General features: G+C 41.3%; 1 protein-coding gene and 1 long non-coding RNA gene across 9 annotated transcripts; one reads left to right on the top strand and one right to left on the bottom strand.

The window, feature by feature from the left end:
• Nucleotides 1-572: 572 nt before the first annotated feature.
• LOC110980528 (protein C-ets-1-like) lies at nucleotides 573-37914 on the bottom strand. 8 transcript variants are annotated; one of them, XM_022237298.2, is made up of 9 exons: nucleotides 37465-37914; nucleotides 36281-36449; nucleotides 30946-31099; nucleotides 18190-18306; nucleotides 17295-17495; nucleotides 17040-17174; nucleotides 11409-11696; nucleotides 6140-6364; nucleotides 573-4406 (listed from the first exon to the last, which is right to left on the bottom strand). In XM_022237298.2, exons 2-9 carry the CDS (start codon nucleotides 36437-36439, stop codon nucleotides 4069-4071), a joined length of 1617 nt encoding a protein of 538 aa, XP_022092990.2. In that variant the 5' UTR covers nucleotides 36440-36449; nucleotides 37465-37914; the 3' UTR covers nucleotides 573-4068. The 8 variants fall into 8 exon arrangements, with proteins under 8 accessions (XP_022092990.2, XP_022092989.2, XP_022092992.2 ...); XM_022237297.2 differs by having other exon boundaries at nucleotides 36281-36454; nucleotides 37465-37913; XM_022237300.2 differs by having other exon boundaries at nucleotides 6164-6364; nucleotides 36281-36454; nucleotides 37465-37911.
• On the top strand, nucleotides 14679-20869 carry LOC147797697 (uncharacterized). The gene is made up of 3 exons (XR_015426674.1): nucleotides 14679-14852; nucleotides 20009-20197; nucleotides 20339-20869. It is a non-coding gene; the product is annotated as an uncharacterized LOC147797697 (long non-coding RNA).
• Nucleotides 37915-55932: the final 18018 nt, after the last annotated feature.

Raw genomic sequence — 55932 nt, 5'->3', positions numbered from 1 at the left:
GATCTTGCGACACTTGAGTTTGTCCTGCCCCGTGCATGCCAAGTGCGCAAGCTGTAATGGCTTTCTGACTCAGACATGCAGCTATTTTTGGCAGTTATAACGTGTGACAAATGATTACGCCGTTTCCGAATGGAAGATTCAAAGACGTCCAAAGTGTCAGGGGCTACCGTTTTTGCTCTCATGACTTGTGCGGTGTAGCGCTGTGTATCAGGGTCATGTTTTTTTCGCCTATTTTAATGATGTCTTGAGAAAGAATTTCTTGAGGCATGAAGAAACACCAGAGACATTGTTCTTAATTTCCTAAAACACATCTTTTGTGAGACATTTGTGGTTTTTGTGCAAGCAGGCGGGACAGTCATCTTGACCTGTAAATCTGAGAATTTTTAAAAAGTTGTATTCGGCCATGGTTTTCCACTGTTTTTCCAAATGTTTAACTCTATTTTACTGATGATACCAGGAGATTCGCATTACTCCTTCCAAAAACGTCCAGAATAAGAAAGTTAGTGGGAAAAAATGCAGCCTCCCCAAACACAATAAAACGCAAATGACTTTGACATTTCGAATGCGGAGTGTCAAGTAATCTTTTCCTTCTTTTATTGAAGCTTGGACATAATGAACAAGGATCATTCAACGAAGCGTTAGTTATTACAAAGGCACAAGTTTTAGAACAATGACATGAATGGTCAAGGTAAATAATGCGTAGATACGTCACAAATTTGTGGAGAAAGGAACAGCTTAACAAACAGATCCGCTTTTATAATTTTGGTCTGGGATCGGGAAACCTGACACAGAGTTATTTCCTTGACCTGGGCTTTGCCATGGATGGCTTCCCACTTCAGTTTCGCATTTAATGTCACGGTTTCTGATTGGTTTGATTTCAGTTCCGAATGTGATTGTTTTTCTTCTTTTTGAGAGACATCGCACCAAAGTAGGGACTCTTTTCGGTCAGAAGCGAAGCCCAGACAATAATAATTGTCCAAGCCTAGTTCCTGACTCGCCGGCCTACCATACATAACACGCCGAGAGTTGTGGTAAAACGCTATGCACGTCTACACGCAGACGACGTGATACATGTACAACGTGTACACTAAGCCTACGTTCTTCATAAACTAAGCGAAGGAAGAAATATCGCGGGGCAATACAAGGAGTGACAATGACTTTTTCTTTCTTTTTTACATAAACATTTACACATCTACAGTAGTCATGATGAAAAAAAAATTCTTTTCGAACACCAGTGCCAGCACTGGAGTATGTTTCTGTCAAACCTATCCTAAAAAGACAACAACAGAAAATCAAAACATAAACACTTCTCTAATGTATAACAACTTTTTCTTAAGCAGAGAGCGAGATCAAAAGTTTGAAATGTCACTCTTTAAAGTCAAACACAAAACACGTACCATCCGCAAACAACAACGGCCAACATCAATAGGCGGCCAAATCATGCAATGTGCACATCATTATACGGCGCATGCTCAGTACGGTAGTCACGTGTTCACAGTGCCTCAAATCAAGATCAGCTCCCAACTCCTACTTACAAATTCGCGGCACATCGCATACGGAACATGTTTACATTTTGCTGTAACAACAAACGGTACATAGAGTGTGTCCTCAAACTACGAAGAAAATAATACACATTTACATAATAAGAATAAAACAACACATCTCGGAAAGAGAGTAATCGCCCACAGTTTTAAGCAAAAATACGTTAAAAATTCAACAGTCTGGCTGTGAGATTTGTTTTGTACAAAAATGTGTGAAAAACGTTCAGAAAATAGAGCATTGGTGATATATAATGTATTGAAAACCAGTGTTAAAAATATCTGATTTCAAAAGAAGACATTACATCGGTCCCATCCAAATCTTTCTCGACGCAAACTTACAGGTTGTTACAAATGACCCCTGAACTTGCCACACAGACCAGAGGTGTGAAAGTTACAGACATGAACATGAAATTTAAAAATAATGCCGCACGTCGGAGGGCGCACCTATGGTGTGGAAGTTGAAAAGTGTGCGATTTTACAATCTGGTTTTGGCCCGCAAAACTCAGATTTGAGAACGTTTACATTGATTTTCAAAAGTTGAAATACAGCCTAAACAAGACACAGCTATAAGACGATACCATTTTAGCCTACATGTGTCAAATGATTGACCAAATTAGTATTGATGACGTTGATTTAAGCTCTGTCGGTCGAAATGTTTAAAAATGTGCAAGGGATAGACTCAGATAGATGAACAGTGTACAGAACAACTCTTTTAAAAAAAAATCGGCAAAACTGAATTGCCTCCTGTGGAACTGAGTAAGTCTCCAACCCAGTTCAAAAGAGGTTAAACACATGAACTCTAACCTAATTACAGATTTAAACCCATCGGATGAGAACTCAGGGATGGCCAAGTTTTGTTTATGTTTCATTCTCTGGCTCTTACAAACCTGCGACTGTACTGTAATCACACTTTTTTGAGGACAAAAAATCTTTTCAAGTACATCACCATTTGCGACATTGGTCGTTTACTTTTTAAAGTTTTTAACTGAAGACTAAGTACTACAACTAGACAGTAATTTATTTACAGAATAAAACTGTACACGCATGGTTTCCATGGAAACCAGCCACAGGTAAACCCCCCCAAGTTGTGCCTGAATACCAGTAAGACAGGAAATGAGCTGCTTTGCTAGATAAATGTAAGGCTACTAAAATCTCAGAAAGACCATAAAAATATGACAACCTGTAGCGATTGTCTGCATAAAATAAAACTGATTTTTAAAAATAAATTAACAACACTGACTCTTTTTCCCCACAAAAGCTTACACTCTTTGTATACATCTCTGTTGGCATATACAATACCAGTACAAATTTTTTTCTGCTAGAAAGTGGAATTTTGTTTTTCATTTTGGAAAAGGAATGCCTGTGTGATTATTATAAAGAGCACCATTTATTTTTCTTAGAAAGAAAAATTACTTGGGAACAAATGACCAGACTCAGATAAATGCACAGATCAGCCAAGAACAATTTACTTAAAGTCTTTTGTATAAAAAAAAGAACTTCGGTAATGCAATTATACCAGTGCACTTTGCGAAGTAAACTCAACAGACTGGCTGCCAAATATTTGAACACTTGTGTGTTGGACATCACATGAAAACACTATACTGCCTTTACAAGAAATACTGAACAGTCAAAACACAAAGTTGGCATGGCAACAGACATTCCTAAACAAGGAATAAAAACGGTTTAAGTAGAGTATATATGTATATATATATATATTTACCAGAACCCCATTGTTTTTGTACACTACAGGTCAACTTATCAACAGAGGCACAATCGACATGCCTCAAGACTTTTCTTTTTGGCTTCCAGAAATTACCCTGCACAGAAAGGGGGACACTGGGAAAACAGCCAGAGGCCTCGGGCCATTCAAGTTTGTTGAAATGACGTTGCCGGCTTGGCGAGCATGGCACACAACTGACCCATACAACAGTGTCGCCAAGGACATTCTATAGACATGCACAAAGCTGAAGCCAGACAAATTCTGGCCAAATAAAACCATCAGAAAAGAGCACCATGAATCAGAGCATTGGAACAACTCAAGGTTTCCTTGGAATGGATATATAACACATACAAGTCCTTATAAGGGTGGAGCCATTACTTTGCTGACCAACCCCCGACTCTCCTATCAAAAAGCAGAATAACTGATCAGTTGAGTCGTTTTTCTCAGCCACTTATCTGCAGCATATGCTGCATTTTAGAGAAACACCAGAACGAACAATTGAGTGTATTACATAAAGGAAGCATAATCATTTGAGATTTTCTAGGACCTTTGAGGGTGTAAAAACTGGGTGGCACTTCCCACTGAAGTCGAGATCCCATCACAAGCGGGTTACAGCAAGGATTCTCCGCAAAGAGTCAAGAGTTTGTCGGTCACCTCCAATGAGAGGCAAGCCTACGTTAGGACATTTGAGTAACGACTGAGGGTGGCTGAGAGTCGCTTTTCAGTTGGCATCACGCCGACGGATTGAAAATTACGGCGTGGCTTGGGAGGGTGTGGAGAGAGGTCAGTCTGCTACCACGGCTTCAATCAGTCGTCATCCCGGGCGGGGCTGACGCCCACCATCTCGTGCAGCTCCTCGGGGGTGTAGCCCAGAAGGCTCTGCAGGTCGCAGACGAAGCGGTACACGTAGCGCTTGCCGGCGGTCTTATGGATGATGTTCTTGTCGTAGTAGTAGCGCAGGCCCCGGCTCAGCTTTTCGTAGTTCATCTTGGGCTTGTTCTTGCGCTTGCCCCAGCGCCGGGCCACCTCGTCTGGGTCCGACAGCTTGAACTCCCAGCCGTCCCCGGTCCAGCTGATGATGTGCTGGCAGGTCCGATCGGTCAGCAGCTCCAGGAGAAACTGCCAAAGCTGGATCGGACCACTCCCTAAGAAAAACAAATAAACCAAAAGAAAAACACATACCCATTTTAATGCGAGAGTCATTATCATCAGCAGTCCCATAAAAATTCCAGCAACTGTGAAACACTTATCCAGAACAATTTCTCTTATTTTGTATGTCAACTCTTAGTTTGTCCCTCGTCTTTATATCTGAAGAAGTGACTGTACTTTCAAAAACTTACATTTCACTTTAAATTTGATCTTTTAAGGTGTTATCCGTTTAGTACGTGAATATTACTTCTTTGAATTCCACTTAGTATACTTAATACAGCATTTCTAAAATTAGAACAATTTCTTTCAATAACACAAGTCAAAGCCAAGGGGTGAGATGCAGTTTAAAATTGGCATTCAATTCAAATAATCCTGTAAACAAGTTTTCATAGGGTTTCAGTAGTTACTATAATACAAAATGCAAGCCAGGCAACGACCATTTGACCATGCACTGAAACCTTCTTACACCCAAAAAAACCAAACAAACAGACAATTTCCCACGCCAATTTCTCTGCTCCACCCTTCACTTTATAATGAGGCGCCCTCCCAGTTTCCCTAATTACACAAAACACTGGGCCTAAACAAACCCACCCAACAGCTCCCGTTGTTACGGTAAAACCGCAGGACCGCTAATACAAAACAATACACTGCTTTCAATCTGCTCTTTGGCACTGTGTCAAGGATACAATGCCAAGCCCAGGCGGGCGCACTGTACCAGCCACTTTGCCCCCAGGCCGATCCCGACAAATTTCAAAACAAAACGCCTCCTACTTTCTTTTTTTTTTATCCCCTCTCTGACAAACAAGAGATGGTGATTATACGTTCATGAATGAATAATAACAAAGTCTGCTTTGGACTCAGATTAACAATGCCGGCGCACTTTTCATGCAGATCAAAGGAGGAAAACTAATAAACCCTCCCCACACAAGTTTTGAATTATCTTCCAAAGGAGAGACACAGGGCCTTTACGACTTTCCGACTGTGGGCTGATTGGCGCACATGGCAGGATGCCTTCTTTTAATTAAGTGCACAGGTGCCACGTGTACAATGAACATGCATAAAAACACATCAACAAGTGCACCCCACTAATTATGTAGAAACCTTGGTGACTGTAATCAAACTAAACATGCTGCACACATGTACCAGTACAGGCACAAGGTCCAAGTGCATTCAGCATACATGCACCATTTCTAAACATCTGCTGACAACCTCAATTTTTCTTTGGGCTACAAGAAAAAAGAGGCTTTTTCTACTAAATTGATTACAAAGTTCACTGGTGTCGGCATCAATCACTGGTTGAGGTTCACTTTCTTGCAATACCAGACAGTGTTTCCAATTTATTGACATTGTTTCCTGTTCAAATTACAAGAATCTTTACAACCACAGAGCTTGTTCTCCCCCCCATCAAAATGCTTCAAATGCCAATATTTCCGATACTTTGCAGTATTCCATAAATCAGCATTTCAAAAAGTTTCCTGAATACATATAATTTCAAAACGTTGGAAGAGCATTTCCAAATATCTAATTCTTTCCAAAAAGTCATGATCAAATTCTAGGACTTTCCCAATCACATGCTTACCGGATTCATAACACATCAAGATGCAACTTTCGCAGACTTTTAAAACTACTTCTAAGATTCCAAGACCACCAATATTACATGTACGGTATTCCCTTTCTAAATAAATCTTCCATCATTTCTACAGAATGAAGAAATTCTCAAGAGAATTACCGCTGAATATCGAAGGAGCTGTACCTGAATAACCGGCAAGCACGGCAGCGGGAATGACGGGGTTCGACGAGCCTTCCAAGGGTGAGGTGGACCGCGTGACATTTGTGTGGACCAGCCCATTGAGGTCAGAACTCGTGCAGCTGTCCGACAGCGACTTGCAGATGGGAACCTGCTGGTAGCCATTGCTGGGGTTCTCAAAGGTGTCAAAGCCACCAAACTGATCTACTGGGCAAACAAGAAGACATTAAAGGACTCTCTCAACAGAACTGACAAGCAAAATCACTTCACTGAGTCTCAAACTACACAATTCTTGACACTTCACGATTGACAGGCAGAACACATGCACATGTGCTTTAACTCCAGTGGAATCTTTGAGTCTTTCTGTTGAAAAAAACCCAGTCAGGATCGAAACAATCTCTTTATAACTTTTACAATCTGTATACTTTTAACAACTTCAGTAACTTTCACCAATTTTTTTGCGTCACAAGCACATGTATATGTATATACATGTATACCTCTTGCCAAAAATCCGTACCAGTACCTGTGTTGTGTTTATTAAGGTAATTCCAGAAATAAGGGGAACAAAAGAGTGATATTTGTGTGTCTGTTCCATCTGACCTTTGTGATTTGACATGAAAATATCACCGGAATTGATTTCAAACCATTACTACTGGTATTTGTGTGGCAGGTACATGTAATTTGCATTACTTCATCACTCCTGGAAATTAGAAAATGTGTTCTGACCTTACAATATCATCTGTCAGATGTGACAGGAACATGAAAAAAAATGGACACCTAATTTCTGGAATAACCTGTTATTTTTTTTTTTTACAAATTAACCTTACAGTCTTGAAGACAGTAAATGTTCTCAAAAGATGAAGAATGTTTACACAAAACAGCCCTGAAATTCACTTTTTACTTGTCAATAATGGTTTTTATTTCAACATACGAAGACCTTGCTCTCATTGCAATCCTTCAAGTACGAGTAAACATCCTCAGATGAGGAGACAAAACGTGATGTTCCTTTTCCTCCTTATGAGAAACGGAAGAAGCCCAAGTGAACATTCATGCACACAAAAGATTAGTAATCACTCTTGAGAACATGTACATTGTCTTTTGTAAGATTAGGGGAGGCGAAAGCCTACAGTCCAACGCTTTAATAAGTTGAAGAGCTCACAATGGCCCTTTAAACCCCCCCCCATTAAACATCTGCACAGGAAGGGAGCCCTAGCCTGGGATGTCCTGCTCCACTAAGTCGTTCCACAGCAGAAAGGAAGAATGCGGTTAGCGTCAGGGGCTGATGTCATTTCCTCTTTCAGGAAAAAAGGAGCAGTGTTCTGACATCTGACTTTGCAAACTGTTGAAAAAACTGCTGCGCTGTGTGCCATGTTGACTTAACTTTTATGCATCAAGCCATACGTACACGTACCAGTACATGTGTATGTGTAAACGAACATCTTGACATTAAAAGGGTGTGTATAGCCTTTCTGAATAAGGTGGGATATCAACTAGAAGATTCTAAAGTCCCCTCTCCAATGCCAATGTCTTTGAAATTCCCCCCAAAAGGAGGCACAAACCTACATGTATCTCCTTGTTACTTTGACGATAAACTAAAATACTGGAAAGTTTTCCTTCATGTTGAACCCTGAACACTGGCAAGAAGAGGGCACAATACTATATATGTACATGTACAACACCTTTTCATACAAAACCAGAAAACTTTTCTAAAGAAAACCATGGCACCTTCCTGTGAAACAGTCACGTCTTGACTTTGTGAATTCCAGTCTGACACAAGTCAGCAGCACAACAGTCACATCGATTGACCACTCTACAGCTACTGTGAACTAGTTCTTCAAATTTTTACAATACCCAAACTTGTTTCAGTCTCGAGCAACACTCACATTTCACGAGGGCTGTGTAGACCTGTACATCTCAGATACACTATTCAAAGAAGTTAAGGATCACTTTTTGTTTTGTGTATACACACTTTTTATGAGATATTTTACTGCTGAAAATGTGCATTTGATGTTATGAAACATTTTTTCAATTTTTTATTTCAATGAGAACACCATCTAGACAAACAAAAAATGATAGGACTAGACCCCACCCGTTCATGGAAAAAAAATTGGAAGTTAAGAAAAACGTGGTCCTTAACTTTTTTGAGTAGTGTAAGTTAAGAAAACGTTCATGATAATTCGGTTGAACAAAAGGAAACCTGAAAATCCCAGTAGTAATTTCCATGTAACTTGATGCAAGGGTTAATTCTCTAAAACCACGCCCACAGGTAGAGTATGTACATGCACAACTTTTCATACATACACCGTACCAAGGTACACTGTCCAAAGTCTTGTCACAATGATGAAAGTTGCAACAATCCTGTTCTTTTTTTTACAAATGGAAAGCTGTGCTTTTCTTTCTTGAATGCTTTCTTATCTGTTCTTTGACAGCACATGATTTCTAGATGCGCATGACATGCATGTGCTGGTTTTCATCTGTATATAGTAAAATACATGCATTTTCATACTTTCTTTTTCAACTTCTGGCTTTTTCCTTTGCTGCTAATTATTACTTTAAGGTGAATTCCGACAATGATGAAATTGCAAACAAATATTAGATCTTGCCAACAAGTAATTCTTTCTGGATTTACCCTTGTAAATTATACCTTACTCTTGTTTCGCAAAAATGAATGAGAGAATTACTTTTGATTGATTGTGAAAATGGAAAGTAGCAAACTCGGACTCAAATGCTGGTCGCCTGAACTGTGTTCACTGATGCATGCCAGTATCACTATTCAAAACTAAAAATGCACGTAATGAAGAAATAAACATCACCATCTCTGGTTCTCACAAGGTTCTAATGTTGTACGACTCTGCTTGTGCTAGTTTTGATATCTACATGTACGCGTGTACCTGTAATATGCTTGACATACATGTACATGTAGCATATCATGGTAAATAGACTTGCACAAATCGGGAAGGTTTTAAGTTTCAAATACTGTATGTCACATTGTTCAAAATGGATAAGTGAAGCACCCTAGCACAAGACAATATGTCCCCCCCCCTTGAGGGAAAGTGGGAAGGATCTGAGGGAAAACAATGGAATTTCAACCAGAGAAGAACAGTTTACGCCAACAGCTTCTGAGACTAGTACTACCCACAGCAAGCACATACATACTGATTGTATCATTAACTCGCAAGGGTGGTAAATCAGGAATTTACATTTGATTTTAACAACATCTACAAACACTTTCCCATACTGTTGAAATGTTTAGCCGACACTTTACAGAGGACTCCGACGCCCAGCTCCATGTTTTCATATAGGCATATCAGTGCATGAACCGGTAACTGTATAGTTCAGCAATGCACATGGTCCAACCAATGGAAAAATGTAGATTGATGTTGGGGCATTTAAAACAAGCAGTGTTATTGTTTATTGTTTCGGATCCATTCGTTTTTCTCAAAAAGTACATACATGTACAATGGATGCCAAAAGGGAAAAAGACCCAGTATGTTACAGGCATCGTTTACGATAAAATGGAACACCAGACTGTGCGTTAATCAAAACGTCAAACCTCTAAACGTTTGGGAAAATTTGTAAACAGATTTGGAACATTTTTCGTTGAAACCCTTTTACTTTTAAAAATGTAAACATCCCACCCTTAACTAACTCCCATCAAAACAACTTTACTTGTTTTCCCTGTAGGTGTATTCACTAAAGACTGTACTGCATAGAAAGCATACAGTACATTTATGCACATGCTATTGGGAAAAAAAGACATCTCTTTTTATTTTTTAATTTGTGAAGTTTCGTAACGGAAGCAAACGGAATGCATACATGTCCTGTTGGAATTAAATATCATTTTAATGTGTTCATAAATTCAACCGAACAGTTTTTATTGGGGAAACGTACATGTAGGGTGACTAAGAAAGCTTGTTTTGGGATAACCTAAGTCAGATGACTCAACTTCTGTTTCGCCTCACTCTCTCTTTTCACAGCGCAAGAAAAACTTCCCCACTGTGTTTGATGTTGGGCAGGGTCCCTTCCAACGTTAATTGAAAACTTCCAGGAAGGGGTTGGGGGAGGGGGGGCACAGCACAGAGTGCTACATGTATACATGTCCATATGTACGTATTAGCCTGTAATCCAAAGTGTGGTGTGACTGGAATGTTGATTTTTCATGTCCGTAGATAGCCTTGCGATATCTTCTTCTCCATGTGTACATGTTCATGTATGTACATACAATAAGTACAGTGTGATAAGGGAGCATCAGACATGGTACGCGTACCGGATACGCATGCGGCTCGGAAAAAAACGGAGAGTTACAAAGCTTCATGTGATTATTTTATCCTCCACAGTGTAAGCAATGCCAATGTCACATCAACATGCTCACACCTACACATTTACGTTTTTGAAATACAAGTAACTGTACCAATCGTTTTTCCACGCTGAATTTGTACTGGTGTCCCACATCTGCACAATGAAGAGCACAGCATGTCAACCATAGACCACACAGAGTTGAACAGAATTCAAGGAAGCCAAGTGAGACAACCTGTGAGCTGCTCACATAAACCAAAGCTAATCAACACAAGCCTTTCACAATACCGCTAGTGCATCTCCAAGAGTTTGCAACGCACTGACCAATCATAGTGCGCAAAATCTGTCGACCCGATGCGCATCTGGAAAGGGTCGGCAGATTTCACGCATTGTGGAAGGCCAACGTGTTGCAAAGTCTTGCAGGCGCACTGTTGTGAATCGCCCGTATTGAGAAAATACTAGTAGGTATGGAACTGCATCTCTCCACCCACACACCCACACAGTCTGCATTAACTATGGTACATTTATGCTAACCACCTCTTATACTGGTTTCTCTAGATACATGTAGGTAAGTCTAATACAGTTTGTTCAGAAACAAAAACCTTCTGAGGACATGGAGTGTCCTCGCAAGTAACCCTTTCGGTACAACTATGTGCAGACGCCTCCAAATAGTGGACCTTCTACTGTCCTCCCATTGTTTTTAGGGAAGAACCCTCACTAATTTTATGAGAGATCTTAAAGCATGGAGTTTGGACCCAACCACTGACAATGCTGTCCTGTTGTACCCTACTGTCCAACAGTGGAAAGATCCAGAACTGTATGCCCATAAAAGTTTGCTCTTCGGTGGTGGGGACTACACAACATGCTGTGTGGGGACACATTAATGTCCTCGCAACTAAGTCTAGAATTTACACACACTGGCACACAGAGAACACTGGACAAGAAAGACACCTACTTTTACTGTAGTTGTTGTTCTGGAAGTACGAGGTGTTGGGGTCGAACATCATGGGGTTGCTGTAGAACTCGGGCGTGGCAGCCTCCAGGTAGTGGGCGGAGCTGGGGGAGGGCTCAAGACTGTAGTAGTCCGAGCTGCTGCCGGGGTCCTCCTGCTTGATGCTCAAGATCTCCTCGGCGTTGAACTCGTTGAGCGTCTGCAGCGACTCGGAAATCTGGTACATGCCGTCGCTGAAGGTGGTGGGTGTGGTCGCCACCGGAACCGCCTGCGGTTGCTCCACCGAAAAACCTGTGTCAGATGACAAACAAAAAAGTTCATTAAACAGCACTTGTCTTGGCCTATATTAGACTCACTATGAAACTAGGGACACTTTAGAAACAGTCCAGAAAATTCTTCAATTCTTTGACTCAGGTAGGACTTCCCACGCTGTTCTTTCTCTAGAATGTGATACATGTAAATGATATTATAACAGCAATGGCTACATTACCTACACATAAACATACATGTACATTTAACAGGTACCCCGGTACATGTACATGGACAATGTTGGACAGGAGTGTCGAAACTGTCCGATTCCAGGACAAATGTCAATCCATATCGGGTGGAAACTCTCCACACCATCCAGTACTTGGGCTGTGATTGCATTACTTGGCTACAGGTGAAAATAACACACGGGAGCCGATGGCAAGGGGCGTGAAGTCATTTACGCCTTATTTTTGCTGTAGCCAAATTATTTACCGGTACAATGTTACATTCAGGGCTCACCCAGTATGACATCTATTCCCCTTAATAAGTAACACTAGCTCTCACAGAAGTCATTCAAAATTTACAAGTGAGTACTGAATCCTTTTGGAAATTTTAGCTGACCAAATTCCTAGCAAAGAAAATTAAACACAAAGATGATATACATATACATGTATGTACCGGTACATACACTGTGCATACGTAAGTGGCATATACATGTAACAAGAAAACTCATGTTTATTTTATAGGAACTGGTCTCTCTAAGTTCCAACCCAATACTGTACATGGACTGGTAACTGATAAACTTTGAGCTACATGTACTGTAGGGTTTGGACAATTTGGGAAAGATCCACTTGGAGAAGAAAAACAGTTTGAAAACACTCCTTTTCTTTGATTTTAATCTCAATATTTTACAAGAATTTGCAATTGGGTAATTCCTGAAATTAGGTGTCCATTTTTTTCGTGTGCCTGTCACATCTGATATACGATTTGGAAAGTTCAAACCCACTTCCTAATTTCCAAGAGTGATGAATTAATGCAAACTACCTGCCAGACAAACAGCAATAATTTGAAATCAATCTGATTATATTTCCATGTCAAACAACAAAGTCAGATGTAACAGGGATACAAAAATATCACACGTTTGGACCCCTAATTTCTTGAATTAGCCAATTGCTTGGTGCCGATCTTTTATTCTCTAAAATCTGTTAAATTCTTTCAGAATGTGTTTGACATTTTTAAAACAAGTCTACTCACTTGATTTGCCATTTAGTTTCCATAAGAACCTCATACTCACCCAGGTCAAAATCCATGTTTCGAGGTAAATGGGGTTTTCTATGAATGTTGGTCCACATTTGGGCTCCCAATCCTTGGTAAAACTGTTTAATATGACTCTAATAGTTGCAAGGGAAGACAGAAATTTTTCTGAAGCCAATTTCCAAGATTGGATTTCGACTGGTTGATCCCTTCACTTTGATTCTTGAAGGAACAATCAACCTGTTGGAAATATTTTGACAATGATGGTCTTCATGAATATTCAAATTCTTAGAAGAGGCGGGGAACTCTGACAATATTTGCTGTCTTTGTTGAGATCAACTTCTACCTTGGCTCCTTTTTCCCAAAGAATTTACACAGAAATCAACCTCGGCAATGGGCAAAAGTTGAATCAGTTTCACAAGGGGGAAAGTTGGCATTCAATATTTTCAAAGGTTATTTTTTTCACGGAGAGTGACTGGAATGGAGTCAGGGAGATAAAGAAGAAAGTCAGCAGTTCTGATCGGTAATTTCCTGTTGAGGTTCAGGGTAACATCAAAACAATGGGGGCCAAATCAAAGCCAGCTGGGGCCCCGGCCGGCAGAAGACGCTCCACAGAGCAGAGCCTGAAGAAAAACAGATTCAGGATTTGACAGATCCTTTGTCAAGATGGCTTCTGGGAGTTGTTTCTCACACAGTTGATGGAGTTGCCCTACAAACAATAAACCATGCGCCTGGGGCCAGACCAGACTGCGAATGCGGTGTTATGCAGTACCAATACCTGCAGGACAGTGGCAGACCCAAGGGTATTCGGTCCCTTAATCTACTCCAAGTTAGACTTGAAATCCCGGCAACGTCTGAAGTCTTTCAGGATGTCTCTCGGAGAACGAAAGCTCTTCCTTCTACGTGCACATTTCTCATTTGCTATGTATGGTTCTCCTGAGGATGAATGTTCATAACAATGGATATATTGTTTCTCCAAGTTATGACGCTGCAAGACAGACACAGATCTTTCCGATTCTTTACTTATTTCATCATTCTCTCACATGCCAGGTCACAAATGAATTTATCCGCCAAACCACAATCCGAGTGATTCAGTGCATATTCCTGCAAAGGTTGCAAAGACACTTTACAATCTCACTGCCAGCAACGTCCACAACCTCTGTTCAGCAGTTGCAACAGTTGGAAATGTATCTCAGGTTCTGAACAATGCCCAAATGAAACTGGAAAAAGCACACCTCCGACGGCAGCAAATCCAACCAGAATGAAATGAAAACCAGAATGAAATCAAAACTTAAAAGGTATGTTCTCCCACACCTATCTGGTGTGATCCACTGAGTCCTTGATGAGTGCTTGGCAGAGTATTTTCAACTCAAAATCTGCCATTCACCGACGACTCTGAATAAACAACTTTGACAGAAAAACCTCATCACAGCATATTACTGTTCACGAGTTGCGTGCACCCACTGGTCGAGATGAATTTTAGCGCTGACTGTGAAAACAACAGAGATCATCCCACACAGCTTCCGACTCACTTCTGGTTCTGACTTCTGGTAAACCAGTCCCCCCCCCCACTTTTTTTTTTTGCTTTTGTTTAATCTATTTTTTTTTTTCGTTCTTTCTCGTTTGTTGGTATCCGTGGTGACGTGCAGGAAGTCAGGACCATGTAAGGTGGCAGAGATAGCAAGAGCTGATGGGGGTACAGATTTCCAGCTCTAGCCACAGGAAGAGGCGGCCCTGAGCTGGTCCATCATTGTGGTTTGATATCACTGATCTGCCGGTCCACCCTGGTATCAGGGCTGTTCCCGCTTGATTGGCAGGTGGTGGTGACTGTGGCACTGACAATTAGAGTTGCAAGGACAATCAGCCCCTGATCAGTGGTAAAAAGTCTCCTTTTGTCTCCTCATTTGGCCCAGACTGAGGCCCCAATGCTGAGGCATGATATGTGTGAGTATGCATGTATGCTTATTCCCAGATACAATACATGTACATACATTGTTACGCATGAGATTGAAGCGGTTACAAGAAATTCATGAATATCCATTGAAGGGGTTGAACCAATAACACCACTAAATAACTGTGACTTTTCAAGGAGTTCAGCAGCTAACAAAATTCTCTCAAATAGCAATGAATAAGAGCCGGTAGATGGTGCAATTTTGGTTTTTCTGTTTGTCAGAAGTGCAAAAAGTGGCAAAGCCTAAGTTATTAAACTGCTGAAAAATCCAGCTTTTGTAGTCAAACAGACACACATGCATGTTACAAAAGTCTCTCTTTGACCTGTAGTGTAAAAGTGGCTGACCTGAAATTTTTCATGTCCAATGTTTGGCGTGAAATGGTATTTCACAACAATTAAAACATGTTTACTGAAGAATAACATGTGTTTTGGTTGCGATTGCATCACTTTTCTTTGTAATCCAGTGCACGATTTACACATATAAGTGTACATGTACATGTACTATACATATATGTTCAATTGACTTGAAGAACATAACCAAAACTCTGATCATCTTACAATTAGAGTAAAAGCAAAGCACAAGGCAGGCCAAAAAAACGAGACTGAAACAGTTTTCCGCGACTCTGTTGATAACACATGGAGTCCCTCTTCTTTAGGGCAGTGTCTGTGACAGTAGCCCTAATAATGAAACAAGTACTAAGATTTGCAATTTCAAATCTACATTGTGAACTTGGCAAGTCTGGGTTGACAAAACATGTACATGTAAATGCTTGAAGTCGGACAGCATTATATTAAAATTGCAAGCAGAAATCAGAATTCATGTTGGGGCATAACCCTGTCAGAATTAATTCATTCATTTTTTTTTGGGGGGGGCAATTTTGGACTTGGACAAGGACTCAGGTTCAATTTGCACAGCATCAGTGAATATGATGTTGTGCGTACATGTACATGTAGACACTTTTGTACATTCAATGCACCTTGTAGAGACAGTGTATCATTCATGATTAATCACAAGCGCAAAGATGACTCCTGAAAAACAGGCACAAAGTTATGAAATGCTAGTATGACTGAAATGTCTAGATTACACCAAAGCCAACACCGAAGGAAACTTCAGATTTTTAACACCGTCAGCCTGGATTGTTCTGTCCGCCATGAAAGCCATGCTGCAGCACTAGGACAAGAGGAAGTTCCAGGCTATCTCCCACAGGCTGTGCCCACCTCATGTTGTGATATGTTTGAGGCAACACCTTCTACTTTGTGTTACAGGCTTGTGCTCGTGCGCCATTTGCCCAAGCACGATAAACAATGTCAAGTTCAGATTTCAAAAACAAAAGATCCCCGAGCTTGGTAGAATGACGGATTGGAGGAAAATAGAGAGATGCAGTTTCTACTTCATGACACAATTCTGAGATACGATGTTGAAATTCTGGAGTAGCCAGAGAGTATTGTTAACACTACACGTAGTACATGTAATGTACAGTGTACATTAACCCCCAAGTAAGCGTGTACCAAAATTAAGTAGGAAACAAAGCTGACTTTGTAGAGAGGTTAAAAACCAATTTAACTTTCTTCAAAATGAATCCTATTTTTTTTTTAAAACAATGAGACACTGCAGATCAACAGAAATGTACACATAAACACAAATGGCGTGAAAAAGTGGTGCCAGGGGAAAGAAGCACCGGTACATGTACAGTATACTGATAAGGTAGAGGGGTGTTTCAACTACATGTGGGATGAAGAAAACTTCCTGTCAGTTGCTATCATGCAGTTCATGTTCAGGCAGCCACATGTAGGCCTGTCTTCTTGTTGGGAATTGTGGCCTGAAGGCTGAAAGCATAACAGAAGTACATTTTGTGGTGCCATGGGAAAATCACTGAGTTAACATCCAGCTGATCACTCCATTAGTCGTAGAAAAATAACCCTTCTGTTCATCATATCGAAATGTTACCTTTTTAATAAGCTGCCAGCTGCTTGTGCCAAATGGTCTCAAACCTCTTTCTGACAGATGGACAGCCAAGGGCCAGAATCATGGACCCTCTACTGATACTTTTGCCGAGTCGCAAAAGTGTCCAGATATCCCATGCTCAAGGCAGCGCAGACGAATCAATTTCAAAATATTTCTCCCTGGCTTAATGAACCATGATTCTGGCCAAAAGTAAAAAAAAAAAAATCACTCTTACCCTGACTGAGAAAGTCGTCAAAGCGCGGCATGCAACTTGTGTAGGCGGACTCCAGCTTGACGTCCGACTGTGTCGTCGTTACCGTGGTTGCCGTGGAGACAACTGGCTCAGTCTGCGGTGGCGGACTTGCACATTCTGATAAAAAAACACAGAATACCCAAATCAAAAATTGGTAAACAACAAAAATAGTCAGGTAAAATCATTTTAACATTGATCTTGCATTTTAAAAGTCCAAAAAATGCTTTTCATCCTTACCTTTTCGCAGCATGTCAATGTGTTCCCAGAGAATATCCCCCATGAAGGGGGGTGCCCTACCAAGGAAGTCAGCTTTGTCAAGTGCACATAGCTCGTGGCCAGGGATGCGCAGATTGGACACGGAGACACCCTCCAGACTGAATTCTTTGATTGCCCACAGGACCCAAGCCACCACTTGGCACTCCGTCCATTGTGTTGGATCTGTCATCAAAAACAAATATCTATCAACTTTTTTGGAAACGGGTATTCTTTTTCTATTTCAGGAAAAAGACATAATTTCAATCTTCCACCTGTTACTTTAACTACATGTATCTTTTGTCTCCGTCGTATTTTGGATTAATACTAGCACCAACAAACTTGACCAACATTGGGGAAAGCTGATTTTTTTTAACGTACGGCCTACAACTTTGATTTCTTAACCACTGGTCTTTATAGTATAAAGTTGTAGAAAGCGGACAAACTGCAACATTTAATGCTTTCAGTATAACATAATACAACCTTATAAATAATACCCGGTACTGGCATAATAGAGTCACGAATTAATGTACAAGTAAGTTGCAGTCACTTAGACTTTTGTCCTAACAAGACATTCTGTCAATAAAGAGAAGTTCAACTTTTACGACAACCAGGCATTGTCAGAAATGTGTCACACTCAAGACATCAAATCCACCAAGCTACTGAGCAATATTGGCCTCTGCAGCATTGTTTCAGACTAAATCGGCAAAAGGTTGAAAGCTGCAGTTGTCATCTTTAAGTCCTTCCATGCACAAAAAAAGCTTGAAACACTTTCACGTTCTCTTGAGCCTACCGGTACATCTTTTCTTCGTGAGTGGGAGGAGGCTACATGTACTTTCCGCATGAGGACCGAATATCCTTGTCCGTCTGGCTCACTCACCTCGGGGTATTCCAAGCCTGTCTTGCTCCTTCTGGAAACTGCTGAAGCTCTCGCGTAGACAGGCATTCATTAACGCGTTGGTTCCTGGGGTGGGCGGAGGCACAGCCGGGTGTAAATCTGCAACCGAATAAATGGAGGAAAAAGACCGTCCAAACTAGATTTATTTCCCAGTTCAATTACTGATAGCCAGATGCATGTGTGCTCTGCACTTGTGCAATCACATACATACATGTACATCGAGAATAGCAGTATACATGTTACGAAAATGAGAACACTGAATACACACTTCTACATGTAGTTAGTTAATGTGAAAGTGAAATTATGGTTAGTGGTTGTAAATTTAAAAGAAAAAAGAATTCCAATGTTAGAAAGTCCAGTGTTGGGTCATTAACAATTAAATTCGAAAATGTAACTGAAAGAAGTGACGTACGGTAGAATGCACCTTTGGTGCTCATAAGGACTCAACTTTCAGATTTCCACTATAATTTGTTAAAATTCCGCTTCTAGTTTTCACAGACTTCCTAGCCATGTTCGCTTTAAGTTACATGATGGAACAAGATGAACTGATCTGAGAGGAAAAAAGGGCAAACAACTACAAACAAGCACTGGATCAGAAACACTCCATATCCCTACAGGTGTTTGGAACACTGCCAAGAGTATGGGGGGGGGGAAAGTTTCACAGACTTCAGTCTGATGTGTTTACCATCGAGGCAGCCATCAAATGTCTCACAGCAATTTGGCAAAGCTTCTAGCTCTCCAACCATCTCTTGTTAAAGTTCTCTCACAACTTTTTAGACAAAGAGAGAAAAACAAATCCCTGGCGCCCTGCATTGAGTGAGTCAACAACTCTGCCGATCCCAAGTTGACGGCATAGCTCTAAATTTTGGACTAAAAACCACCCCACGAGTTTGCACAGACCGAGGCTGCGACCCAAAGTTCTAGAGACTACTTATCAGGACGGCAGGAAAAAAATAAGGAAAGAAAACTGTGATGTGTCATCCATTGCAGGCACCTTTTGCCCTCACACGCGATCAAACAGGTGTTTAGCACGCGCCCGTGTGTGTGTGGGCCAAATCTTCCATTGCATAAGAAAGGCAAGAGCCCAACAGCACAATGATTAAAAGACTTGATGCAATTCTCTGAACAACAACACTGATTAAGTTGAAGCATTGCTCACTTAATCTTGAAATTTAACCCCAATGGAGTTGAACATACATTCAGATAGCACAATGATTTAGGTGTCTACAGCAGTGATGTAGTCAAGACTATCACAAGACCAGACACAAGACCGGACACAAGACCAGGCACAAGACTACGCACGAGACAAGTCACAGGTAACTGGGTAAACAATGACAAAGGAATGCTTTTGTTGCAGTTCATTTGAATGGTTTGTGACTTGAATTCAGACTACAGGTCTTGTGTGGTCTTGTGAAGGTATTAAGTGGTCTCCACTACAACACTGGTCACTGGATGCACTTCTGATCTTGTTCACACTTTTTGAGTACTTGGCATCTTGACAAGCAGACCCCACAGAAAAAATTTCTCAGCTGCGCAGCCCAAGGGTCTGTACATTTTAACCCGACCTGGCATTTCTGAATGGTCCAAATTGAGAGACCTTTGTTGCATTGTCCAGTGTAATCAAGCAATGTGCATTGCATAAAAACTACACAGCATCAAACCATGTACCAAACCTGAATAAATTCAACAATGGTGGAAACCCAAGTTGTTGCTCTGAAACTGTATGGTAGGGCCTACTTTTTGACACATACAGACGGTATTGTGCCTATTTGTATAGCATGTACATCATCCATTTGCACAGCCCAGAGACGCATTTCAACAAGTTTCAACAAGGTCCCTAATGTGGTGCGTTTGATGGTGTACGTTCGTGGATAGAGTGATGACTTCTTATTATCTCACGCATGAATCACAACTTCAGACATGACTGGCAGATTTCCCTTAGAAACAAAACACCAGACAGTTGCATTGTGAAGCTGGCCAGAAAAAAAAGGTATGTAAGGTAACTACATGTACTTCTCATCCTATACATGTACATGCACTAGTACATGTAGATACATTTCCTTGTTTCTTTCTTTTTTTTTAACGAACTCATCAAATCAATGGGTTTTTGGGTGTTTTGTCCAACCCTTAGGATTCTCACAGTACCGTATGACTGGACCAAAAGGCCTCCCACACCAGAGCAAGCACAGTTTCCAACCACCATCTTGCAGAGCGCTACCCCCCCCACAACTTTAGAATATGGGCCATCTACTGACTAGGGTTTGTAAGAGAGCATGGGATTAACATTTCTATGATGGACAAAGACAAAAAGAAGAATCCTACACAGGCCTGTAATTCAAATCCTCATAAAAGTAAGAGAGGTTTAACTGAACAGGTACAGCAGTGTAGCACAGTAATGTACCCCTACTGTGTAGAGGTGCATGTAATAAGACATGTGCCAGTAAACATGACACTGTTCAGGTGCGGCTGCCCAGGCCTGTACTTGTATACAGCGAAAAACAAACTGCATACCTGAACATACATGTAGGTATCTATCTCTTACACAAGGATCAATTACAATATCGATGGCATCAGAATCCGTCAGCTGAAACCATAACAGAGCATCAGTACTGGTTCTGATGGGCCAAACAGAGCTCAAGCGGGGTGTAGCGGTAGATTAAGATTCTACTGGCCATAGTTGGCTGAAGGGTTTTTACCATGTGCATGTATGTGCTGTCTTGTATGTTTGGGCAGGCAAAAGCAAGCATAACTTCAGGGTTTGCGATACAGACACTTTACACTTGTACAGCTTTAATTCATTAACAAACCAAGCCTGCAATGACCCTCCAGCCATCCCAAAAATCATAGTAAAACTTCCCTTTATACAAGACCTTTGGTCTCCTGGTAATCCACAATAGTTATTGAGGAGGGCGTAGGTGTTTCATGAGCTCAGCTTGATAAGGTCCCCCACTTACTCACAACAGAGTCCAAGGGAGTGACAAAGTGTCGCTGCACTTTTTAGGGTTGACCCACGTTGGCTTCCACATGTGAATGCATGTACATGTAAATGTGTACTTGTGTAATGTACATATCAGTCCATGTTTATGTATGGATGTCTTCAGTGTTCATAAATGTACATGTACTGGTATATTTGTAAGGGATAAAAGGAGAACTCGATTCAGGCTGTCCCAGCAACTCAGAATCTGTACGAGTATGAGATCGCGATCAGTGATCCAATGTTGGTTCACCGACACCACCACTCGCATAATGGATGGAATGAACCAATGTTGTCACTGATCAAAATCCGCATCTGAACATCACAAACAGGGCCTCAGACCACAATTGGACTTGGTCGCTGGGGCAGCTCTTTTCCAAAACTCATCTCTGTCTCCGGCTTTAGTATCTTCTCCAGCCTCTTCCCCCCAATCCATAAGAAGCATGCTGTGTTTGAGCCAAATGGTAATTCTCCCGCCATAAGCCAAGGAAAAGCAAGATTTGATGCATCTTTGGTTAAGAATAAATGGAACAATGAAGAATTGGATGTGTGGAACAACAGCAAAAGGAGTCCAACTTTGATATCAGAACAAGTTAGAATTTCATCTCAGGACCAAGTCCCTTGTCTTTTAGTTTCAGCTCCAAATGTTTCAGCCCAAGTTTTACTGCTTTTTTTCCCCTCTGCATGAAATAATTTATTTTGAAGAGGCTCAAGAAGGATTTATTTTTTTCTCTCTTTTGCACTTCTTGCCAACTGTACACAGCCCTCCTGGGTCATCATTGTTGGAATTTTAGCATCTTACAGGTTAAGTGTAGAATTTCTCTACTCTAGTAGGTTATTTTATTAAAATAGCAAAGAAAACTGTGTACTGTAGTAAACAATGTGACTGTACTCTACATGTATATGTCCTTGCACAAGATAGGGGAAAGAATAGAAAAAAACAGAAATCAAACGAAGTACAACCCGACATCAAAAAGGCTTTCAAAATTAACGGTGCGTTTCTCTTCCGCTCATTTTGTGCTCCAACAGATACTGCAACAGAGGGGAAAAAAATTCTTTACAATTTGGCATTTGGAAATGGTACCAGTTTGTCAGATATTTGGCTTTAGAATAAATGCCGGTTGGAGTAGAAAAGATACTTTACCTAAGGGAAGAACTGCATCTGGCAAGTTGTCCGGGGGGGAGGGCAGTTTATAGTGGCATCATGTCAAAAATAAACTGGAAGGACTCTCGCTATGATCATTAAAAAATGTCTGATTGTCTTATTTGGAAAACTTCATTTTGCCGTTCTTTCAGCTTGTGAGCATAAACCCAACTTTCGATCACACGTCATTGATGACCGTGGAGCCTTCATTAAGGCAGTTGATGGGGACACTGGTGAGTTGCCATGGAAACATCCGTGTCATTCGTCACTGAAAACGAGCAGCCTAATCTCCCGTAGGGATTTTGTCTTCACCTAGAACTAGTGAAAAATAGTCTAATCATACCAGTAATGGGGAAATAAAATATGTACGCGTAACGCTACTCCTACTTCATTTATGTGCCACAAGAATGCATTATTGGATGAGTAAAGAGCTGATTTTTGGCATTTTGTTAAGATCGAAGGAGCATGACTTGTTATTTGTTATCAATGGTTTATGTAAATGTTCCAGTACATATATATAACACGTATCAGTTAACATGTACAATATTCCAGAGAGGCTGACTTTACATTTCTTGTTTCTCTTTTCTATTTTTGTACGATGTGCTATTGTGTTTAAGAGAGCCAACATCAACCTTTCAGGGAGCCATATTGTTTCTTAAAGATCTCATGATATCTTCATTTAAGTAGGGGGGGGTTTATAAGTTCATGACTTCCTTCTTGTTTTTTCAAACAGGGCATTTTTAAAGCAGTCCCTTGACAGAGCTAATTTGACATTTTGACACCTGTATTCTTCATCTTCTTCCTGACAAAATTTAAGCCACAATGCATTCCAAAGATACTGTCTTTACATAACCAGACAATTCTCCGCAACGTGTTTTACAGCTGCTCATCACACAAGGCCTAATCCACAATTTAGTGATTTTTTTTCTGAGAGTCTTTCCTTTCTAAGCACGGTAAGGATTGGCAGTTTGGGGATTTCAAAGCACTTTGTCTTGTATTACAGCACAGTTCTAAGGAAAAATAAAGCCCCTTGTGCCTCGCGGGCAAACGCAAGGGCTCTGACGACCAGATCCCCTGACAAACATTATTCCGCCACCGTCTTTTAACCCTCTTCATATTTTTTTTTTTCGTTAATATGATAGATCAGTCATATCGTGTTATTCAGGACAAAACGTCAGCACGAAAATGTCCCTCGCTCGGTTATTGACCCAGGTTGATGGGAGCACGCTTGGTGCAGCTACATGTACAGTGTAGTGCAGGCTTGCCCGGGCTTGCCTTGTGAAGTTGTGCAGAGGGAATGAATTAAGTGCCTCAAACCTAGAGTGGCCTGTATTTGGTCTTCCCGCACCTTGCCCAACTGTTCCCCATAGATCCTTGGCCAAATGCTATTTTGGGTTGGAGAACCCCCTTAGGGATTGTTCAGCATGCCTTGGGCTTAATTTTAGCTTGGCAAAGAAAGTTTATCAGACTAAGGATTGAACATGTACATGTATGTAGGCGGTAATTGCACCTGTGTAATATATTTAACAAATAAAAAAGAGGAAATTTATGCAACTTTAGGCATCATGAGATCGATACATGTACAATCAACTTACATTGTATCTGACATCTTGTCTGATAAACAGGCAACTGATGGGTGTTAATAAACATGTACGGTAGTACGTGGTAGGTTCCAACTGGAAATCTTTTAGTTTGCAAATATGCATGGAAAATGTGCCAGCAGGCAGTTGAAAGCTTAAATATTGCCTTGCCACTCTCTTTTTTTTATTCCTATGTTCACTTCTCCTTTTAACACTACTATGTAACCCCCTTTTATCAAACAAAGTTACCGGTACCATGTGCATGTACATAACCAAGATGAAAAACTCCCAGACTTTCTAGCAGTATTAATCTTTCCCACTCAGTACAACTAGAAACCAGATTTCCAAACAAACAACTTCAAAGAAACAAAAATCTCCAAGCACACTGTTACCAGTGCATGTGTATTAATAAATTCACATTTGGACGACCGCTCAATTATCAAGCCTGATTGACCCATAGTAATGTAATTCATTAAACCTAATCCCACAGCATAGTCCTCAGGGCACCATAAGAAAGCCACAGGGACAAGTCCGGCGAGCTGATTTCAGGTCACTGCATTTAAAGCCTTTGAATTTCATTTCATTTTGTCCTTAATTTTCTGTTTGTATCTTTCCAGGAGAATGTACAAATGTACATGTACAGTATACAAATGTATGCGGTGTGTATTCGTTAAAATGTACAAGTACGGTACAGTGTAATATCTTACAACCACATATCAGGATCTTTTTTTTTATTTTTAAACCCTACTCGGAGCACAGCATTACGTGTAGGCCTACTCATATTTACCTGTATGTACATGTAGCTCAGTGTGCTGTACTTTATGTGTAAGATATAGGCCTACATGTACAGTACACGTACATGTATAAAACCAAATTGTTCAGTGCACGGCAGAGGGCACATCATGACATGCAACGTGGCAATTCCACTTTGCAACTGAAGAGCATCGTACACATTACGCCTGCCTTCATTTGTTTACTTTGAAGAAGTTCAATTACAATTAACCTTTTCCATCTTACGAAATGTATGCAGCATGCATATGCATGTAGCATTCTCTTACAGTTTGTTTGTAATAGCGTACGTGCAGTGGCACATGTCTGCAAATTTCACCAGCGACTTTGAGTAAATCCCCTTGTAACCCTTCCCAGAGGAAGAGGTAGAGAACTTATCCCCATTCCAATTTTTTAATCCATTGTTTGATACAAGTGCTTCATATCAAATCTTTCCATAAAACGTCACCTACACGGTACATGTACACGTACGTATTATACAAAAGCATACATGTACATGTACATGTGTATGAGCAGAGTACGTACAGTACATGTACATGTTTATGTACATGCAAGTGCATCAGGGCATTGAAAATTGAATTCTGAACACATATTGTACTTAAAAAGCAATAAAATTCTTCAATGGCATACTCCATACACTGCCAACTGAACCGTTTCCTGAAAACCAATTTGCATATTTCCATTCATACAAGTCCTGCCATTGTTCGAATTCCATATATGGCATAATGGCTGTGTGGGAGATGGAAGGGGGGGCTAAGGGGGAGGGGCTTAGCACCCAACAACACAGTTCACTGGCAGTGCACTGCACTGACATGACATCCTAGCAGTGAGTAAATTTGCACAATAGATGCTGTTGGATTGGATTCTACAGCTTCACTAACATCACGCCACAACCTCACTGGCAGTGGGATACAGCCATCCTATGGTACATGTACAAGGTGTGCACTTTCTCAAGTAAATTACATGTAGATCTACATGTGTGCACCTGAGGCCACGGGCACCCGGAGAAATTCCCATAGGAAAGAAAAAAAGAGAGAAAAAGCTGCTTCTTACTACAATTTGGTCTAATAAAATCATTGGTAAACACTGTGAAATGGTTATAATGTGATACCCTTCTAGTTGAAGGCACGAGCAAGGGGCATACAATTTACCTTTTTCTGATTTAGTAGCGTTTTTACATACTGAATGGATTAGCTATATTTTCCTGGATCCTAGAATGCGGGACAATGTATGTAAATTGCAGTTTGCAACGCGTTGACCAATCACAGAGCACGAAATCTTTTGACCCAATGCACTTTTGGAAACGGTCGACAGGTTCCGCGCACTGTGATTGGCCAATGCGCTGCAACCTCTTGGAGGCACACTATAGATAGTGAATCCCCCATGTTGGAGCATGGAGGAAAGTGTTCTTATTCCACCACGGTTGGGGTATTTTAGACTGTCAACCATAACCTCCGTATGAAGCAAGTTCTGCATTTCTCCATAACATGTCTGAACGGACAGGGCCCGCTGGGATTTATCACGAAAATCTACCCATGTACTGAGTAGCTGGTATGTCTCCTTGGTTGAATGAGTCATGTTTACTGGTCTGTTTACGTTACTCTGTACATGTGGCTACTTTTGTGGTGAGGTACTTGGTTAGATTTTAGAAGAGAATACATGTACATTGGGTACACTGTGTCACAGGGGAATACATACAGCATACATGTGCATATGTACGTGTACACATGTGTACTACTGTGTGTATGCACAGCAGATATCACCTGTTGATACAGGTCCCAAAACGATTTATCAAAATAAACCAACCGGAGTAAAAGGCCAAATACGGCACAGGTACACTGTACACATGTAAAGGAACAGAGAAGCCTGAGTTTTTGACCAGTGTAGCTACACAAGAATTGAACATATAAAACAAAATGAATTAAGAACTTGGTCACTCTTCAAAGGCTCAAGTTAGCCCTGCACATACATCATCACAAAGGAATGCACTTTTCCTAGCTCTATGCTCATGTGAGACAAGACACAAACAGCAATACAAACAAATCCCTACTCTGTGATCCCTAAACTCAGTAACGGGCTTTTGTTTGTTATTGCCTGTGGTTGCATAAATCAAGCTTGGAGGTCACCAGGCAATGGTTAAGTAAAAACTTCCTCCATGCTAAGCTTCATCCCCCTTTCATAAAACCCTGCTACTTTTTGTGTAATCCACTGATCTCAGCGGTCCCTTTCAATAAGAAAAAAAACCACACCAGTTATGTACCCCTAGGCCACACAATGGACTCGTCTAGACATGGTGTTTTCAATGGTGCATCCCATTATTTCACGGGTGAGTAATGTTATGACATGGGCCAGTGAGAGGGACTGGTTTGAATGAAGGGATAAAACATTAGCATACAACTGATCCTGTGGGTCCCATCCCAAACCTCCACTCAGGACTCCGAAGCATTTGATTCCTTGTCCAGAAGGGGAGGCTGAGGTCACAAGTTAACTCATTTTTTTCACAGTTTAACATGTACATGATGTATGTCACCTAGCACATGTGGTAAATATATTTTAATGCTGCAATACAAAACAGAAAAAAGTGCCTTTAAACAACAAATTTATACTTGACTCAAGCTTCCCTCCAAATGATCAACTAATGAAGAAATCTTTATAGCTTACATGTATCACAAAAAGGAATAAAGGTATTGAAGTTTTTGCTGGTGGTGTTTCTTGTTTGTTTGCAATTTCAGTTTGGAGAATTTTTTCGGGAGGGGGGTTATAAGATCAAAATTTGAATAACACCTTACAAATTGCAAAGCACAGTAAGCTCTTCTTCCATTCTAAATACCACCGATACTGATAGGAAGATGACCTAATGCTGGACGGAAAATAATGAGATTTGGATTTAGACAAATTATCCCTAACAAAGCCACCATCCGTGGACATGTACATGTCAACAGGAGGTGAAGGACTACAGAGGCCATTGGTAAATTGCCTTATTTTTCATTCTTCTAACATGTGGGTGTATGGACTTTGCTGTCTGCCAGCAGAACTATTCCTCCGTTGGAAAAAAAGAGCGAAAAGCAGCACCACACACAGCCACTGAAGCATATGCTTACAGGTCATATACATGTACACGTACATGTACGTGTACTCCCTTTGTGATGAGCTAGCGCTTTCCAATGACGCCATTCTATACATTTGGGGTCCACTGTTTTTCCCGTCCCTGTTATGTCTGGCATATGATTTTTTTAATGTTTAGAACTCACTGTTTCATTGCAAGATTGAATAAGTACTGCTAATTACCTGCCAAAAAATAATAGTTTGAAATCAATTTCAGTGATACATCCCTTATTAAATATGTCAAAACTGGCGGCGATTCACACTTGAAAATTTTCAACCCTGCCCCAATGCCACATCAACCCTGAGATTGACTTCAACCCGGGTTGAAGTCAATCCTGCTCCAAATTTGGGCTGAGAATTTTCAAACCAGGGTTGAAAATTTTCCGTACCTTTTTAAAGGTTGAACTTGCCCTGTGTGAAACAATGTCAGGTCCCTTCGCCCGCGGGTGAGTTCAACCGCGGTTGAGAGGTTGTACCGGTAGTGTGAAAAGGCCTTAAATGGTTAAATTGAAAAACTCAGTGGGAAAGGTTTTTTTAAAAAGATTTATGGAATTAAGCGTAAACTACTCCTTCTACTTCAGCTCAAACAACATACACACTTCACAGAAGAGACTGGGGGAGAAAAATGTCAGGGGCAGTTACGTACGCGTATTCTTGGAGGGGTGATTCAGCCTGCCAATCTACCATGCACATGTACATGTACAACACTCTCTGCAGGATCACCTCCTTCTCCAAAATCTCCCCTAAAATGTCCTTGATTTGCCACAGGAGGATGAGTCAGTGAATCCATAGGGTGGCAGTTCCTAGGCAACGGCCAAAACCACCTGTCACACATTCCTTGATTGGATGTAAGTATGAGTCAAAGTTTCAACCAGCCAATGGTATGGACAAATGGGGGGGTAAGTAGAAAAAAAAAACCTTCAAGAGGATGGGGCCCTGAAACTGAAAGGGGGCGTAATGCCAATGCAATGTATTTCATTGACCGCAAAATAACTTCTACTTCTATGAAAAAAGACGAAACACAAAATTCAAAAAGAAAATTTCAAACACAACAAATGAGTGCTACAGTAGTTTATTCAAACTTGAAATAAAGCAGACGGTGATCTGTTTCTAAAGAGAGAAAAAGAAACCAGTTTGAACACAGAGCAAGGAATCTGTGACCGCAAACAGGTTGAGAGGAAGCAGCTGCCTTCCTCTGATAAAATCACCCTCTTTTCCTGCCTAAAGTTGGTTAACTGTAGCAACCACCAGTAAACTTTACCAAGTGGCCAGTACAAAAAAAACAATAGTTTATCCCTCCCAGTGAAGGTTTTTTTTTATCTTTTGTTGACTAGGAAGGTACTGTGAATAACTCAGCTCTAGATTTTCTTTCATGAAAGCAGTATACATGAACATACATGTAATACTACGTCCCGCAACAATGTCTGAGTTACTGTACATTACTTCATTAGTTTTACATATACGTAATAAAGTAGAATTGTAAAATGAAATCCCGAGTTTCCAAGTCATCGCCATTCCTGGGATGTGTACATGTACACCCTCTCTGAGTGGAAAAATTGGACTTCCCAACCCCCCTCCACCACCAAAAGAGCCTGAACAAATCAAGAAGAATCTGACAAACGGTAAACAATAATTCCTGTGAGCGGAGCCGAAAACTTCAAATGGTACTACCAGCTGGTAAACTTTTTTATTTTGTTCACTGGCCCAAAATTACAAGGACTTCAAAACGGAAACAGTTCTTTCCACCCATGCCCCCTGATCAACCAATCATCTCGTGGCTGAGTTTTAGGTTCCACACGCGATCCCTTACGCGGACTTTCAATGATGGGAAGGGGGTAAAAAGGGGACAAGGGGAGTTGTTTGGTCCCTGCTGAGGACAGTAATAATGAAAAACATCCACTTAACAGCCGGTTCGGAAACGATGGGTCGGATTATCCAACGTGCACTCCTGACTAGCTTTTAAGGGACGTACGTTAACTCGGCGCAGATGCAGACAAGACATCCAGCACAAGGAGGGAGTGAGCTATGAGCTTCACTTGGCACTTCTTCAAATCATAAATGTCAACATTTAAATGTTTGTTACTCACGAAGAGCATGATTAGTAACAGGATTAATACTGCATCACACGAGGGTGCTCTTGCACTTCCACAAGGTCAATAGATTTTCAAGACAGCATGTACCGGTACATGTACTGACCATTCACAACGCATACCAGTACATTTTTGCGTTTCAGTCACGACATGTGCGTGGTGTTTAATTTTCTACAACAGCAGGCTTTATTCCTTCACGATTCCAACTGAAATGATATTTAGTACATTCAACCCTCCCCCCCAAAAAAATTCCACAACTGAAGCGCCCTCTACTGTCAAGCTTAAACCCTAACAACAGAGGTCTGTGTATTTCTATGCTGTTTTCTGGGAGCAGGCCCCGCTACTGTATAGCCAGCATATCAATTTTGCCAGTTCTGCCCGTGTTTTGTTCCTAGTGCATTAAGACGCGACAGTGATGACAGGCTTGGGTGAAGTTAAAACCGAACTGGTTTTAGACATTCTGGACTGTCAGAAACAAAAATCAAAGTCCATTTCTAATTGTTATCACATGTACATGTACAATATTCATCTGTGGTATTTAGGCAGAACAGCCCAGGTGCACTGAAGGATCGCCCAATGTTTTAGAAATCGCATTTATTTCCAAAAACTAAATTATATGCATGTACATGTACCTAGTGGAAGAACGACCGTGGGGAGTTGATTTGGAGATAGCTTGCGGGCTGTACACAATTCAGAAGAGCCGTGGCTGGCACTGACTCTCATTCCAAACGGTCATACATGTTTAAGTGTACTGCACTGAACCGCAATCACTGCTTATCCCAAAGAATTAAGATTTTGATGAATCTGACATCCACAGTTTTGTTAGCTACATGTTGGGTACCTTGGAAGTTGTTCAGCATAAACAGTGCCTAACATTGCCTATGCTCTAATACAATGCATTATGCGGTGGGTTTGGAATTCCTGTTGTGAGATATACACGCTGAATGCAGGAGATTAAAATGCATTGCAGGAAAACAATCAAGCCCGATAACTTCCTCCGGAAAATGATATTTAAAATAAGTGAGTGAACAAAGTTAAGAACGGTGAGAAACTTACCAACAGGGCTTCCTGACAACTCGTCCGGTAACTCAAACCCTGTGGGTACTTCCTGTGCATTGGGTTCGGTCTTCACAGCACTCGTCGCTTCAGTCACGTCGACCATTCTGCTGTACCGGTCTGACTCCTTCAGCGACTCACTGGGGTCCGACGCCTGAGCACAACAGGCCAAGGCATGCACCGAATTGGGGAGGGGGGTGCAAGGAAGAATGGAGTTGGGAGGGGGGTGTGGGAAGAGAAAAGAAAAGAGAACAGGTTGACTTGGTTATGTGCTGTGCGCGAGAGAAAGGCAGGAAATTAAGTTACAGGAAGGAAGTGACGCTGATTAGCAAATTGGAATATTCATGGGGAGGCTGGGTCCACACAGAGGCTGGGGGCAGCAGAGATAAGAGACAAGCAACACACTGTACACGCACTCCGTAACTACAGCCTGGATGGTGCGAAGCGACTGGGCAGGACTGAAAAATAAGCAGACACCTGCTGACCGCTGATTTTTTTTGGGGGGGGAGGGGAGGGCTGCTGTGAATTGATGAAGACGTTGAGGACATTGTATCACTGATAATACAAAATATCCCTTCATGTTTTGTATCCCGTTTGTCCATGTGGTCAACGCATTCACTTTCTAGAGGACTCTGACCCAAGACGTTGCAACACTAATGGGATTTCCACAACTACACGTTACATGCGAGTTTAGGTGGTGAAAGGTGTACCTTTAGTCCACACAACTCTCACCTCCACAAGCCACTCACTTTTTCCCTGGATACACCACAGTGTCAAGACTGCAGGAGCAGGCTTCAGATAATCAGAATGGCATTACAGGATTAACCAGGCAGAAGTCAAGAGGGTCCACTCCAGCGCTAATGCGAAACTCTGCAAAAACACTCACAAAAACAAGGCCGAGGAAGCTGGAAGTTGCAGGCAGGTTTTTTTCCAACAATAATCCTCACAGGCCAGGGCCATGAATGACTCCACAAGAGAAAATGATACAAGGTGCCAATTTCTGAGCCAGTCAGTCAGTCCGGTATTAAATCGTATATATGAGGAAGAAAAAAATCACAGTGTTGTTGCTGAATTCACCGCTCAGCCGACCCTCACTGCCACGGCCCAATGAGCAGGACCCAGCCAACTCTTCAGTGTATTAAAACTTGTGAATCAATAACATCTGGGATGACTCATTAAAAGCCACCTGATTGGCCAGCTGGTAATTGGTAACAGTGCTCTAATATGCTAATGAGGTGACCCCATCCTGCAGAAAAGGGGAGTCTATTTTGATAAAGGGGTGCAGATTGCTGAACTTTTTTTCTCAACAGGCAGAGGTACATACATGTATAATACATGTACATGTACAATGTGCCTGCAGAGTACACGTGTATACGAGCCTACTCATTAGTAACAGGTTGACACAAAAGTCTGGCAAAAGTCCTGAATGAGGGAAAAATGGGCATGATAAAGGTGTTGAAAGATGATCAACTTGGCCAAAGTAGGATAAAAAAGTGACCACCTGGGCACCTGTTGGTGACTGGTGTTGAAATTATTTCAGACATCCAAAAACAAAACGGGTTGAAAAGTTGAGAGGTCTAAAAATAAGTCTCTGCCTGCTGTGTCTCTGTAGGTGAACTATTACTGCCAGTTTCCACAAATCGGGACTCAGGATGGAGTGTCTGTTTGGAGAGCACATTCAACCCCTCCCCCCATCTGGCACGCCTTTGTTTAATAATTCTTTATTCTGAGAAAATTTAATTTGCGGTCCTTAAAAATAGCCTACATGTAGGCCTACACTCCGTGGTGTACATTTTGCTCGTAATCCCTTTTGGGTCGTTTGAAAATTTTGGGTATTTTGGAGTGTATTTTAATCTACATGTACATACATGTACATGTACGTGTACCTTTTTTAAAGTTGAAGGCTAAAATTACATACATGTTCATGCGAGTTAAGTAAAAAAAAAATTACATTATAAAATCATTCAACCTAATTTTAAATTCAATTCTGTAAAACTTTTTAAATCCAGCCCCAGGCTGCTACTGACAGTTTGGAATGACTAATAAGTGAACCAACCAATAAAAAAGGGGAGCACTTCTCCAAAACAAAAAACCACCCAGAAGAGATACTTGTATACTTGGATTCCCATTCCCCAAGTCCCTGTTATGTCATCAGGAGCAGGGCAGTGAACCTTCCCTCTGACTGGCCATCAATTATCACAAGATAAGCAATTGTTTACCCCCATGGGGGGTGTGACCAAAAACTGACCAATGAGAAAGGAAATGGAATGTGTTTGTGTACCTTAGTACTTAAAAGTTGTATTTACCCAAGTACACAACTCTTGTTGCTGGCTTCAGTTTTCGGAGAAACCAGAACGCTTGTTGTAATTGTGAATGAACTCCAACCCGACAAGAAATGAAATAGTTTGTGCATTACTCAATCATATCAACAAGTGAGATTGTTTACATATTGTGCATACATATATCATGTGCATGTAAACCAGAACACATATCTACAGAATATTTACTACTCACTCTTTGAACCACACAGGTGGGTACAAGGTACTAAGGGCTGTGCAGAAACACTCAAGGCACACATACCACAAGCATTGAGGCATAATATTTGTTAATTTCAGCCAACTGATTTCCTTACAAATTCTGGGGTAAGCAAAAGGGCACGCACTCTGCAAAGGGTCAACTTCAATAGTAAATCAACAGCATAACTACAGTGCGGTGTAGATCTTCACCGCTGAACAGAACAAACAAAAATATCGAAACTGCCTTTGTTCACATTGCTGTGACCGTCTGACAGAGTCGTGTTAATGAAACCGTGTTCCTACATGTGTATTTTTACACTGAATTTTCTCATGCACCAAAGAAAACGACATTCATTTAGACTACAGCGGTGCGTTTAACGGAAGTGTGGGGAACCAACCAAGCATCCTGCACTTCAAATAAAGCATACTGGTACATGTTTTGTACGTAACAGGAACCCACCAAAAAACCCAACCCCGGACTACAAAAAGAGAAAACAAAAACAAAATGTGCTGTTTTCTTTGTTTCCCAGAGTAATCAGCCAGTTTTTCATGGAACATGCTGATTTTAGTGCTAACTGAAGTGCAAATAAAATGCACGTGAAAATGTGAAACTTCTTTGGCATTACACATTTGTACGGCAGCTTTCACCTTCCAATGGTCCTAACAGAAAATCCCCTTCCTTTAAATTGCATGCAAAATTACACGCACTTGTAATCGGTGAAATTACTTTCTATGGTTCCGGGTCACCTGTTCCAATGCATTGCCCTACCATTCATTTCTTCATCTTCATCTACAATCAGTGTATCCACTGAAAACCAACCAGTATGGTAGCCATTAGAGGAAAGTGCATTTCAGTTTATTCTCTCCATTCCGTGTTGTCGTGCAAACAGATATTGATGCATTTTCCAATTGTACATGTACATTTTCACGCTGAAGCACAACAGATAACGGCTTTCGTTTTGGAGTATCATTTTATAGATTTCTTACATCAAAAGGGCAGTTTAGATTACTGCACCTTAAAAAATATCCAAACTACAAACTATGCACCAAAAAAAGGTTCCACCAGAGATGGAGGAGAACCCACCCACCCATACATACACAAAACTAGCAGTCAGGGTACCGGTATAAGAAATATGAATGGATTTTAATGAAAGCAACCAGACTGGAAAGCGAAACACTGGAGAGTACTGAAGTTACATACATCTTTTCAATGTACGACCAATACAAATTGGCACAATACTTCAAAGTCAGGATAGGATTTCAGGAAATCAAATGAAACCACTATATGCACAAGAGTTTTTGGTATCCCAAGGACGAGGGGGGGGGGAGGAAATCACTGAGATGGAAATCACATCAGAAAATCCTACACTGCACAAAAAGTGCACAGAGCTTCAACAGGTCTATTATGGCTGTATAATGTACAAAATGTGTCTACACAAACAGGGGACTTCCCAAACTGACATTTTTTTTCAATACAATGTATAAAAAGACACTTCCTTCCGGTGTTGCCACATGAATACAATGTAACAAAAACCACTGGGCCTCTTTCCTATACAGTATCTATTAAAAGCAAAATCTGAAAGACATGCCAAGAGAGTAGTGCAGTACTACTTCTGCAACAACACTCCTTCTTGATTGCACTAACTACTGCAGCTCAAACCGTACAGAAATCCGCCTGAGTCCCCTCCAAGCAAGCTCTGAAAGGGAGGGTTAACCCTGAACAGGGGTTTTCTTCAAGTACATGTAATCACTTCCTTTTTCTTTGAAATCAGAAAGGTGTTTCATCAGGTGGGATTAAGAGTCTGTATGCAGGCCCCCCCCTGTGAGGTGATGATCAGGTGAGAATAATCTCATGACAAGTCTACATGTACACTTGTACTGTGTGTACCTATAGCAGGAACATGGCCCTGATTACTAAAACATGTTAAGTGGTTATTTAACACACTCTCAAAGCCCACTTACACTTCCAAGGGTGAAAATCCTCAACTGTTCAATGTTGAGGTTGCACTGCCTATCACACACTCATTTCCTCAAGATACAGTCCATATGCAGCAAGGTATGAGACGGAGAGAACCCCCCCCTGCTTTGTGTTGGTCATTGTCTCCCAGGAATCTGGGGAATTCCTTTCAGACATCTTGGGGGGATGTGTTAAGTAACAGTAGTCTGGAATGTGTACAGGGATTGGACATGTTGGGGGGGTACCCCTCGGTCTCATTTCTTGCTGGGTATAATACAGTCAAACCTCGTTAACAAGACCACTGTTAATACAAGTTTCTGTTTCTAACAAGGGAAATTTGAGATACCAATCCTTTTGTTTTTCATTGTTTTCATTCCTTATAATAATACCAGGTTCATGTTATAACAAGGTACCGGTAATTTGCCAAGTTCGAAGGACCTCTTATAATATTAACAAGGTTCGACTGTACCGGTATGTTGGGGGGGAATCGTAAACCCAAGCATGCACTATGTGCATGTACTGTACATATAGCTTAAGTTTCTGTACACATCTACACAAACTCTTTGGTGCAAATGTGCTATCTACACGTAGCCCACCTGGCTGCCTACACTCTGATCCAGGGCAATGTCTCTTTTATTCTACAGCTGCTGATGCACTTTGGGAAAATAGCTGCATCCAACCACGTACAACAATGCGCATTTTGGCTACTGTCTCATTTTAATAAAAATCTCAAGAAATTCGAGGCTTTGAACGGCACATCCCTAAAATTCAAAATCATCAAATCAGCCGTACATTCTCAATCTCCAGTGCCTCACAATCTCTTGGAAGTTGGATGCCACGCAAGGCCTGATACTGTACTCACCTTGTATAATCTGATCATCTCCAGTGCACGCGGTCTGGGCTTGCCCGGTCTGAAATTGTCATGGCTGTGAGTGTGACTATGGTAATGCGTCTTGTGTGATGTGTTCAACATGGTGAGGTCTGGTACAACCATGGTAGAATCAACCTCACTGTGGTACATTGTGATGAAACTGTTCTGTACAGAGAGAGCAAGGTTTTCATTCTTTGAGGAAAATATGAATTTGGAAAAAACAGACAGACTGTACACAAAAACCAACCATGCCTCTTGTTTGCTAAAATTTATAACAATCAACAACAACCAATGGTGGGGATGACTATAATGTTGAGATGACAATGACATGAATGACAAGGAAGACACTGACAGCAGTACAACATTGTACAACAAAGATCACAATTCATGTTCCACTGTACATGTATGTGTTACAGGTAATTTACATGAGAAAGCAAAGATCATTTTACGAGAAGAACACAATGATACCATCATTGGCGATATTGATGACAGCGACTTCTTGGATGACGTATTTCATTTGTAGATTGAATGTGCATGTAGTTGGCAGATTTTCTATCCATGCATGTACTATGCACAATATGTTTGATAAACCAATGTGATTCAGAGAGAACTATTTCCAGGCTAACAACACTTCTTTAAAATCATTTCAAGAAAATGATGAATATAAATTTAATATCAATTAACGTATGTGACACACATGTAGGCCCTATCAATAAAATGAATGTTGATGGCAAAACAAATGATTACATTAACGATGGAATCATAACAAAAACAGTCAGTGAAAACAGTTGTGACATTGGAACGTTCATCTAATGACAACACAGGTAACAACGGTATATTTTTATTTTATTCCACGATAAACTTTCCATGTTTAAAATTCAACTGGCACAACTGACATGACTGAGTAAGCATCCTACATATCCAGTGGTGACATCAATAAAAAAAATAAACCTCTCTTATAATGAACACAATAAGTCAAGAAACCATGAGAAATGCACAATTAACGAAAACCACTGAAAACGTTAATGATTTCATCCTTCTACGAGCATTTATTAGCAAAACAAGTGATCTCTGGCCCCTACCCCCACCCACCCGGGCCTCCCCACCCTCAACAGCAAAAAAAACGTACATGTATTTATGTAACAAAAACTTTGGTGGCAAAATACCTGTCTTACCTTCAACTATCAACAGGTTTTGCGTCCGTAAACCCTGCTTGACGAGATGGGGGCCCGACACACGGTCGCTTCAAAGTCGGTCACCCCGCGGTCTGTGGCTGGCTTCCCGTCGGCCTACTATTTACTCGCACTTAACACTGGTCGTGGGCTTAGTCCGTAGATATTTGAACTCGACCAGTCTCGTAGCATCCACAGAGAAATCGTCCGATAAAACCTCGAGACGACAGTAACAGGAAATCAATCCACTTGTTGGACGGGTGACCACGGCGTGTTACGCGGGTAAAGGCAATATTTGGAAGTGTTTTGATGTTGCGACATATCCTGACTTACTATGAGAACTAACACGCATTCACTAGTAATGTAGATAAACGTGGCTTTATGCAGCGTACGCAGCTGATACGACAACCGGCTGCATGATGATGTGCATGTGCATTGCACACCAACTGGCGCGCGGCATTTTCATTCACAAATTTCCCCAACGGTGCGCGGGGTCATCATTCTTCTCTTTGATTGGTCAATATTGACCTAAAGGCGGGACTTCTTCGAAATCCATTGCTGACGTTCCATAACGTCACTTATGTAATCATTGGTGGAATAAGTAGGGCAGTGTTGACCAATGAGAGTCCAGTTGATAAGTTGATTGATAGGCTTTGCACATAAACAGTGTGACGTGCAACACAGCATAGTAACGGCTAGCCTTATTTAGAAAATGCTTTGACTGTACACTACACATGTACTGTACAGTGTACATGTACGTGTACGGTGTATACTGCACATAAACTGTAAATTTGGCGGAGAGTGTGACTTAAAATAAAATGTTTATTTTATTGCCTGAAAGTAATTGTGATAAATGTAATATATAAACCTCTTATGTAGAGGGATTTTCGCTTGTTATAACTCCGAACCTTGGTCTATGTTTGATAAACATTGTCCATGTGTTGTGTATATGACAAATAAAACTTCATCAAGCGTCTTCAGTTCGCGTTGCTAACTGGAGGGATCCCTCCACAAATCTGTTGCCATGGAAATCTTTGCGTCAGTAAGCAGGTTATCTATTTCAGGTGACTTGTTACATGATTATAATATTCTGTCCAACCTGTCTTCGCCTGCACTGTCGTGTCAAACTTGCCCGTTCTCGTCGCCGTGGGCCGGTCTTTCTTTTCTTTAAAAAAATTATAGAAATGAGGATTTCGTTTCTCTGTCGTGACAATGAAAGTGAAACTTTACATCACTAGTCCTATCTCCCTTCGGGATATCACCCCATGCGCTGATATAACGATGAACACGTAAAATCCTAGTAAGAATAATCCCTTACAGGTGTGAAATTTAACGATCAATAAATATAATATTTAGGGGTTACTAAGGTTGATGTGATGAGTTACAGTAATTATTACGTTTGTCGACTCTTTTAATGCAAATACACAAACAGACAAATCTTGGTATAATAAACATATAAAAACAACATAGAGCACTTATTTACCCATACACAGAAAAACTTAGATAACCAAACCCTATTTATTTATGGATATAGGGCACACAGCTAACCCCAGAAATCAAAATATGTACTCATTTGTTAAGCTTTTTTGTACATTTTTAGTAAACACAGAAATGCATGGGCTTATAGACATGCTTGTCTAACCAGCAAAATTATTCGTGCATTTCAAAGATTTTTTTCGCAAAGGTCAAATAGCCTACAGTAGGCCTACTTTGGAAATGGTACGAGCTCCTTCATGTGAACAGAACGAGGAAAAGGCTGCTGTTCAGTAATATCGAAGTTAATTTTGCTATGTCATTCTCGGGCAGTGTTAGGACACGTAAGCATCACCAAACGGGGAGGGGGCAATATGTCGGGGGGGGCAAAGTGCAGTAGTAGACTGGCTAACAATTAACAGTGGAAGGGGGTTCTTATCGGAGGCATTTGAATGAAAAATGACGATTTGGGTCTCCTTTTTTCTTTCTGTGTTACTTTCCTGAGTTTTATTAGTTGCCCCTGTGAACACGAATTCCCTTCGTATTTATTTCAGCTGTTTATTTATATGCATTTGGCTTTTTCTGATACAAAGTCCTCACCTAGATAATCTATCCACAGACGAAATAGAAAATTCAGAATTGTTTGCTGCGTATGCCCAATTGAATACCCACGCCCCCAGAACAAACAAAACAAAATATAAATACACGAAATTAAATCAACAAACAAAACTGGCAAAGAAGGAAGAAAAGGAATCTATGACATAAATTTAGCGGTAGAAATTGGAGGTTGTTACGAAGGAAGGACGTCTTGTAAATTCGCATCATCAACCCTGTTAACTCTGTCCGGGTGTATCGCAATGCCAATTTAGTTTCGGCGCGGTTTCTGATAATCGTCGAAAGCTGCAAACCATCTGGAATTCGGGGCACCCTTTGGTGATCGCAGCACATGAGTTCCCCATCTGGTCCGCGAACGTCACATCTCCTGGCGATTTTCTCATTCTCATTTTTCGCCATCACTCTCTGTTATTGGATTTACCCATCCGGTGAAGTAACAGTCGTCACTGATGAGCGCCCGGGACTTCTGGGAGTATGGACCAGAGGGACTTAAGGACACGACAGTTTCAATACGATTTGCCTTTCACCACCCTCAGGCAATAAAAAGCCGCGGCCCAATCGGCCAGGTGTTTCCTTGGTGATAAAACAGGTGGGTTTTTTTTGTCGCCTTCTCCCAAGCTTGAGTAGACTGGCCTCCAGTCCGTTTATTTCTCTTCAAAGGCCAGTTCGAAAGATACAAAATATGCATTCACACTGAGTTACACATTAAATGATATGTTGTTTTTTTTAACTTGCTGAACCACTTCGATTGATTTCACCCTCTTTAATTAAAAAATGAAACCACTAAAATTGAACAAGAAGAAACCTATGCATTAAAAATTGTTCTTTTTGTTCCGTCTTTGTTTTGTTTGTATCGCTTACTTTAAAAGTGAGCGCTGTTTAACATTCTGGCTGCATTCATTTTGGGCACACCCATCCCCTTGTTTTAGTATCGGTAATTCAGTTGTTGGAAAGGATTCTTCTTATTTAATACCTACTTCTTTATTTACACATGTTTGCGCCGCGTCACCAGACTGACGTGATATTCCCACTGACCTTTGAAATGTGTAAATGTCGGGGAGAAATTCTTACGGAACAATAACATCCAATTTGAAAAGCCACAGAACACGCCATAGTTATTTATGTACATGTACATGTACTTCTAGATTTTGAGCATACCCCTGTTTATAGTCGGTCGAGAGAATAAAAATTACAGATTAAGTACGTTGGCTCTTTTACAAAGCCTCAGGCGTTTGCTGTTGAGGAATGCAATGAATGGTTTTAAAAGGTCCTGTTACTATTATGGCTTGTTTTTATTTTCTTGTTTTGTTTGTTTGTTTGTTTGTTTGTTTGTTTGTTTGTTTGTTTGTTTGTTTGTTTTGTTTGTTGTTTTTTGAACCTCTTTAATCTTAATGGTTCCTGTCATATCTTGGTCATACCAGAGCTTATGTTTCGTGGAAGTGTACATGTAGTGCTATTACAAACATTCTCAGACCGTTCAAAAAGGCTGATGTAGAACCGAATTATTTCACAGGTGTCATTTTCCTTGAGGGCCAGGTTCGAAGGTTATTTCATAGGCTTTCCAGGGTTTGAAGGCTAAGTCATGGACTTTTTACTCGGTTTGGGAGGAAGGGACACCATGTTCTGTAAACTGAAGCATGCTGCCTCCGTGGGCATGGCCATATCCCCACCGATCCACTCTTTTGAAGCTGAGTGACGGAATCTTGATCGGTGTACACAGTCACTCGAGCACTTGTGTGTGCTTTGAAATGACCGACAAGTGAGAAAGACTCGGGACGTGCCTTTCAAAAAACAGCAGATTCTGGAAGTAATAGGGGTAGCAAAGACAAAAGGACACAATTGTGACCGTTGCTTAATAAATTACTTGAATGAAGACTAACGTGCAGATTTTCTGAACTTGTAAGGACTTTGATTAACTGCCAGCGTGCCTGGTCACAGATTACATGCACTGAGAGCTATCTGCATATTTTGCGGATAATGCTTTGTTAATAAGTAACTTTTTTTTTATTCCACGAACTACAGAACCTTTTTTTTTATTCCACGAACTACAAAACAGCTTGCTGTATGTATATATATATATATATATATATATATATATAAATATATATATTTAAATATATATATATATATATATATATATATATATATATATATATATATATATATATATATATATATATATATATATATATATATATATATATATATATATATATATATATATATATAAACTTTTTTTTCTTGTTTCTTTTTTTTTTTGCTGACATTTCGGAAGAATTTACTGAGACGGGCAAGTACGTGATCAGACTGTTATCGGCCTTTGCAAAAAGAGACTATTTTGAACACGAAACACGTTTTTGGCATTTCAACTGCACGTGAATGTCTTTATTCGTACAAACGTAGCCTACCACGGTGAAAATTTTCAAGTGCAATAAACCATGATTTGGTGGAGAAGTTTCTTTTCCACAAGTTCTTTTTTTCTGCATTACAAATGTTCTAGTAAATTATAATGTTTATTTTTGACCCGATATCTATAAATATTCATTTATTTTGAAAAATATTTATGTGTCGCTGTTTCGTATTTTTTTTACAGTTGCCGAGTTATTTGCCAGGTTAGGGAATAATAAAGATGATTATTGCATCACGTCTGTTTGAAGACAAACTTAGGGTGTCTTCGCCTAGGTTAATTTCTAATTGAATTTCGGGCGTTATTCAAGAAAACAAAACCAAAACCAAACAGAGCGGTCTCTATCCCAGGAGTTGAGTAGCTTATACTTCAAAAGCGACAAGAATACAGCGACGTATATTCGTTGATCATTCGGTCACTTTGGGCCTGTTTGTTTTACGCGAATCCGGATCGCGATCTGATGGATGGTGCAAACCAGCCGCTCGGGGATCACCGATCGAGCTAAAGATCGGTGTGAAACAGGCCCTTCGTGTGGTGTTAATATGTGTGGTGTATATCATCTTTTATTTTGAGCTTCTTTAATTAATTAACTTTCAGATTTTCTCTCTTAATATTTAAGCAATAGACCTTACCATAACGAGGAAATATTATACTGTTACTGTAAGTGCACTTCCTTTTGTGAATTTCTTTTAAGTGTCCCCCCCCCCGAAAAAAAATGTTGTAGTCGAGTCCATTTTACTCCGAGTCCATGAAGGTTCGTGTCCGAGCCAGGTCCGAGTCCGGCTCGAGCCTGACTCCGTATTGTCAAGTCCAAGCCAAGTCTGACAGCTGTGAAAAAGCTTAAGAGCAGAACACTGGTGCACAAAACCCCATGTCATTCCAAACCCGTTCGATAGTTTTCAACTGTCTAGGCCTAGATCCAAATATGATGAACAAACTCTTTGCCTAATAAGAGGAGCTTTCATTTAGAAATCGTTAAAGCACTCTTCAATGAAGTATCAACCTAGTCTGTGGTATAAATGGTGATTGGCACAACCAGGAGAGGGCTGTAAGTCAGTGCTTCACGCAGTGACGTGAGTCCATACTGCTCGGACCACGCCGGGCAACTGTCCAATCGGTCGCTTGCTATGCTTGCGATTATTCGACACTACACTACAGTTAGGGTATCTAAAAGAGATTTCTTGGTAAAGAACTAAACCCAAAGTTTCAGTGACGACAGATGCAGGACAGTTTTTCAACAAATTTCTCAATTTCACATTTTTGAACAGACTTGATTGCAGTCCATCAATCAGTCTGAGTCTGAGCCAAGCCGACCCCAAAACGGCCTGAGTCCGAGCCGGGTCAACCCTCCCCCACGAGTCCAAAAAAGTCCACTCAGACTCGATTCCGGGTCCGGACTCGAGTCCTCCACCACTGGTTCTGTGGAGAAGCGGCGTCGGTGTCTTTTTGTGAAATAGCCTACGTCCCTGCAGTGAAATCTTCATATTTTGGCACATTGTGCAATAGCTAGATACGCTCAGCAACCTAGTTACCCGGTAAAACTTTGTAAAGGGACATATAACATTAATTTTCCAGATGTTATATGAAAAGAAGTTAGTTTTGGTTGGGAAGTATAGTTCAGCACTCGACAAAACACAGACACAACAGTTTAGGAAACCAAATGATTAACTGTAACCTTGGATACTTTATAGAATCGAAGCCCTGTTTGTTTCCCCTGGAGTACACGGGACCGTTCCGGTTGTGGGCAGCCTTCGGATAGAGGATTTTGAAAGCGTTCTTCGCAGACCTTTCACGCTGGTTGCAGAATGCATATAGGTTCTGGGCCTGCATGTGTGAACAATAAGCGGAAGCCCAATTTTGGCCAATTTGCCCCATTATCTTGTTTTGACCCGGTTAGCGTCTGTCAGTGAACGACAGTAAATCAATCCTTGAATGACTTAATACGGGCTGGATGGATTTCTCTTCAGTTGATGATAATTGTGTTAAATTTTCTGATGTCTTTAACAATAGTCTCGGGGCGATCGACTTACCATGCACGGTTTGGGTCAGGTTCTCCGTGCGTCAATGGTTTTGGCGCGTAGCAATTGGCTCAAAGGCTCTCCCATACCAGGTTAAATATGATTTTGCAATCTTTATACGCAACATCATGATGTGCAAATTCATGCAAATAAGCTGGAATTCCAAAGAAATAATCTTCAGTGGCTGGAAAAGCATCTTCTGGTAAACCTACAAAGATTCATCTTTTGCGCCACGGGTAGCACCGCGAATTTGCGGCCTAGATCTTAAGTTATACTCGGTTATTTTTTTTTTACCTCGCCAAGAGTCATATCACCAATAAATCGAGATTCTCACTGCTCCAACCCCCTTTCCCGCTGTCTTTTACACAACCCAATAAAATTCTTCAATCCAACTTCAAAGTGGAGCTCGGGCGCTGTGAAGAATTACGGGTCAAACTACCTGGGGAAGACCCAGGGTCTCCCCTGTTTTGTTCCTGTTTTGGGAAAACAAAACAGAACAGGGATCACTTGCCTCGAACTATGGGAGCTAGGTCCCCCATACCCCAGGTACTGGTGTCATGCCAGTACTTATAGCGGAAGGGTGGTCGGGCTCCCCCCTCCCCCCGTCAAGGGCGGATTTAGACCAAGTTTGGAATTGTGGAGGGGGGCCAAAATTTGTTAAATTAGAGAGGCCACAAAATTCGGTCAAATATTTTGTATATCACCCTTTATGGTCTTCCTTTGGGGTTGAGGCCCCATTTTGTGGACTATTGGTATCAAAATGGGCTGGGGGACTTCAGTATCCCCCTTCTCCCCATCGGCCCCTACACACAACTCATGATTTAGTTCTGCTTACTCATACAACACAGCTGTAGTAACACCAATAAAAAGTGGAACTGCATGTAGAGTACGCCACCAATCCACGCATGACTGGTCAAACCACAGTTACACAGGAACTGACAATGACTTGTAGATCCACAAATGACTGACTTGTGATGCGGGACTGCTTACACTATGTAAGTACGTGATTTCCTGCGAATGAAACCACCGGTTTCACACAGACAGCAACAAACAACATGCACAATTTCAAAGGTCTGTGGGATTTGCTTTTCAAATTTCGTGTTATCATGAAATTTACATCGTGAAACATCCTTAACTGTAGCACAATTTTCTGCTATAGCTTTTATAACGCTCCGTTAATTGAAGGTAAATTTGGTGGCAATTTGTTATTTGATAGACGAGTTTTGTCTGCGCTTCATTCGAACTCCATCGGCCCGGCTGTAGTTGAATTTCGAATTGGATGTCTAAAATCCACAAGTTGAGGTCGAGGCAACCAACGTCCCCACGCAAGATAGTGGATTAGTGGATAGACAAAATCAATAACACACTTGGCACCAAGTGTACATTTAAAGTTTGGTAACAGATTGGAAAACCAGTCTTTGCGGAACAAGGGTTTCTGTTGTTCTCATGTTATATATATTCTTAGCATTTTATGTGAGAAATTGTAGAAATAATCAGGACTATACCAACACGTCAGAATCAATATCGATTTTCCTGAAACGCCAGTGAGAGTGGTCTTTGATCTGCATTGTGATACATCATTGTCAAGGGGGGGGCTGTTGAAGAAAAAAAAGACTGTGAGACTGAAAATATCACCTACTGATTACAGCAGCTGCTGGCCCGAATACTCCCCCGGGGGCTTCCATGAAACCGGCGGGAGACAATGGTGGCTCTGACGCTAACAGTGCTCAGTAGGGACAGGGCAGGCCCCAATTCAACTGGGGTCATTCCTCACTATTAACACCTAACTCAATTTATAATCGGGGTGCTAGTGGAAAAAAAATGTAACTTTTAACTCGAAAGACAGACTCCCTTGGTCTCCGCATGCTCGAGAGCTTCTTGCCCATTTGAGTGTGTAATAAACCTTGCCTGGAGTTTGCGCGCAACGGGTTCATTTTGTCTGTTGATCGTCTGGATTCAACTTGACTTATGACGTTATAAACAGGTCTGGGAACTGCTAGAAACGGTCACCAACTGCACCCGTTTAGATTCAAATTCTGGATCAGATTTAGATTCATATCTATTAGTCACGTAAGATGAAAAAAAGAGGCATGAAGTTCTTGTCCTGATGTAAAATCAATCAAATAAGAGTAAAAACAGCAAACAACATCATTCTATACAGTACCGAAGTGGATACGTCACGCGCACAATTATTCGTGTATTAGCGCAAGGCCCGGCACCGCGTGAACCGACACCGCGTGAACCACCCCATTCGTTTACACTACACTCCCTGGTTCAAATAGGCCTATAAAAGTTTAGAAAAATAAGTTGTTGAAATGAAACAAAAAAAATAATTACTTAAAACAATGAACAAGAGTTTTAAAGTATACCCTCGGTGTTATTTATCAAACATTCACCTCAGTGCGAGCGGTGGTCATGCATGTGACTACTATTAGTATAGCGTTGAAGTTGGAACACAGCACGGACCCCGAGTACGGAAACATGGAAGAAACTGGAAGCATCTTGGAATTAGAAATAACTTAAACAGTAGGCCTACTATGAGATAGATTCATGTTTACCCTTCTGCAAAGCTGACTGAAGTATCCAAATTAAGGATAAATTTTACCTCCCGAAAAATGTCCCAAAGACTTTTAAAATCTTGAAATTCCGGCGAGAATTAACGATGACGGAATACGTATTGCACTATTCAACGCGATCCCGGTTAGGTGCAATTTTTCGTTTTTTGTTTTCCATGAAAAATGAACTACTTAGCTACAACACGCATGTCTCAGATAGTCACGTGCGAGGGCTAAAAAAGGCTTAAAAAGACTAGATTTCTTATCTAATCATAGAAATCTAAAATCTTATGTGACAATATCCAACATGATGTATTATCAGTATATATCTGGGTCAGTTTTCAGACGGCGATGGTGTCTAGTTCAGTTTGCAGTCCTGGACATTCAGGTATACTTATTACTTTGAAACATGTTTCTTTTGTCTCGGGGACGCAACCGTGAATTTCCGATAGGAAACTATCTGACGACTCTTAAGCCAAACGTGTGGCCATTCCACCTGCTTGAAAAAAAATCCCCTTAATTAAACTTTATGAGCTTTTTCTCCTCAACCACCCAACCTGTCGCAGGTCAGTTTTGATCGAATTCTGAGAATACCGATAAGCATTTATAAACGCGAATTTTTAGCAGGCCAGAAAGAAACAGAAAATGCCTTTTGGTTCCCCTGATCATTTCGTGGAGATCAGTTCATTACTGATTATGTGCATGTATAATGCGATTATTCATTGGTATCCAGCGATATCTGTGTATCTCGATTTCTTGAGGCTTCCCTGGGGCCGCGGGCGCACAGACTGTCGGCATTCTATCAACAGCAATATTCAAGGTATACAACACTAGCCATATGGGAAGCCCGGGCAGTATGCTGATGCTCTTCAAGCGAAATCGAATTTCTATGTGCATGCATTATCAACACTTTTGCGACGCCCCCCCCTGCAAGCAGCGAGCGTCCGAAGAACACAACCGAGACGCGACACACGATCGCATTCCCAAGAGGGTGACGGCGCGAAAGCTTCAGGTAGACGGAGGACGACCTCGGTTTGTTTTCCCTGGCTGCCCGTAAGGGGACCGACCCGTGGTCCGACAATCCCCAGCATTTCAGTTTGTCGCTGCTGAATATTCATATGGAATAGTTATAAATGAGTCAATATGCCACGGGGGGTTCTTTTGGCAACATCATTCGCAGGCGAATTGAAGAGTAATCTTGGTCAGAATATGGAGGAAGGGAGCCCACAGCTGCCGTGTGAACTGTTTCATTGCACTCAATGTCACAAATTTCTTCTCCATGTTGTTGACGTGTACCGTGCCGTATAACATGAACGTCGAAGCACTGTTCTTCAGAAACAGTCCCTACTATCGCAGTAATCTTACAAGTGACAACGTCTGGTAAAGTAGAGCAAGTTGGATTGATGAGAGAAAGTAGGAATAAATTTCGAGAACCATTGTTTTCTTTCCGTTCTACGTCATCAGGAACCGCTTATCATTATCCAGAGACAAGAGATTTGAAAACAGTATTGACGTGCAGTATAATAACACATCAATCATATTCGCATTATTCGTTCAGAATTCCGTTTATTACGAACGTAATTTGACGCATTTCTGCTGTTTAAATTCTGCTTCTTCTACAACATACTTATAATATTCTTTAAAATATTTGACTATTTTCAAGGTGTTTAAAATCATGTGAAGTAATTGGTTAATGGTGGTAAATTATATATGGAGCAACATCTCCACAAAATATTTTCCGAGATAGTTTGAACAACATGTCCCTTCGCTTTACATTTACCGAATTTCGCTTTCCACATCGAAAATGTGTCACGATTCGCGCTTCACAATCGTCTGTAAATAACACTAGCATCAGTTGAAAGCGATGAGGTCGAAAAGAAAGAAAAATGAGAAAATGAAAGTGGCCTGCAGTAACTCACAGATACTACAAAAATACACCTTTGGGTATTATACTTGTCCACAGACCATGGCAACATGCAAGAAGCGGTCCGTGACGTCACAATGGCAACAATAGGCCGGGGAAAAACCCGACCTACTCCAGCTTTCAGTAAAGCATAACTTCCGCTTTGCGGGGCCCATTCATTAAAAATGTATAAAACGAGCCACCACCACTCCCCCCAATCAGAAAAAAAGATCAGAACACGCGACTCACCATGTTATTTTTGGAATCCAGTCAAAACTACACTGGGTAAAAAAACAGACCGAGCCATGCGCTTCCACTTTCGGACAAATCACGTGGCAGAGGGCAAAAAGTGCATGATGTCATATACACCTAGTACGGCTTTTCATGAATCGTTGCGGAAGAGTCTGACGTACCATAACCGTATGATGAACACGAAGAACCAGACTGTAGTATGTTAAACTTATCCTTTACGATTCTATTTTATTTCAAATCTAAAAAAAAAATTAAAAAAAAAAAAAAAAACAACCTTCTTTGCGAGTTTTCGCGCGGCGTTGGGAAAATCCGATCCACATTTCGGACAGATTTTACTGAAATCTGGCTTGAATATTGACATTCATACTCAACTGGAACTTTTGAAAAGGTTCAGCCTGATCGAGTTTGTTTTGAACACCGCATGGATGATGCCATACGAAATAAATATATTAGTGTATAACGAACGTCATGCAGATTCAGCAAAAAGAAAGGTTAACCGAAGCAGTGATATTTGGGTTTTATTTTTTTTTATGAGTTATCCTTCAGGTTCTACACTCAGTCACAGTACATTTGACGACGTCGTGATCGAACGTTTTGATGTAACATTGCAGTGTGCGCGTACTTTGGAAACTTCGGAAAGACTTTGTTTCTTCGGCCAAATATAAAGCGTTGGTTTTATTTACTTGCTAGGCCTAACTTTATCCAGTTTCATTATGTGTACATCATGTGTAGCTTGTACATGACCAATCAGTTTCATTATTTTCTACAGGGAACTCCCAATTTAACAACTTCACATTGAGTTCAAAATTCGAGAACGTGGAAACAAAGTTCACATGAAACTGTCTACTGTCACCTCGCGGGACGAAGTTTGAAGAGAAATTTATTCGTAGTTGTTCGTCGCCGAGTCTTCAGAGCTGGTTGTTCCCGAAGGAAAGCACCGTACCTAAATCCTCCGATATGTCAGGCGATTTAAAGTAATTGAGAACGGGAACCTTCTCTGAAGGTTTATATAGGCCGATATGCCCTTGTGTGGGGATTAAGGGACCGCACGCAAAGCGGTGTATGCCGCGGCAGGCTTATGAGAGGACTCCACCGCGTGTACCGCGTGACACGCACGCAATGATATGAATTCATGCTCGGCTTGGATCGAAGCCAATGCCGTCAATACGAGTTCGAAGAAATCATGATGCCCGTATAATAGTGGTGCTTTTATAACCCCACGAGTGTTAGTAACTGGGTAAGTCGTCAGATACACACCTCACAGTACTAAAATTATGGCAAGTGAACAAGACACCTGATAAATCCGTAAAAGCCAAAAAAAGAGGCTCTGCCCTGTTGCTTTCATAGGAAAATCTCGTTAAAACCGATACACAACGACGAAACGACAGAAAAAAAACCATTTCACAATTACTTATACATGTATTGCCAAGGTAACAATTTCAGAACAACTTCAAACGTGAGTTACGCCTACTTTTTGACCAACATACCAGTGTACTTTTTTTTGCTTGTTGGTACAACGAGTGCATTATGAAGTTTACCGTGAAACATTCCTTCATCAAGAAATTTCAATTTCAAGAATATAAACCAAAAAGCAAACAACCAAAACAACAATTTTAAAAAGCCAGCCACAAATTATTTTGACCCTCTGCCGTAAAAACTACCACGGTTTCCGCAACATGAAGGGTATTTACCTCCCCGTACTGTAAGTTTCTGGTAGCTATGGTGCTGGCAATGAGGCTGTTGGTTGCCATGCTGATGTTGTTGCCAGTGTTCATGTTTCAGTAAAGTTGGTGTCATCCGGTCGTCAGCGTTGCTGGTACATGAATTGTCACTTTGCTGTCACCAAGACTGGCTATTTTTTTCCTAACGTGTTCGGCTTATGAAAAAAAAAACAAGAACTGATTTACTATTCTGAGGTCGTTCTCTGAGCTGCCATGATGTAGCTGTATAAAATTGTCGTGAACTTGATGAAGAATTGCTAAAAGGGCTTTCCCAGAAGACCACGAATCGGAAGGTTTTCAGTACAGAGAGCGATTACAATCAGAGGCCCGATTTTTTATATCACTTTAATTTTTTGACCATCCTCAAATTAATCAAGTTCATTCCCGTTGCTGCTTCTGTCTATTTCCTATAATTCGTTCTCAGGCAAATTTATGACTTTAGCTGAGAGCCTTGAACCAAGACGGAATTTGGCTCCGAGGGAGCAAGTTCTTTTCCTCTTTCCTTCTTCGTATTCCGAAAAAAAAACCACAGCCCTGAACACATGCTACCGAGAGATAAGAAGTGATAAAATTCATGTTTATCTGAACCGAACAGCACCTCCTCTTAAATCCATCACCCAACCTCGGCCCCAATACCAGGATTCGATTAAGCATATAAGCGGCAGTTCATTCGAAGGGTTAACAAAAATGCAAACTGGACCAATCAGCGGGACCGTCAACCCGTCAGCGGGTAAGAAGGTCGCCGGTGCCTTGAGGAGGATTTAGATTGGACCCAGGTCGGTCAGACAGGCACGCGACCGTCACGGGTGATGGAACATTAGGAGTGTTGAAAACCAGTTCGGAAAGAAAGAATAACGGAGAAGTTTTGGTTTTCTGCGACGATCAGCAAAATTGTACAACACTACAATCTATTTTTTTTGGTGTGTGTTTGTTTTACTTCGGGGGGGGGGCACGGTCACAACGCCACGCAAGTTTTTCCTGACTTACCATAATTATACAGTGGCTCTGGGAGCTATCGTGGTTCAGTAGGAATACTCGATAATTTGAAGTTTGTCAATCGTTTAAAGAAGGAAATTTCCCCGGGCTTTCTCCCCTCAGTCCTTCCTCCGTGGTTTATCAAGGAAAATCAAACAAAAGAATAATAAAAAAAGAACCAAAGGTAAAAGACAAGCAATAAAGGAAAAAAAGAAACAGATTCAAAGTCGTTAATTCACTGTAGGCCTAGACATTGAGCGTGTACACGTATTTCGGGTCGCAAAACTAGTACACGAATGTTCTGTGAACAGCACCCTTCCCCTTTGATTTCTCCACAGCAGAGTGATTTTTCTCTATGATGCTCGGCTCAAGAACAGAAATCCCCCGTACAGTCTTTCGCCAACAGTTATTGGGAACTAGAATTTGACAGAAAAATGACTATTTGACAACTAAGATCAGGTCTCTTGCAATGAAGACGCAACCTGCGCATTTAAACCAATCTTCCTCACAGCTTATAAGTTTTCTGTTTGTTACCATAAAGGCAGCATGGTATTCAACGAGAGCACTTTATGTTCTCCTTTATGTCCTCTGATTCTTCAGAGTAGTAGATCTGCGCAAAAGGGGAGTGCCTGCCCCTCACCCTAATCACTCAGACTCAGAAATGGCAGGCTCAGGGTTCGAATCCAACTTGTGTTCGGTCCATGCACAATCATTTTCATTATTATTTAATTTCTAGTAATGACACCAAGGATTCCTCAACCGAGCGCCCTAGGAACTGTATAAGCTCGCAAGCCTCGAAGAAACCCGCAGAGATGAGACAATGAGAAGCAGTTACAGTTTTGAAGATGGGAGGGAAACCCCGAGGAAGTCGAAAGGTTGAATCCTACGGAATCAGGTAGGGACTGAAAACCCAATGCACACTGTGGACCGGGCTCGGAAGCGAACCCCGGGACCAGCGAGGTGGGAGGCGAGAACAGAACCACTACACCAACCTGACTTATGTCCTTAGCCACGCAACTTTACTACCAATTGTAGGCCTGCCATGTGCCTCTGTTCACCTATATCGAAATAGATCACCGGGGACTAACCCATTTGACTGACATCTTGGAGGGGGTTTAGTCCGAGTCTGAGTCAAGTTTCATGTCAATAAACGAGGATAAACAGTAGCTTAGTGAAACCGCGTTGACTCGGAGTTTACTTGGCTTTAGTACGAACAATTTAATTAGGATTTGTCCATTTCTTTGTTTACGGTAAGCACGGCAATTTTATAATTTGCTAGTGCTGTTATTCTGTGTCTAAATTCTGTGTCGAATTGTCCCCCGAGACACGTAACTACCAAGGAGGAAAACTGGGATGTTGACAAGTGACAACAGAGGCAGGGCAAAGAAACTAAGTTAAAAATTAACGTTCAAAACTTAAGTTTTAGAATGATTGTGCTCCTTCGAAGATCGTGTCAACCGGAACTTGGCACATCTGACACGTGTCGACCATGACACTGCTCTGCCGGGCCATTCGGGGTCGCATGGACCTTCGATCCTTACTTCCGATATAGCTCCACCTGCGGAGTGGGAGCACTTGGCGATGACATGTCAGTTTCTAAAATGTACTTCCACGTCGACCATGCTCTCAGGCCGAATTAATCAGACACGAAAATCGGTTTCTCTGGCATGGCCTGTGGTATTATCGTAGCAACGCACATTTACTTTGAAATAAACACAAGTGGTTTGTTTACTCTGCGTTTATTTGTCAGGAGTAGCTTGTCTGTTTATTACTGATTTCTGTGTTCAGTCTATCATGCACATTGACGTCCATCTGTCAGTCAGATCACAGGAAGTATGTTCTAAGTCGAGCCCCTTCCGAAAAAACACTCCCTAAAAATCTCAAGGAAATAACCTCTGAAGAAAAAATAGGAGGACCTGGGAGCAAGCACGCGCCAGGAACCATAGATCTTACCCCCTTCTGGGGGTGGAACTTGGTTCGACCGAAGAGGTCACGGCCAAAGGTCGACCAGTTACTTCAACTTGTGGAGAGAGTATCATGTGTCAGCGCCACGTCAACGTGATTGAACACAGGTGGTGTGGAATTACCACACGCAGGGCTGAGAGAGAGCGGCACGCGTCGAGCGTGTGACCCGAGTCGTGCTGCGGTTTCCCGGCAAAAGATCAGGCCCAAAAATGTAGCTGACGCGGGCCAAGTAGGTGGATTACATTGGCGGACGCATACTACGAGGCCCCATTGAGGCGTTGGCGCGATGCGAGATCATGTGGACTTCAACCCAGGCGACAATATCCACGTATTATCACAGACTTCAGTCTTGGGCATACTTTTCCTTGTCACTTAAGTCTGACTTGGAAGCTGAAATTGTCAGGAAACGTTTTGCGGACTGCTGAAGAATATTTTGAGCCTGCAATTTCGACCACTATTCAGACATGTATAATAAAACATAAATAACAATCTCCAAGAGTCACTGTGGGACATGAAAAAGCATCACAAACACAGAGTACAAAAACCAGATCGGGCGGGGACTTACATGTACATTGGAAACTGATGACGCGCATGTCGCTACAAGGTTATAATGACTTCAACTTAAAGTGGCAACGACAGCTACACAGTACCCGACAGCTGTTCAAACTGTAATTTAGCGGTTGAAATGAAGGGAGCAACGGAATTATCATGCACAGAAAAAGGGGGTGACTCAATCACCGTGGTATTAAGGACTTGCAGTGTAAATGCCTTCATGTTGGAAGCACAGATTTGTCTCTTACTGCGCAGCTGAGCTGCGAAGGGAATGTGGTGGGAACGCCACCCCGGCTTTAAATCAGAAAGAACGGTCCTTTGCAATGCAGCTCTTCCTTTTTCCGTGATAAAGTTAAACCCTCACAGACCATTAAGCATTTCGAGATCAACATTCACTCCTGTAATGTCAATTTGAGTTTTTTTTTCACATGGCCTGCTCCTGTAATTTCTGAGACTCTGAGTATCCTATTCTTGGTTATTTGGTAATCATAGCCTACATGTACAGGCCATCAAAACCGTGCGAATTTGGTTTTCCTCGCACGATAATTCCACTTCGGTCGGCAGGGGTAGTAATGCCACTAATGGATTGACGGAGCTCAAAGTGTGAACCTTTTTTGAGGATGAGACAAACGACCAAGAAACACAACATTTTCAGTATGTCTCAACTGACGTCTGATGACAGTTTCTCTTTACTTTTACCGAATACACTCAAGTCGACCTGGTTGCGATCGTTTGCTTCACTGCAAAAACTGTGTTTAGCTAGTAAACACTTTTCTAAACCTTTTTTTTTTTTGGCAATAAGTTTGTAAAAATTTTTAAAATAATGCTAAGTGCGTTTAGATTTTTAATGGGTTGTATTTAGCCACTGGACACTGATGTTAAGGACTCGAACACTAAATGTTTAGCATCCACATGTTTGCAAAGTGATAGTTAAATTGGGTTTAGATATTAAACACTTCCTACATTTGTGAGGAACATTAATTACAAGCAGAAGACACTATGTTAGGGATGTGAAGTTGAAGTTCAACTGACTCTCACTTGAGGAATTCGCAGTCGCCAAGCCTAGAAAAAGGAATCCGAGCAGCTCAAAATCAAAATCCTATCCGAGAACAAAGCAAATCCAGCGTGTTACTGATAAGGGCCAAGTGTCCGTGATTAGTTGGTGAAAGGCAATTAGCAAACAGACGGGTGGCGCGGTGATAACAATGACGGGCCTCGCGCGGTGTCACGTTGTCAGCTGTCCATCAACTGGTACACTTGTTGTCTAGCCCTGTTCCCATTATCTCGTGACGCATAATGATGAGAAGCTCAAGCTGGGCAACGGTGGACGTACCCTCCCACCGCTTTAGGTTCCGTCGAAGACTCAGGAAAAGGCAATTTTGTTTTGGTCCAGATCATGCCCTAACCTTCCAAACGTGTGAACAAAGTCCCCCCATTTCCCTCACCACTCAAAAAGAACTTAAAATGTTGGATAAAAACAAGGTCAGATTCAGAACCAATTTATTTATTTTTTGGGGGGGGGATTTGATATCTTTTTTTCTCGTAATTTTTCATGCCCTTTCCGAGGGATGAAGCTATGTTTTGGGGGCCTTTTACACTCTTCCATAGAGGGAAGGAAATGCAATAGATTCCCTCCCTTACACGCCTCCGTCTCGATGTTTTTCAATGGAAAATGGATAGGATAGGATAGGATAGGACAGGACAGGACAGGATAGGACAGGACAGGACAGGACAGGACAGGACGGGACGGGACGGGACGGGACGGGACGGGACGGGACGGGATGGGGAGAGGATGGAAAACGTTGCCCCCCCATCCGCCATGCATATAAATTGAAAACCAACTTTTGCCCACCAGCCTAAAATCGTTCTGGACCAGCTCTTTGAGCTTGATGTGACATTATAATAATATACCAGGCACGAAATGGGACAGAGGGGTACCCCCCCTCCAAAGAAAAATCCAATCCCTATTCACACTCCAGTTAATACTTAACACATCTCCCATAGATGTCTGAAAAAATTCCTGAGATACCAGTAG

The sequence above is a fragment of the Acanthaster planci genome, linkage group LG10 (assembly GCF_054643075.1).
Source record: "Acanthaster planci isolate LZ-2023a linkage group LG10, COTS_SCS, whole genome shotgun sequence".
In the NCBI taxonomy this organism is placed as follows: Eukaryota; Metazoa; Echinodermata; class Asteroidea; order Valvatida; family Acanthasteridae; genus Acanthaster; species Acanthaster planci.
Note: the sequence above shows the minus strand (reverse complement) of the source record. Positions and strands in the feature narration are given on the sequence as shown.

Bases quoted from the DNA above. Each gene is read 5' to 3' on its own strand.
- LOC110980528 (XM_022237298.2), bottom strand. From the start codon at position 36,439: ATGTACCACAGTGAGGTTGATTCTACCATGGTTGTACCAGACCTCACC. The intron at 18,307-30,945 runs GTAAGTTTCTCA...ATTCGGTTGCAG, and splicing joins GTTGTCAGGAAGCCCTGTTG to ATTTACACCCGGCTGTGCCT. The intron at 17,175-17,294 runs GTAAGGATGAAA...TTTTTTTATCAG, and splicing joins CATTGACATGCTGCGAAAAG to AATGTGCAAGTCCGCCACCG.